Raw genomic sequence first — 72,089 nt, 5'->3', positions numbered from 1 at the left:
GCTTTTTTGGCCTTGATTTTACTGTCTGCTGTTTAGATCTAGCTAACAAAATGTTTAATTTTAAGTTATATTAATTTTTAAATTTAAGCTTTAATATATTGGAGCTTTTTAGAGCATCCTATGCAACAAAAAGCTTAGGTTTTGTCAATTAGCAGTTTTTGTAACATGAGGAAAGGGAGAGTAAAAGTATTTGACCATCTCTCTTTCACTATCTCATACTTGGACTCATCAATTCAGATGTTGCTATGATCAAAAATATCCTCCTTGTTCTTTGGTCAGTGTCGACATTCCACTGGAGCTGACTTTATCCCTAGAAACTTCAGATGATTTTTCTTGAGTTCTACCTGGCTCTTTTATTCTATTTTTCTTCTTGCTATAACTTCTTCCTCCTTTTCCCCATAAGCTCTTTTAATCTCAAGACCAGAGTTAGGGTTGGGCATGAGTAAGCCTATCCTCAGTAGAAGGTCAGTTCTGTCCCCCAAGACTTCCTGTTTATTGTGGGCATAGCAAAACATAGGTTACATTCCTCCTTAGGGCCAATAATTATTCAGTTTATTACAGAACAGTTCAGTTTTGTTGTTTAATTGTGTCTGGCTCTTAGTGATCCTGTTGACCACAGCATGCCAGTACTGTCCATGGAGTTTTCATGGCAAAGTTACTTGAGTGGTTTGTTATTTTCTTCTCCACTAGATTAAGCAAACAGAGGTTAAGTGATTTGCCCAGGGTCACATGGTAAGTGTCTGAGGCTGAATCTGAACTTTGGTGTTCCTGACTTCAGGCACATTCACTCAGATACCTAGCTACTTTCAGGTACAGTACACTCAGTAATATATTCTCAAAACTGAGAGATGTGCTGTTTATGAGTGTTTAAATCTTTCCTATTTTCTGAGACTAAGAAGCACAATACAGTGGATAGGCATAGCTTTCATTCATATATCAGTAATATGGTATGAAACCTGTGGTATCATTTGTGGTGAGATTATACATGCATACTAAAAATGTTGCATGTTGACTTCACTAAGATTTCTGTTCTGGTCTATGTATTCCTAAGTCAAAACTATCAAAATAGACATGAGCATTTAAAAGTCCAAGGATGAATATTCAAGCTCTCTATTTAATACTTTTATGATATTCACAGGAAATATGTTGTAGCTGGTCCTTTATTTTATTTTATTTTATTTTATTTATTTAACTTTCAAACCCTTACCTTCCATTTTAGAATCAATATTGTGTATTGGTTCTAAAGCAGAGTGGTAGGCAATGGAAGTGTCTGAGGCCAGATTTGAACCTAGGACAGTGATGGACAGTGATTGAGCTTGGTGTGTCAAAATTTGCCAAAAAACCGAGCATAACTCGGGTGGTGTATCACTTTGAGAAAAAAACCATAATTTCATGATATTTATAGTTTAAATAACAAAAATGTATAATTGTAATATATAACTGTATTTAATAAACCAAAAACTAATTATTTAACTTACCTGCTTAGTGTAATAAGGGGCTAGACAGGCTGATATTAAGGGAGCTGGTGGCACCATTAAGTCTCCTGGCCAGGGAGCCTACAACTACAGTATTTGTTGATTTGAGATAGCCAGGGATGTGTGGGCCTGAGCTGAGATGTCCAGTCAGTCTCCCTGCTGTCTGTAGGCTCCTTTAAGGTTGGGAGTGAGGAGCCCCTCCCTGCTGGTGAGAAACCAGAAACCAACAGGAAGTGAACCAGTCTCACTTCCTGAATAAAATGGATGCCTGGTCTATCCCCCTCTGGAGACAAGTGGTAGCTATTATCCTTCTCCTCAGCCCCTTAGCCCAGGCTGATGCTATAAATGGACTATAGAAACTCTCAGAATTAGGCAGGAGGGTTTATTTGAAACACAAGGGTAAACTGAGAGAAGAGAGTTAGGGTCTGGAGAAGCTGTTGCTATGGGTGAATGGCCAGTGCTGGCAGAGGGCCTCAGAAGGATCAGGCTGAGGGAACCAGCCCCTCAGCCAGGGATAAATTCCACTGCCCTAATGTAGAGTGTTCTACTAGCTTGACAAAAGAGGGTAATGATTTGGTTTAGGGGTGTCCTGGCTAGGCTAACTTAACTAATTCCTTCCCATGTTCTACAACCCACCAATCCCACCTCCCAGGGCCCCAAGGGGAAGTCGAGGAGGTAGCTGGATGTCTGGAGGTAGATGGGTGATGTCAAGGAAATCAGAACCCCCAGGTTGGTTCTCCAGGGGAATTTATAATCCCAGTTCTAACAGTCTGGTCTTGAGCAGGGACTTGCTGGGTCAAAGTTCCATTCCCCTAACTGCCAGTATTGCCTAGGGTGATTTTGCAAATGCAAGAGATCTTGCATCAATCCTGCATTACATTAATGACTAGGTTTCTTTTGTTGGTCTTGATATCATTTAACTTGTGTGGGGTGCTGTGAACTAAGATAAGTGAGGGGGAGGGGGAATTCTTTAACTAACCTGCCTATTACTGACTTTTTTGTTGCTGAATTTCACTGACTAATAAAAATTCAATAAGCTGCTAAATCTTCAATTGAAGGTTGATATTTTGTGCTCTTTGAGCCCAAGCAAGCACTACTAACTTCATGTGTCAATCTGTTCTTTTGTTGGTTTTGATATTATTTAATGCTGAGAATAAGGTCTCTCAAAAGTACATAGAGGGAAAAATTGTGAGTAAAGCCATTGCTATATTTATTAAAAGTGTCTGGTAATTGGTTCCAGGCACTCCAAATTTCCTGTTCATAGTGGCACTCCTCTTGATTCTCCAAGTAGTACTAGATTCTCAAGCTTTGACCTCAAGTTGACAAACACCAGAGCCCTGATGCTGTCTTGAAATTCTACAAGTTGCATCTCCAAATCATCAATTTGCATTCATTGGAAACCATTTAACTCCAAACTACTGTAGACTACTACATCAGGATATTTAATTATTTTCATGGTCTGTTCTAGGCTTCTAAATTGATTAAATCTATCCCTGAACTTGTCAAGTAACGAGTCTAAATATGCTGGTATGCTGGTACTTTATATACAAGAGTTCCATTTCATTTTTTACAGCTGCACTGGCCTTTTCAAAATACTTTGTTACTCGAGGAAAATATTTATAAGTTTTAGTTTCTACATCTTGCTTGAAAAATTTGTTTACTTTCAAAAGCTTTTATGTATCCAAACATGACATAAATACTTTTGTCAAAACCTTGTAACTTTAAATTCAGTTCATTAATAGGAACAGAGTAAACACCCTATAAAAAACATCAGGGTGTTGACCCACTTATTATCATTGAGCTGAGGAAAGTTTTCCAGATCCTTATCCTCAAGAAATACCTTAATTTCTTCAAAGCACTCCACAAAGCACTCAAGAACTTTGCCTTGGCTCAGCCATCTTACATTTTTGTACATCAGCAGTAGGTGGAATCAACCTCTAGTAAGAGTGCAGAAAATTCTTGCTTGTGAAGGGGGCAAGCAGCTATTAAATTAACTATTTTTGTAACAACTGACATTAAGTCATTTAAGTTGGTGAATCCTGCCTTGGCACATAAAGCCTCCTGATGGATAATACAACGAAAAGGCACAATTGGATGTCCAATAGCTTCCATAAACAATTTGGCAAATCTAACTTTTTTCCCCACCATGTATGGTGCCACATCTTTCGTCACTGACACAACATTAGAGATATCAATGCTTAGGTCACAGAATGTTTGTATAACAACCTTACATATTTTGCTTCCCGATGTACTTGTTGGCACTGATACTAACTTTATCAACTCTTCTCTCATTGTGAGACCATCAGAATATCGACCAATGAGCATGTGATGTAACATCAGTATTTTCATCAAGAGAGATCGAAAAATATTTACAATTACTTATGTCTCTCTTTAATTGATTTTGTACATTTGTGTTCAGTCTCATTATTTGGTCTTTTATGATATTTCTATTGAGTGGTAATTCAGATATTCTCAATAATTGCATCTTTATTCTGCATATCGTGAAATAGAACTGGTGCACATCTTAGGAGAATTTCTTTAATAAATTCTCCCTCACTGAGTGCTTTTCCATGCTGAGTTATGGAGTGAGCAATGCTCAAACTTGCAGATGTTAAATTTGTAAAGCCTTTTACAAATTTAAAGATGGAATTAGATTGGCTCTTATAAAGGTGCTATAAAGGTGTAGCTGCCTAGAAATGTATTCCTTCCTTTCATCCTCACTTTTTTTCAAGAGCTGGGAATGATTAGTTTCAAAATGTCTATTTATATTCCATGTTCTGTTTACTACCATTTCAGTATATAGAATGCAAAATGATCTGCCATTTTTTTCTAAAATGCCATACATCTTGGTCCATGTCTCTTGAAAGGGTTGGCTACTGCTACTAACACTTCCTTTACTTAACTTTGGTTTTTTATTTTTTGGGTTCTCCATCAATCAGAGAGGTAGTGACGGAAGATAGAATTATTGATAGTCTGTTAGTCCTGTAGGCAATTAGGGGTTAACTAGCCTAACTGACCACCAGATGGCACATGTAACTGTCTTTTAGGAAAGGGTTAATAAGCAGAAATAGGGGTTAATAAGGATGCACAACAGTAATAGTGGTGAAATGGAGTCTGCACTATGCTTCAAGATGGCATTCCTTATGTAAATTAAGATGGCTGCCGCTATTTCTAATGGCAGGAAATGGCACCCATAGCACAGGCCCTCGCCTCTCCCAGCCTCCTACTCACTTATCTCAGTAATGATGGTCAATTAGAAATCCACAACATCCCAGAACAATAAATTGGATGATGGTTGCTGTGGTTATGTGGTTGCTGGCAATGGTGATCACAGAGCCCCCAGAGATGTATTCCCCATGGCATTCCACTGCTCCCTGCTCTGCCAGTAGGAAGTGAGGTCAAAGGTCCCTTAACAGCCTGGAAGTCCCAGAACTAGATGCTCTGTGCCAGAGTTCTGTTGTTTTGGCCTACAGATCTCCGGCACAGAGTGTCTACACTACATTACAGCAAATATTTCATCCTCAGCATGTGGCCCCATACTTCTCTGTATGTGGCTGCGTGTCATCAAAAATGGCTACTGTTATGTAGAGATGGCAGCATGGAATCCCTGCAAAGTATAGGGTCAGCCTCACCCAGAATTCCAGGGGACCCCCCCCAGAGAACTTTGGGTGAGGGGGCAGTTGAGAGGGAGTTAAGGCAGTTGCTTTCTGGGGGTTGAGGTGAGCAGAAGAGACTGCTTATGCTCCTGACTTGGGGGGTTCAGCTGAGTGGCCATTTTGGCAAAGCCATCATGGTTTTTACTCAGGAGTTAGCCTACTTAAGAGGATTAGTCTTTACCAATATCAATACAACACTTATTTAGTGATTAAATATATTCACTATAAAGGAGGGAGCCAGTTTAGTAAATGCCCTTCACCCCCCTCCTGTGGGGGGGAAGGGCAGCTTCAACCTAACAGATCAGGTTCACCTTTTCCTTATTTAAACCCTAATTACCCCCTCTAGCTTTTCCTTTTACTTCTTAATATAAGCTTTACCTTCAATATCTGTGCCTGGGAATTATTTGGGGATACTGCTAAAATCTGGTCATCTAGCTTGAATCCTGTCAGCTGCCAGGTTTAAGAAGATCATCTATCTCAGTCCTTCAACATTTAGATAACTAGCTTCTACTTATTCCTCTATCAGACCTGTGAGGAATATAAGTTAAAGAAAAGGGGAACATCATTAGAGTTTAGCCTCAACAGACCTTGCTAGAAGTACCTCAGAGTGTCTCCATTTCCAAATGAAATCTCAACTGCTTAGGGGGAGGGGTTTGAGAGCCAGGAGTGTCTAACCCCCTCCTTTCTCACTGAAGCCTGTCAATCAGTGTCTGTGAGAAGAAGTGACTTGAAGGTGCTTCTCCAAAATATCTGTTATTTATTAACATAACACTACGTGTGTCAGTGCTGACATGTGTGTCACAGGTTCACCATCAGGGACCTAGGACCTCCTGTCTATAGGCCTGGGTCTCAATCCACTGAGCTACCCAGCTGCCTCCTGGTCCTTTATTTTCAAAGAGATCCATTAACATCATGAGAGTGATTTGCTTTTGAACTGGATTTAAGTGAGGCAGAGTTGCACAAAGCCATCAACTGTAACAAGCCCAGTAGCAAGACAAAAGTCAGGATGAATGGTGTTGGCACTCACATCATCGTCCAACAGGGTTTGGTCCTAGAGGCACTGGATGACCTTGGCATCTTCAGTGTCTGACTATACCAGTGATGGTGAACCTTTTAGAGACTGTGTGCCATGTCCTGCTCCCTGCCCCCAACCATGTGCTGTTCCTTGCTACCCCCAGACTGAGTGCTGCATGTGCTACCCTCCCTCCCCCTTATCCCACACAGGAGAGGGAGAAAGTGCTCCCATTGGGCTTCTGGGCAGAGGGATGGGTGAAGTGAAAAAATGTTGGTGAAGATGGGGAAGGGAGCAGCTCCCCCCAAGTCCCTCTGCCTTTCTAGGACCAAACTCTGATGGGTGACATTGCATGTGCCCACAGAGAGTGTGCCATAGGTCTTGGACTAAGCTCTAAGCTCTCTGCAGTGCCTGCTTCAATTACCTTCATGGCCATTGGAACAAATTGTTCTTATCCACCTATTCAGCTCAGAGAAGTCTTCACATACATGAGATAGACATCCCGCTAAATCTTTGACAGGTTAGAGGCCTATTGGTTATCCTTTGTGTATATGTAATATTTAGGGGACCTCCATCTCAGAAAGACTCAGCATAGGAATCAGTCATGTGTCTGAAGGTTTGATGCTGATGTTTCTGTGCAGGCCTGGTGTGACAGCATGATGGAAGTCAGATGACATGATGTATGAAGGCCAATCTTAGGATCTGGAAGAATGGGTATGGGGGGAGTTTAGGGTTGAAAAGCTAGCCCAGGAAGCTGGGCCACTCTCTTTGCTTTTGTCTCTCTGGCCGATCTGACTCTCTAACCATCCTGGCAGTTTTTTATCATATCTCTTGTGTGGGAAGCCAATAAGAGAATAGATAAAAATCTAAGACTCCTCTTTTGACCCCTTTTGTGATCCTTGTGATTTCTTCTTGAAAAGTATTATGGCCTTACTGAAAAGCTTTAAGTTCCTATCAAACCTGAATTTAAAGGGTTAACATTGTTAACACAGCAAGGAATGCTGCTGCCTGTTATAGCTAAGGCCAAGATACTCCCCAACTTGGCTTTCTGATAAGAACCTAGTAAAAATTCTGCCTTGGCCTTGGTCTATTCTGAAGCCAATATTTTGTGTTTTGATGTGACATAATTTGTAATTTCTGCGCATCTGCAAAGTTTCCGGGGGGGAGGGGTTCTTTTGTGTGAAATGAGTCTTGAAATATATATAATAAACTCCATGCTCCTGGAGCCAGAGCTGGAAGCATGAAGTAAAAGACATTTCCCTTGTCCTGTCCTTATTTCCTTATCAACTAAACTGTCATCAGATTATCAGAGATGATAAAGAGATCTCCACACTCTTGAGCTCTGGCAAGACCTTTCTTCCTTTCTTCCCTCCTTCCTTTCTTCCTTCTTTCCTTCCTCCCTCCTTCCCTCCCTTCCTTCCTTCCTCCCTCCCTCCCTTCCTCTTTCTTTCTTTCTTTCTTTCTTTCTTTCTTTCTTTCTTTCTTTCTTTCTTTCTTTCTTTCTAATAGATGGTTATAAATATAGTAATAAGCCTCCAATATTACTTTTTATTTATAACACCTTAACATGGTTCGGTCTATCTACAGAGATAGTTTTATTGGAATATGATCACTGCACATGCTACAGCATCTTGAGCCATAGATGAGTATTGAGTGAAAGGCAGACACCAAAGGTAGTTGAATCCTGAACAAGATTCAGCAAGCCTTCACATCAGAGGTGCACCTGAACATCTCATACATAAGAAATATACATGTTACAAAATAGATAATACACAATGTAAAACATTATTTGGCAGCTGCTACAATGGCTAAATAATTAAACTAGCTGCAGAATGTGTTACACATATATATTTTTACAATGTTGAACCTGGTAAGTTTCATTTCTGCCTCTGATCCTTAATAGATATATGACCATAGACAAATCATTTAACCATTCTGAGCCTCAATTTCTGCTGCAAACAACAACAACAACAAAATACTGTACAAATGCCCTGCATTCCATTGCCTTTTGGTTTAACAGTAATTTTTATTCTTTTGAGATTGTGGTATTCTATGATTTTCAGCCTCAAACCATCAACATTATAGCATTAAATGTTTTAATAGCTTTATCTTTTCCACTGCAATTTTTCATAAGTAGAAACTGGGGAGGATTCTGTCAAAGACAGTCTTTGCCCTTTCTCTTCCCTGGAAATAATTTTTATTACCCTCTAGTTCGGTGATGGTAAACCTATGACATGCGTGCTGACAAGCATAGCCATTTTCGATGACATGCAGCCACGTGCAGTCAAATATAGAGAAGATTGGTGCCACATGCCTAGGATGAAACATTTGCTGTAGTGTAGTGTAGACACTGTGCACTATAGATGACAATTCTACCTATACTAATTTACCTATTTTGGTTTATTAGCTACAGTTATATATTGCAATTATACCTTTTTTTAATTTAAATTATAAATATCATGAAATTATGGCTTTTTTCTTGAAGTGACACACCACCTGAGTTATGCTCTGTTTTTGGCGAAATTTGACATACCAAGCTCAAAAGGTTGCCCATCACTGCTCTAGTTGATGTCTTTGTATTTTGAAATCACTACTGTGTATTGGTTCAAAGGCAGAAAAGCAGTGAGAACTAGGCAATAGAGGTTAAGTGACTTTCTTAGGGTCACACAGGTAGGAAATCTGAGGTCACATTTGAACCCAGGACCTTTTGTCTCTAGGCCTGGTTCTCAGTCCATTGAGTCACCTGTCTGTCTCTTCATGTCTGACTCTTCTTGATCCCATGGACTATCACATACCGGGCCTTTCTATTTTCCTCTGCCTCTCAGTCTGTCCAAGTTCCTGCTCATTATTTCATGATACTATCTTTCCATCTTATCCACTGCTATCCATTTTTTTTTTGTCTTTGTTTTTCCCCAACAATAGCCTCTTTTCTAATGAGATCTGTCTTCTCATTATGCAGGCAAAGTATTTAGGCTTTAGCTCCAGTATTTGCCTTTTCAATGAATAAGCTGAATTAATCTCTTTAAGTATTGCACACATGTTGCAAATAACATATTCTTCATTCAAACCATCTCGATAGGAAAGAGTGCTTTTTTTCAATTAGTGCTTTTTTGCAGACCTTCTCAGTTCCAAATTTCAAGGTTGTTTTTTTAAAAGAATAAATCTATAATACATTGATTCCTTTCTTCAACAGCTTGTATTCTTTTTCCACCTTAAGCAAATGATACAGTAGGTTGAGTTGGAATTAGGAGAGTTTGTCTTTACTTCCCTTCCAGGCGCTATCCAAAAAAAGGAAAATAATATGTTCTTGTGATTTAACTTCATGTTTAACTACTTGTAGGCAAAACACAAAACTTCACTCTGGGTTAAATACCACAATAGAGAAAAAGGGTTATCTGCTGCTAACATCCGAAGTGAAAGGGATTTGGTAGAGGATAGCCCATCCCGGCCAGCTCATTTCCAGCCCCGAACTCCACCCCTTCTCTTCTTTCTTAACAGCTGGTTTTCCGGGGCGGTGAGAAAATAAGGACTGCGACTGACGTGTTTCAACGGGCCTAAGGGGCCAATCATTAGCGAGAACGAAAGGGGGCGGGGCCATTAGCTTAGCTGAGGTGGTGCTAGAAGGGGTTGGGGGAGGAAGGGATAAAGAACCTCGAGAGGATCAGTCACCTGATCATTTTTTGGGGCTTGGTCGCTCGCTTGTGTCTGGCGTTCTAGAGCTTTTGACGCTGTCAGGAACTCCGTCTCCGGAATATCCGCGTTCTTGTTGGTCTGCGGGAAGTGACTCTTCCCCCTCCCCCGGGCCTATAGCTGGCGGGACCACGCAGAACCCTCTGGGTGAGTAGAGCAGAGTCGAAGGCTGGCTGGCGGTAGGCTACGGGCTGACAATCTGCGTCCCTCGGGGAGGGGCAGCCGCAGGTTGTGTGTGCCAGTTGTGTGTGTGTGTGTGTGTGTGTGTGTGTGTGTGTGGCTGACTGTGCCTGGGCAAGCGATGCTACCCGGAGCCGAAGGGGCCACTTCCTTCTCTGCACTTAACCCTTGGGGGTTCTCTTGTCACCAGGCCCTTGGCGCGTTGCAGTTTATTACACCTCAGCAGAGACTTTGTCCTCCCGAATGTAAAGATGGCTTAGTATTTGTTTTCCCTTCTCCCTAGCCAACCTTTTTTTTATTCCTCAAAAAACAAAACAACCCCAGATTTAAGTTGGATATGAGAAGTATTCGTGGTTACAACGTAAACATGTAGCTTTCAACTTATTGGAAAATAAGCTTTTTTTCTCCTGTGAACCGAAAACTAAGATGCTTTAGAACTTGCTCATCTATAGTAAAAGCAAATCACCATATCATCTCTGTTAAATATTAATATTTTTTAAATTAGGGTTCTGTCATGCAGCAATATTAAATGCTCAGCAAATTAGTTCTAATTGTTTTTACTGTCACTTACAAAAATTTGTTTGGACAAATCCAGAGGAATGAAGTAGTAATTGTGAAAGCTGTGAAAAGTATTATCAGAAACCCCATGATTTAAAAAGAAAATGTTGTTTAGCCAATATTATTCTTTGAGTGTTAATGCCATTGCTACAACTGTTTGCCAGGATGAATTTATCTCTTCGTATGTTTTTGCAACTTATAACACTCCAAAATCCTAGAGGCTCTTAATTGTTAAGTAACTAAAAAGGGTCAGAACATATTGGTGGCAAAAGATTTCATTTTATCAGACTGATGCTTGTTGACTGACTGATAAAGAAAAACAGGAGTAGGATTTTCCCAAGCCAGTGAGATACTGCTTTTTTAGAAGCAATCAAGAGAACTATAGGGATAAAGAAATAATAGAAGCCTGATTGGAGTAGGAAAGTCTTGGTGCCAGTTGTGGGAAGCATGTTGATTAGTGAATGAGGAATTGAGTTGTAAAAAATGGCTCTGCTACTTCCTTCCTTTGTGACCTTGGACAAACCATTTAACATTTTTAGGCCTCAGTTTCCTTTTCCTTCTGATAAACTGGGAAGTCATTTTAAAAAAGCAACTAGTTGGGTTTAATTGTCAATACTGATTAACCAGTAGATCGTTAGAAAATAGTTTGGCTCCTTTAAAGTCAGGTTGCTGAGTCATTCACCCAGGAAGCGCTGGAGAGGTAATTAGAAACAGCTGGGGCTTACATGGCTCCACTATAAAAGGCAAACTACAGATAGAGAGGAGGTGAGTGGTAGTAGTGCCAGTGAATTTGGCCAATTAAAACTTTGTGGTTTCTAATTAGGAAACGTCTGTGTGGTGTTTAAACATGGATGCTCTCTGGTCCTAGGGCTACTTTACAACTGACAAGTTGAAAGAATGCCAAAGGGTTAAAATCCTGTAGAAATTTATAGGCAAGGTAATAATTTTGACCAAATGACTAGAACTGGGGCTTTTCCTCTCTAGGCTGCTCTCCAGAATTCCACTTCCATGCCACAGCTTGTAGGCTTACTCCAGCCCTAGATTGCACACTTTGAAAGTGCCATATTTCTTTATTCTCCTGGCTGGTTTCTGAACTTTCTCAATCATTCTCTTTCTCCCCCATCCCTCTACTTTTAATTTTCTTTTATTTTTCATCTTCCCCAATTAGAATGGAAGCTCCTTGAAGGCACTTATATTTATATTACCAGCACTTAGTTGACTGACACTATTAACAGCTGGAGCGAAAAACACTGTAAATGTCTTAATGTCTTTTTTTTAACCTCTGAAGGATTTGTTTATTATTCTTTTAGTCTAGGATTTCAGTTTAAGATACTTTAAAAGAAATGAACCCCTTTATGATAATAGTGCGATACAATATGTCTAGTATTAAAACAGTTCTTTCTTTGGGACTTTTATCATAATTAAGCAAAATTCAGGATAAATAAAGGTAAAAGGAGTTTATTAAAAATATGTCAAGATCTCAACACTTTGAGGGTCTGATCATTGGGAATCAGCAAGGTTTCAAGGTGTGCCAACTTTTTAGAATACAACTTTCCTAATGAGATAAAGACAATTCTGATAGATTCACATCAGCAAAAGAGGTTGGATTTTACAACTCATTTCCTCCCCAAGTATGGGACACTTTTCACAGGTGGGGTATGTGACAATTCTCACACAAGGAAGGCATGTGACTTGCCTTAAGTGACAGGTTGGGATTGACTTTACTACATGACAGACTGACACCTCCCCATCAAACTGATTAATCAGTAAGACTGGAACGATGGGTCACAGAGTCAACATCAACATAAAAGTTTCAGTACTAGTTTTCTTGCTTCCCCCCATATAACCAAGACTTTTCATGAACAAATTGTGTACTGCCCCAAGTATACCTGGGAGTAGGAATTAGAAGTATTAAATAGCTTCCTAAGGAAATATCTTCTTCTCTTTTTCCTTTTATATTGGTGAACAGTTTTAGTGATATCGTTACCAGTAGCTTTAAAAATGAGTATCTCCAGCCCAATATTGCTGTGAATGGGGAAAAAAAAATCATTCTAATTTTGGATCTTATTTAGGAGATTTTACTCCATTCACCTGCATATTTCCATACTGGATAATAGAAAGCTTTTATCCATTTTTCTTTCCTTGTGGATGATTACAATCAGCTATTTTGAGTGATTAGAAGCATTCTAGGGCTTGATTTAATCACATTAACTTATATGGACTGGAGTACTTGGCAAAATAATTCGTTTTCTGTTTGAACATCCACTATAATTTTGGCAAATACCTTAGGTGCTAATCATAGGTCTCTGAGGGAGGTCGAACAAAATTATCCATCTTGTATCTTTCAAGGCATTTTGTATGATCCTAATGTCTACATTTGATAGTACAGGCAGAGATTGTAAGGCTGCATCTTATTACCAAATCAAATGCTTAGTGATAGTCAAGATCCTACTAAAGTACTGGTGGACTCTATGGACTCTCACCATTTTTTCATTTTGTTCTCTGTTCTCAGGCAGTTTTCTTTTATGATTTTTTAAAAATGGTGGTATTCAAGTCTTTGTTTTATCATGATTTTCAAGAAGCCCAACAATTCTTTAGTCTTTCCTTATTCTCTTTTCCTAGTCAGTTGTTTTTGATCGGTACTTCATCTTCAGAGGTACAAGCAGATAGACTTTGAAAGCGTAAGGTAGAGTGCAGAATCTGGAGACATAAAGACCTGAAACCAAATCCATCCTCAGACACTTAATAGCTTTGTAATCTGAACAAGTCACTTAACCTCTATCTGACTTAGTTTCCTCACCTGTAAAATGGATCCCATCTCCTAAAGTAGTTCTAAGGTTCAAATGAGATATTTGTAAAATGCTTAGCACAGTGCCTGGTGATGAAGTAGGTACTTAAATGCTTGTTTCCTTCTTCCTTCTGATTTTTCAGCCTTTTGATTTTGTTCTAATACTCCTTAGCTCTATTTGCTTCATTTTGTATTGTTTATTTTCCCTAATTTTCTATAAGAGTTCTACTTTGATTTTTAATTTCTCCAGCTCTTCCTTTGCTGCTATAGAACTTCTACCCTTAGATTTCTTGTGAACAATCTTATCGGGGTTTTTTCCCCTGGATTTTTCCTTTGAATTAGTACAAAACTATTTCTGAACTTTTTCTTGGGTTTCAAAGTATTTCTTCATTGCATTAAAAGTTTTTTTTATTTATTTATATCTTTGTTAATTTTTCTATTAGAGAAGGCCAGTGAAGGTCTCCCCATTGTTTCTTTTGAACTTCTTTTGAGTTATTCTCGTTCTACAGACTGCAAACAGATACATTATGTTCTCTCGTTCTATGGCTTGGTATACTTCTGGATGAGGTAGTTGAGCTTGGGTTATTAGTATTAATTCCCTGCTCTGTCACCCTGTCCTGACTGGAGTAGCTGACATGTTATATCCAGTTATATGTATTTATTTATTTATTTTTATTTTTAAGATTATTTTATTTAGAATATTTCCCCATGGTTACATGATTCATGATTCCCCCTCCCAAAGCTGACAAACAGTTCCACTGGGTTATACAGGTATCCTATTTTCATGTTATTCATATTTGCAGTAGAGTGATTCTTTAACATCAAAACCCTAATCATATCTCTCTTGTATTATGTGATCAATTATATATTTTTCTAATGCATTTCTGGTTCCACAGTTCTTTCTCTGGATGTGGATAGCATTCTTTCTCCTAAATTCCTCTGGATTGTCAATGGCATTGCTACTGGTAAAAAAGTCCGTTATATTCAATTGTGCCGTAAGGTATCAGTTTCTGTGTATAATGTTCTCCTGCTTCTGCTCTTTTTGCTCTGCTTAGAGATCTTTCCAGTTCACATGGAATTCTTCCATTTCTTTATTTCTTTCATCACAACAATATTCCATCACCATCAGATACCACAGTTTATTCAGCCACTCCCCAACTGATGGACACCCCCTCATTTTCCAATTTTTTGTCACCACAAAGAGCGCAGCTAATAAATATTTTTGTACAAGTCTTTTTCCTTATTATCTCTTTGGGGGTACAAACCCAGCAGTGGTATGACTGGATCAAAGGGAAGGCATTCTTTGAAGGTCCTTTGTGCATAGTTTCAAATTGCCCTCCAGAATGGTTGGACCAATTCACAACTCTACCAGGAGTGTATTAGTGTCCCAATTTTGCCACAACCTCTCCAACATTTATCGCTTTCTTTTGCTGTCATATTGGCCAATGTGTTAGGTGTGAGGTGGTACCTCAGAGTTGTTTTGATTTGCATTTTTCTAATCAGGAGGGATTTAGAACACTTTTTTTCATGTGCTTATTGATAGTTTTGATTTCATCTTGTGAAAACTGCCTATTCATGTCCCTTGACCATTTGTCGATTGGGGAATGGCTTGATTTTTTGGAGGTTTGACTTAGTTCCTTATATATTTGGGAAATTAAACCTTTGTCAGAGAGTTTTTTAATAAAAATGTTCTCTCAGTTTGTTGCTTTTCTTCTAAGTTTGGTTGCATTGGTTTTGTTTGTACAAAACTTTTTTAATTTGATATAATCAAAGTCATTCATTTTACATTTTGAAATGTTCTCTATCTCTTGCTAGGTCTTAAATACCTTCCTTTCCCACAGATCTGACGGGTATATTAATTGATGTTCACCTAATTTATTTATGTTTTCACTCTTTATGTTTAAGTCATTTGCCCATTTTGAATTTATCTTGGTATAGGGTGGTAATGAGCAAACTACGGCCCACAGGCACGATGCAGCCCCCTGAAATGTTATATCTTCCCACAACATTGTTCCTAATCTGACGAATACAATGAGTAGGATATAATACAATGAAACTTTGAAAGAGTTGCCTTAGAAACAGACTGACAGATGAGCATTTCCTTTCCTTTGGCCCCCTCTTAAAAAAGTTTGCCCATCACTGGTATAGAGTATGAGATATTGATCTAAACCTAATTTTTCCCATATTGTTTTCGAGTTTTCGTCAAATAACGAGTTCTTGTCCCCAAAGCTGGGGTCTTTGGGTTTATTGAACACTAGCTTACTGAGGTCATTTACCATCTATTACACTGATCCTCCCTTCTATCTTTTAGCCAGTACCATATTGGTTTTTTTTTTTTTTTAACCCTTAACTTCGGTGTAGTGTCTCATAGGTGGAAGAGTGGTAAGGGTGGGCAACGGGGGTCAAGTGACTTGCCCAGGGTCACACAGCTGGGAAGTGTCTGAGGCAAGATTTGAACCTAGGACCTCCTGTCTCTAGGCCTGACTCTCACTCCACTGAGCTACCCAGCTGCCCCACCATATTGTTTTGATGACCACTGCTTTATAGTACAGTTTAAGATCTGATACTGCTAGCCTACCTTCCTTCACATTTTTTTCATTATTTCCCTTGATATTCTTGATCTTTTGTTCTATAAGGAATGATGAACAGGGTGATTTCTTTTTTTTCATTTAAAAATTTTTTAATTTTAATTTTTCTTTTTCTTTTTTTATTTAGAATATTTTCCCATTGTTACATGATTCATGTTCTTTCTCTCACCCTCAAACCCCTCCCCTCCCTGTAGCCGACATGCATTTCCACTGGGTTTTACATGTATCATTGATCAAGACCTAATTCCATATTATTGATAGTTGTACTAGGGTGATCGTTTAGTGTCTACATCCCCAATAATATCCCCATCAACTCATGTGTTCAAGCAGTTGTTTTTCTTCTGTGTTCCTACTCCCACAGTTCTTCCTCTGATTGTGGATAGTATTCTTCCTCATAAGTCCCTCAGCGTTGTCCTGGGTCCTTGCATTGCTGCTAGTAGAAAAGTCAAGTTATATTTGATTGTACCACAGTGTATCAGTCTCTGTGTACAATGTTCTTCTGACTCTGCTCCTTTCACTCTGCATAAATTCCTGGAGGTCATTCCAGTTCACATGGAATTCCTTTGAGCACAATAGTAGTCCATCACCAGCGGATACCACCATTTGTTCAGCCAGTCCCTGTTTGAAGGACATACCCTCATTTTCCAATTTTTTGCCATCACAAAGAACATGGCTATAAATATTTTGAACAGGATGATTTCTGAAAGAGCTGGAAAGACCTACGTGAACTGATACTGTTATATTCAATCTCTGGGAGCTTGAAGATCACTTTTGATTGACAAATAAGTCAGTTGGATGGAATGTTCCCAGGGAGTCATGCGAGAGGCAGGAGGAGGGGCAGTTAAGAATCCTGAAGGGGTTCTGGGTCTTTGACCTGTGCTGAGGCGGGAGATCGGTGGATCCTGGTCTTGGAGTGAGAGGGTGCAAACATCTCTCTCTGCAAACTCTTCCTGTACTTGAGATACCATGCCAACCTGTACCTGACCACCACCTTGGTGTCTACTGTCCTAGATATTAGGAATTACATCATCTAGATATCTAGGTTTCCCAGGGCCCCGGAGGGATCCGGGAAGTGGGCAGGAGATGAAGAAGAGGGTGGAAAAGGGTGGAAATAACTCAACTGTAAGGCTGAAGATCCATTGAAGAAGAAGTCAAAATATCCCAGCAGTTTACCTACTCTGGTTTAGTCCTGGCCAGGCTGAACCAGAGGGAAGCTACATTGATTCTTCATCTGCCAGCAGTTGAGATTTCATTAGTAACCAGTAGAATAGGGTCTCCTATACCACAGTCCTTTACCCATATCCTTCTTGTTAATATAAAAGTTTATAAAAGTTTAAAGTACTTTCCTAAAGCAGTCTCAAACTTGTTTTGGGAAGGGAGAAATCGCAGTCAGAATACAAGGCATTATCCTAGCTAAAGAGCTCAAATCAATATATTAATTAACCCCAGGTGGGTCCTGAAGGGATATACATCTTAGACCTGAAGGATCCTGCCTGGGCAACTGTTATAAGGGAGAAGGGTCATCTTATTCTCTCTGTACATCAATTTACAACCTCAAACATATCAAGAGACTTCCAATAATTATAACAATACAGAGTGAAATAAGTAGAACCAAGGAAACATTGTACACAGTAACAGCAATATTGTGGAACAATCAAATGTGATAGACTTTTCTACCAACAGCAATACACTGATCCAGAATACTGGAGGGACTTATGGAAAAGAATGCTAGATTGAATTGCTTGCCAGGTCCAAGAGTGGGTAGGAAAGAAGGGAGGGAAACAATTTAGATCATATAACTTTGAAAAACTTATATGGAAATTTGTCATTAAAATAAAACAACTCGACATTTAAATCTTTTTTTATTTTGCCTTGTAATTTCATCCTGAAATGTTTTGGGGATTATCTGTTTTAAAGAGTTACGTAAGATAATAAATGTATGTTTCTAAAAAGTGATTTGGTTGTGTATTTAAAAAAAATAACCTTTATCTTCTGTATTAGAATCAATATCGTGTATTGGTTCTAAGGCAGAAGAGTGGTAAGAACTATTATTATTATTAGACCATTGCCTAATGGGTGTTAAGTGACTTGCCCAGGGTCACACAGCTAGGAAATATCTGAGGCCTGATTTGAACCTAAGACCTCCCATTTCTAGGCCTGGCTTTTAATCCACTGAGCCACCTGGCTGCCCCCTTGATTTTGTATTAAGATAATTGATTACCCATTCATTCTTGAGATTTAGAAGGTCCTTAGTAGAGTAGGTAAGATCCTCTCAGTAGTTTGACAGAAGAATATGAACAGGACAAAAAAGACATTCCTGGATGGACTGGGATCATTGCTGTTGGAAAGGAGAAGTAACATAAATGAGATTGCTAATCCTAATTAAGAATATTTACATCTCTAATTTTTGAGATAATGAAAGAGATAGGGAAATATTCTTTGAAAGTATTTAAGGTATACAATTAATCTTATTTATAGTTTGATGTTTTAAATTACCTGGTATTGTTTTCAACTTGAAAATTGTGTCATTTAAGAGATACTCCTGAAATAAAAGTTTATTTAGATCAGTGGTTCCCAAACTTTTTTGGCCTACTGCCCCCTTTCCAGAAAAAATATTACTTAACCTCCTGGAAATTATTTTTTTTTAAATTTTAATAGCAATTAATAGGAAAGATAAATGCACCTGTGACCATCACCACCTCCCTGGATCGCTGCAGCACCCACCAGGGGGCGGTAGCGCCCACCTTGGGAATCACTGTTCTAGATCATTTTAGATGTATAGTTTGGCTACTTACAAAATAGGTTTGATTGTATATGGAATGCTATTTTTTACTTCTAATTATTATTTTAAGAGCTAATTTTGATATTCTTGTTATCCTTTTAAGATGTTCTATTTCCTTTAATTTGTGTGTTTTTGGAAGCATTAATATGGTAGTGATTATTAGAAAAGAGTTGCCTTAATGTCTTTGGTATTAAGTATCAATCAGTATCTACATTAATGCTTTAGATTTTCAGTAATTTTCTGGCAAGTTGTTTTCTACAAGAAATATGTTTATTATCAGATGATGCAGACAATAAATAAATTTGTTTTGTGGTATATAGCATATATTCTTAAATATTGCATGATTCCTAATGTTGAAATTATTCTACAATTTCCTAGTATGAATTTTGTATACTTGTCAGGCCATCATTTTAACATGCCTTTTACCCATCAATAAGGATCTTTATGTTTCTGGGTTATTTGGAGCCTGGTTAATGGTGATTTTAGACTTTGAAGCAGGTATAGACATTGCCTTCTAGATTTTACTTGGAGCAGAGGTGTCAGACCTGGACCACATCAGATTAAAATGTAATTGGGAAATATTTAACAAAATAAGCTATATACAGTAGAATATTAATAATGTTAATATGAGGGTTTCTAAGTCAATATGTGTTTCACAAGGACTCGCGTATATTTTAGGGGCTCCATTTCTATTTGAGTTAGACACCATAACCTTAGGACATGCATAGGTATTTTTTGCCTCATTGTAATCTAACCATATGTGGAAACTTGGTGAACCAATCCTAGTCATGTATACCTGAGAGGCTGGTGTTTGGTGATGATATGTCTTTTGGTTGGCAGAGAAGATTGAAAGACATTAGTCTTAAGTAGAATTGCAAGGTGGGATTTGTGTATATACAATAATACTTTTTTTTCTATTTTTCTTTCCTCTTTTTTAAGATACATAACTAACTGTAATGTCAGCTTAATCTCAAATATAATCTTTTGATGACTTTAACATATATTTACAGGAAAAGTAGTATTGAGGGTATTTTGGTGTGAAAGAGAATTTAAACTCCCTTTTGTTTATTTTAAATTAATCAATCAAGAACTTGGAGTCACCCACCTTTCACACTTAGTCATTAACACTTAGTAAGAACCTTTTACTAGAAAAGGAAATTCATACCACAATCACTGCTGCCTTCAGGTCCCACCCCTCCCCCTCAGTGCTAGGCAAATTGGGAGTCTGTGATTGATTCCTGAGATGTGAGGAGGAGAGCTGATGGGTGGAGAAAACTGCATATAAGCATATAAGTGGGAACCTCTGGGACCCTGGGTTCTTTTGTGGTCTTTTGCCTTGTGGGCGTGAGCTCTGGTGAGATTCTTTATGGTCTTGTGACTCCTTGGGAGATCAAGCTCTTGGATGGGGCTCAGCGTCATTTGAGGCTTCTGATTATGGCTTCTTGATTTGGACTTTGGATTCTAGTGAAGATTCGGTTTTCTGCATTAGAGATTCGGGCTGAAGAGGGACGCTTACTTGGGTGAGACTCTTGTCTCCTTGGCATGAGAAACTGCCCTTTGCGGCTCAGCCTCTTCCTTGTCTGTCTTTGGTTGCTGAAACACCTGGCTGGAGACACTCTACTGGCTGGTGAGATTCACATTTGGATTTGCATTTGAGGTCTGGAGGCACTCTGACAGGACTTAGGGTATTTTTAGCTAGGCAATATTTTCTACCTTCTTCCTACGTTTCCCTACTTTACTATCTCTACCTTGCTGTAATAACACTACTAACAGCCTTTTGACTTGAGTTAGTTATTATAAATGGAGACCACACCAATTTTTAAAATTCTTATATTTGTCAAACCCATTTTAATTATTACACTGGATATAGAAATTCCTCAAGAAAAAGTAGATATGGACCACTGTTCCTTTCAAGTGTTAATTTGTCTTATATACCAGTGTAAATAAATTAAAATTTTGACATTTTAAATATTAAAAAAAAATCAATCCATGGAAACCTATTATCTAATCTGAGAACATCATTAACCTTAGATTAAAGACAGGTATATTTACACAGTCTCAATATTCTTTTTGCAATAAGAAAACTCTTTTATACATTTTTATTTAGACAATTCTTAAGCACTTTGTGTTGATTAATGGGTCTGATTGTTACACTTGGGGTAGGGGGATTGTGGGGAGATCAAGAATCATAAAGAAGTACTTGATGCTTCTTGCATCTGAATCGGAAATGCAGAATTGTGTGTGTTCATTTCCTTTCTTCATTTATTTACTCTTAGGTCCTGTGGCTTGTTGTGGATGTGAAGATATTTCTTTGCAGCTACAAGTCAGTTAAAAAACAAAAAAAGTGAAGCAAGAATTGTTTGGAACTGCTTGTTGGGTAGTAGCATCAAACTTATTTCCCATGCTTTCATGAGTTTATGGTATCTGTGTTTCTTTTGTGTCCACTGGAGATCAGTAGCAGTGACAGACAGACAATAGGTGTGCAAACAATTGTGGAAAGATGTTCCAGAATGTTGGTGTCTTGAGATCACTATTCCTAAATCATGAAAAAGTGCTAGCTATAGACTCATTCCAGCAGAGATCTGGGAGAACTTGAGGACTTCACAAAAAGCTTTCCAGGGTCAGAAATTTTGAACTATCTTTAGGCCCCCTGTACACTTTACTACCATCATACATTGAGTTTGATACCATTTAGAGGGGAATTGGTTGATAACAACTGTTCTGTAACATACCTTCTTGGTAATATCCTTTTCTAAAAGCTAATTGAATTTAGCTGATAATTAGCAACATACTCATGTGAGGGTTTATGCATAATAATGTTAGAAACTTCATGTTCTTATGGTTTCTTCTGGAATACTACGGGGATCTAATTCTCCAGTGCGAGTGGGAATTGAGAGAGTGTCTAGAAAGGGGTGCTACAAATAGGGCCTTCATCTGGAATAATTTTGGGGGGATATTCTTTACTGGATACCTTATTTTAAGGGTCCACCAGAGGAAAATTAGCACTAAAACCCCCAAATCTATGCTAAATAAATCTATGCTAATTTGTTAATTTTTTTTTTTTATCCTGGGACTCCATTCTAGGAGCATAGGGCCACAACCAGTAGGCAATGGGACACACAGTCGCTCAGGGTCACCCAGCTGGGAAGTGTCTGAGCCTGGACTTGAACCTAGGACCTTTTGTCTCTAGGCCTGGCTCTCAATCCACTGAGCTAGCCCAGCTGCCCCTACTTTAGGTTGCAGTTTCTTTAGCAGATGTAGTTTTTACAGGGTGGGGTTGCTAGCCCCATGCCCAACCCTCCTCCTTTTTCGTCCGGGCTAGGGACCATCCTTGGCCCAGAAGTGGTAAGGGTGGGCAGTAGGGGTCAAGTGACTTGCCCAAGGTCACACAGCTAGAAGTGTCCAAGGCCGGACTTGAACCTAGGACCTCCAGTCTCTAGGCCTGGCTCTCAATCCACTGAGCCACTCAGCTGCCCCATTTGTTAATTTGTTAATATCCTTATATAAGTCTTAAAGTTACTGTCTCCTGGTAATTTCAGCTCGCTCCTCCAACTGTTAATTCTTCTGGGCCTAGTCAGGTTTCTGGGCCTGGTAGGATTCAAAGCCTAATCTGGTTTCTGGATCTAGCCGCTCTGCAGCCACAGAGAAAAAGCAGTCTTTTACTTTCTTCTTTTCTGTTGGTCTTCTTCACCAGCTATTCCCTACTCTCCAACTCTTCCTTTCTCCAAACTGCCACTCAGGTTTCCAGGTTTTCCCAGAGAGCCGAGTTTTTGGCTTTCTACAAGCTAGATCAGGGGTCGGCAACATATGGCTCTGGAGCCATATCTGGCTCTTTTGAGGGCCAGATATGGTTCTTTCTTCAGGAGCCATAAAGTCAATTTTTTTTCAGGAGCTGTTACAGGAACGGCACTGTGAGCACTGTACGGTTCTCACAAAATTACATTTTTAAAAATATGGCGTTTATGGCTCTCACAGCCAAAAAGGTTGGCGACCCCTGAGCTAGATACATAGCCAGAAGTGAATGTCAGTTGGAAAACCAACAAACTTCTCTTCAAGATTCCCTACAGGTCCCAAGATTCTCTGCCTGGAACCTTTCTCTTAGATTCCAAGCTGGGCTTAAGGCAATGTTATCTGGCAGTCTCTTCACTCTGTCCAAAATTTAATAAATCCCAAATCTATTTAATCCTAATAGTATTTGATTACAACCATATACTATAACTTGTATATAATTTGATGGGTATCTCCTCACTTCCCAATTCTTTGCCACCAAAAAGAGCTTCTATAAATATTTTTGTAAAAGTAGGTCCTTTTCCCTTATGTGTGATCTTCCCCCTCATTGAGTTGGTAAACAGTCTTATATAGATTTACATGTGCAATCAGGTAAGGCATTTTTGCATATTCTTTGTGGAAGGAAACTCAACAAAAAAAATTAAGAAAGTGGAAAAAAAGTTTGCTTTGGTCTGGATTCAGACTTCATTAGTTCTTTCTCTGGAAGCAGATGACTTTATTTTATCATGAGTCCTTTTGGATTGTTTTGGATCTAAATTATATTGCTGAGAATAGTGAAATTATTCACAGTTGTTTATTGTACAGTTTTCCTGTCACTGTGCACAACGTTTTTCTGGTTCTGTTTATTTCACTCTCCTTTAGTTTGTGTAAGTTTTACCAGATTTTTTTGAACTCATCATCATCTACACAGTAGGATTCCATTACAACCATATAGTATAACTTACTGAACCATTCCCCAACTGATGGATATTTCCTCACTTTCCAATTATTTGCTCCCACAGGAAGAGTTGCTTTAAATATTTTTGCCATATATAAGTCCTTCCCCCTTTTTGCTTTTTCTCTTTTTGGGATACAAATCTAGTAATGGTATTATTGGGTCAAAGGGTATGTACTGTTTTATAGCCCTTTGGGCATAGATCCAAATTGCTCTCTAGAATGGTTGAATCTGTTCACAAATCCAACAGTACATTAGCGGCTCAGTTTTTCCACGTACACTCCAAGTTTTGTCATTTTCCTTTTCTGTCATAATAGCCAATCTGATTAGTTATTTTATTTTGCATTTATGTAATAGTGATTTACAACATTTTTTGCATGAAAATGGAGAGCTTTAATTACTTTATATGAGAACTTCCTGCTCATATACTTTGACCTTTTATCAATTGGGGAATGACTCTTATTCTTATACATTTGACTTATTTCTCAATGTATTTGAGATATGAGGTCTTTATCAGAGACTTGTAAAAAAATTTTGTACCATTATGATTAGTGTGTATTACTCTCGATCCTATTTCTCCTTGTAGAATTAGGTTGTTTTTAAAATTTTATCTTCTGTAGAATTGGTTTTTTTTTTTTAAAACCTTATCGTCTACCTTGGAACCATATTGGTTCCAAGGCAGAAGAGTGGTAAGGGCTAGGCAATGGGGGTTAAGTTACTTGCCCAGGGCTAGGAAGTATCTGAGGCCAGATTTGAACCTAGGACCTCCTGTCTCTAGGTATGGCTCTCAATCCACTGAGCTACCCAGTTACCCCCTGCATGTATAGCTTTTTGACCACCATATCCTCCAATTTGCCCTCTTTTCTATTAGATTCACCCCTCCCCCTTTTCTTGCCCCTTTCCCCTCCTGTTGTCCTGTAGGGTAAGATAGATTTTTTTTTTTATGCCCAATTGATTGTATATGCTCTTCCCTTATTTGAGCCAATTTTAATGAAAGTAAGGTTCACATCCTTCCATCCACACTCCCCCATCTTCCCTTCCACTGTAAATGCTGTTGCATGCCTCTTTTATGTGCAATCATTTACTTCATTCTATTTTTCCCTTCCCTCTCCTCCCAATGCACTTTTCTTTCTCATGTCTAAATTTTTTAAAAATATCATCCTATCATATAACTCACATCCTTGCCCCGGTCAATGTAGACACCTTCTAATTGCCCTAATAATGATAAAATTCTTAGGAGTTAGAAGAATAATTTTCTTATGCAGGTTTGTAAATAGTTTAACCTTATTGAATGCCTTTTGATTTCTCTTACCTTTTTACTTTTTTATATTTCTCTTGAAACTTGTATTTGAGAGTCAGATTTTCCATTTAGTTCTGATCTTTTCATCAAAAATGTTTGAAAGTTCTCTTCATTGAATACTCATTTTTTTCCCTGAAAGATTTGCTTAGTTTTGTTAGGTAAGTGATTCTTGGTTGAAGTCCTAGGTCTTTTGCCCTCTGGAATATCACATTCCCAGCCCTCTGATCCCTTAATGTAGAAGCTTCTGTCTTGTGTTATCATGACCGTGGATTCATGATATTTGAATTTTTTCTTTTTGGCTGCTTGCAATATTTTCTGCTTGACCTGGGAATTCTGGAATTTGGCTATAATATTAGGATAACTCCTTTTGGGATTTCTTTCAGTTCCTCTTTTGCCCTCTGATTCTTGAATATCAAGCCAGTTTTCCTTAATAATTTCTGGAAAGATGAAATCTAGGCTTTTTTTGATCATGGCTTTCAGGTAGCCCAGTAAATCTTATATTATCAGGAATCTCCTGGATTTATTTTCCAGGTCAGTTGTTTTTCCCATGAGATATTTCACATTTTTTCTATTTTTTCATTCTTTTGACTTTGATTGTTTCTTGATGACTCATGGAATCATTAGCTTCCACTTTTGAAGGCATGATTTTCTTGAGTGAGCTTTGTATCTCCTTTTCCATTTGGCCAATTCTACTTTATAAGAAGTTCTTTTTCTCAGTGAATTTTTGTCCCACTTTTCATATGGCCCATTCTGGCTTTTAAGTTCTCTTTAGTACATCTTTGTACATCTCTATTAATGGCTAATTTTTTTTAAGGAATTCTTCTCTTTGCTGGATTTTTGTGCCTCCTATTAATTGACCTGTTCTGTTTTTTAAGACATTTATTTCTTCAGTATTTTATATGTGTGTGCCTCCTTTACCAAGCTCTTGTTGACTCTTTTTTCATTATTTTCCTGTATCACTGTTATTTCTTTACTCATTTTTTTTAACCTCTCTTATTTGATTTCTTAAAAACTCTTTTGAGGTCCTCCATTATTTTTTTTAACCCTTATCTTCTGTCTTAGAATAAATACTGTGTATTGGTTCTAAGGCAAAAGAGCAGTAATGGCTAGGCAAGGGCGGTTATGTGACTTGCCCAGGGTCACACAACTAGGAAGTATCTTGAGGCCAGATTTGAACCCAGGACCTCCCATCTCTAGGCCTGGCTCTTCATCCATTGAGCCACCTGACTACCCCCTCTATTAATTCTTTTTTTGGGCTGGAGGACAATTTCCATTTTTCTTGGAGGCTTTGGATACAGCAGTATTGACTTTGTTGTCTTCTGAGTTTGTGTTTTGATTTTCCCTGTTACCACCTCTCACCTGTCTCTGTTCAGTTCCTTTTTTTGTCGTTTGCTCATTTTCCAGCCTTTTTTCTTTTCTCTTAATTTAAAAAGCTGTTAAGGTTGGGCTCTGTAACTGTGGTAAAGGAAGTATGGCTCTAAGTTTCACGTTCTTTGTGCAGCTGACTTCAGCTGACCTTGGGTATTTATCTGCCTTTATTTCTTCCAAGGTAGTATGATGTAAGGAGAGGTACATTTAATACTGTGCTTGGTCTGTTTTTGTTGTCATTGTTGTTGTTTTTAATATATTTTTATTTTTACCAATTACATGTAACAAATTTCCATGTTTTCCTAAGTTATATGAACAAATATACTTTCATCTATGTTTTGATTCCCAATAGTTCTTTCTCTGGAGGTGGATAGCATTCTTTGTCGTAAGTTCCTCAGAATTGTCCTGGATCATTGTATTGTCAGTAATAGTTAAGTCTATGACATTTGACCATTCCACAGTATTACTGTTACCAAGTACAATGTTTTTTTGTTTTTTTTTTGGTTCTGTTTATTTCACTCTATATCAGTTCATGTAGGTCTTTCCATCTTTTTCTGCAGTCAACCTGTTCAGGCTTTACATGTGCTGTGATATTTGAATAACTATAAGTACTCTTTTCCCTCTTGGAAAAATGAAAAGGAGAGCCATAAGAGCTGGCATGTGCTAGTGCTCCTCTTGTTATAGGAAAAATATAGATTAGGATGCATCTTAAGGTAGCAAAATCAGACCTGGCAGAGCTGGCAAGAGCTGGAATTCCAAGCCTGGAATGTTGCGAGAGAGGTTTTTCACACAGAGGACTTGGAGCTGGCAGTTGGCCTTTGGAAGTTGGATTTGGAGTTGGTGTTTTGGCAACTGACTGGTGAGCCTGTGTGGATTGGTATTGGGATCTCGGAATGTGGAGCTATACCTTGGATTTTAACTGCAAGACCTTCAATTTGTGTTCATATAGTTGTTGGTTTTGTTTTGGTAGGTATATTCCCACAAGTATTTTATATTTTCTTCAATTATTTTGAATGAAATTTCTCTTATTATATGTAGCTGTTGGAATTTGTTGGTGATATATAGAAATGCTGATAATTTATGTGGCTTTATTTGATATCCTGCAACTTTACTAAAGTTGTTATTATTTTGATTTTTTTAGTTGATTCTCTGGAATTCTCTAACTAGATCATCATCATCTTGCAAAGAGTGATAACTTTGTTTCCTTATTTCTGATTTTAATTTCCTCAATTTCTTTTTCTTTTCTTATCACTATAGCTAGGATTTCCAGCAAAATATTGTATAGTAGTGGTATTAATGAGTATCTTTTCAGTTGGAAGATGTTACTAAAGGTTTATCATTATTATGAAATGAAGCCCTTATAGTTTATAGAACAGTTAACAAAAGGAGGTTGAGTTAGCCCTAAGAGAAATTAAACAATAGCATTCAATAGCACTTAGCTCAAGTCGATGGTCTCCATCTACTAAGGTGGACAGGTATAACCTTTTTTGGGGGGATCTCTTTTTGATGCTGACATTTCCCATTCTATTAACCATTGCTATTCACAGACAGTATGGCTGCTGGTCCCCAAGATTCATAGGATGATTAGAACTTTTGAACTTACTAGGTCAGAACCAGAACTCACTAGGTCAGAACCATTATTTTATATTGTCTGCTGTTTTTTTAAAATGTAATTTCTCTTTCTAGCCCTTGTGGTAGAGTTTTGTTGGTAGTATATAGAAATGATGATTTAGGGAAGTTAATTGTTTCAACTAGATTTTTAGTTGATTTTCTGGGATTCTCTAAGTATACCATCATATCATCCACAAAGAGTGATAGTTTTGTTTCTTTATTGCCCATTTTTTATACCTTCAATTCTTTTTTTCTTGTCTTAATGTTGTAGGTAGTTTTTCTTGGATAGTATTGAATAATAGTGGTAACAATGGACTTCCTTGCTTCATCCTTGATCTTATTGGGAAGTCTTCAGGGCTATCCTTGTTATGGATAATTCCTTCTTTTTGTTTTAGACAAATATTACTTTTCATTTTAGGAAAGGCTCCCTAGGTTTTAATAGGAATGTATTTTGTCTATTCATGTAATCGTATGATTTTTGTTGTTTTTTGATATTGATATGGTCACTTATGCTGAAAGTTTTCCTATTATTGAACCAGCCTGTCTTCTCGGCATAAATCCAACCTGGTCATAGTGTATGACCTTTGAGAAATATTGCTGTAATCATCTTGTTAGTATTTTATTAACATTTTTGTATTTGCTATTCATTAAGGAATTTGGACTATTTTTTTTCCCTGGAAAGCAAAAAGCTTTCCCTGGCTTTAGGTATCAAAACCATCTTTATATCATAAAAAGAATTTGGTAGGATTTTTTCTTGACCTACTTAAAAATCATTTATTTCAGGCTAATTGTTTCATAAATGTTTGCTAGAATTCATTTATAAATCTATCTGGTCTTGAGGATTTGTAGTTAGGGAGTTCATTGATGGCTTGTTCAATTTCTTTTTTTAAGTAGAATTACTTAAATATTGTATTTTCTTTAGGTCTAGATAGTTTATATTTTTGTAAAGATTCATTCATTTTGCTTAGATTATCAGGTTTTCTGTATATAATTGAGCAAAATAACTCCAAATAATTGCTTTAATTTCGTCTTCATAGGGCATGCATTCACCATTTTAATTTCTTTTAAAAACCCATACCTTCTCTCTTAGTCACCCTTTTCATTTTAGATACTGATTTGGTTTTCTTCTATCTTTTAAAAAATTAAATTAATCAATGATTTATCTATTTTCTTTTCTTTTTTCTTTTTTAATAAAACCAGCTTCTAGTTTTACTTCTTAATTTTTTTTAACTTTCAGTTTTCTTATTCATTTCTTTGATTTGTCAGGATTTCCAATTTGGTGTTTAATTGGGGATTTAAAATTTGTTGTAACTTTAGTTTCATGCCCAATTCATTTGACCTATTCTTTCTCCCCTTTGCTGATATGAGCATTTAGAAATATAAATTTTCTAAGTACTGCTTTGGCAGCATCCCACAAATTTTGGAATGTTGTCATTTTCTTTAATAAAATTATTGATTATTTATATGATTGTTTTTTGACCCACTCATTTTTTAGGATTAAATTATTTAATTTACAATTGACTTTTAATCTATTTCCATGACCCTTTCTTAAATGTTATTTTTTATTGCATTATGTTTTGAAAATGATGCAGTTAATATTCCTGCTTTTTTTACATTTGATTGTTAGGTTTTTATGCCTAATACACAGCTAATTTTGGGGGAAGATGCTATGTATAGCTGAGAAAAAGGTACATCTGTTTCTGGCATGGGGGTTGGTGTGCAGTCTGAAGCTTTAGGTTTTCTTCATTGTTATTTTCAGAGCTAGTTGCTGGCTATTTGGAAGTTTTTGGTGTTTTCAAGTAGTGTGATCTGTGGATCTGTGGAGAGGTGTGGTCACTCTTTCCTTTGTCTGCTGGATTCCTACCCAGAAGTGCCCCTGATCATTTGGTATTGCAATCAGTACTGCTCCTGAGGACTCTTCCCTTGGGCCTGGAAGTGACACTGTACCTCTGGGCTTCTACTACTTCTTGAATGAAAGTGCCCCTTTCTTCTCTTGAACTCTGACCCAGAAGTGTAATGCAGGATTGATGCCTGATCTCTTGCATTTGTAAAATCACCTGAGGCAGTCCTGGCAGTTAGGGGAATGGAACTTTGACCCAGCAAGTCCCTGTCTCAAGACCTGACTGTTGGAGCTGGGACTATAAATTCCCCTGGATAACCAACCTGAGGGTTCTGATTTCCTTGACCTCCCCCAAACATCCAGCTACCCCCCCGGAGGTGTGGTTGGTGGGTTGTGGAATATGGGAAGGAATTAGTTGTTAGCCTAGCCAGGATACCCCTAAACCAAATCATTAACCCACTTTGTCAAGCTAGTAGACCACTCTACATCAGGGCAGTGGAATTTATCCCTGGCTGAGGGGCTGGTTCCCTCAGCTTGATCCTTCTGAGGCCCTCTGCCAGCACTGGCCATTCACCCATAGCAACAACTTCTCCAGACCCTAACCCTCCTCCCTCAGTTTACCCTTGTGCTTCAAATAAACCCCTTAACTGATTCTGAGAGTTTCCATAGTTCATTATAACATCAACCTGGGTTAAGGGGCTGAGGAGAAGGATAATAGCTACCACTTGTCTCCAGAGGGGATTAGACCAGGCATCCATTTTATTCAGGAAGTGAGACTGGTTCACTTCCTGTTGGTTTCTGGTTTCTCACCAGCAGGGAGGGGTTCCTCACTCCCAACCTTAAAGGAGCCTACAGACAGCAGGGAGACTGACTGGACATCTCAGCTCAGGCCCACACATCCCTGGCTATCTCAAATCAACAAATACTGTAGTTGTAGGCTCCCTGGCCCAGGAGACTTACTGGCACCACCAGCTCCCCTATTATCAGCCTGTTTACCCCATTATTACAGCCTGGAAGTGACACTGTACATCTGGGCTTTACCACTTCTTGAAAGTGCCCCTTTCTTCTCTTGAACTCTGACCCAGAAGTGGGTAGAGGAAGTGGAGTTGCCAAACAGTGTCTGTTCCTGTGTTCAGTGCTAGCGCTGGAGTCATACTTTGAAATCTCTTTCTGATCAATTGCTGGATCCCTTCACTGTTTCCGGCTTGAGAGCTCTTAAAGCTGCTGCTGCTGCTTCTTTTGCCATCACCTAGTTCCACCTTGTGGATTATAGGCCAGCTTCCCCCCCATCTCACAGATCTCTCTTTCTGACCTCTTATGTTGTTTTTAGGTGGAAGAATGCCTTTTGTTGGTTCTTCCACTCCACAGTTATGGTGTTCAGTCTATTTTTTTGGTTGTGTCCAACTATTCATGACCCCCATTTGGGTTTTTCTTGGCAGAGATATTGGAGTAGTTTCCTTCTCCAGTTCATTTTACAGATGAGACAAATAGGGTTAAATGACATGCACAAGATTGCACAGCCCAACCCAAGATTGTTGTGTTACAGATGTTTTGCTAAAGTTCTTTATGTAAACTGAGTCACCTGGCTGTATTTTACGGAGTACATAGTCTAGATCAGTGATGGGCAAACTAGGGCCTGCAAGCCAGATGCAGCCCCCTGAAATGTTGTCTTCAGCAGTGGACATTATTCCTAATCTGACGAATACAATGAGTAGGATACAATACAATAAAACTTCGAAAGAGTTGCCTTGGAAATAGACTGACAGATGAGCATTTCCTTTCCTTTGACCCCCTCTTTAAAAACTTTGCCCATCACTGGTCTAGAGAATCACTCTGCATTAATATTCCCATGTCTTGTAGTTCTCTTATTCTATTTTGCAGTGCAGTGATGTAAGAAGCAATCTGAATTTCTCCTCCAAGCATAGAAGCATACGCTGTTTTAAAAGTTTTTGCCTGCAATGGTGGATGTCCCAAAACCATTTCATAAGGTGATATATGGACATCTGCTCTCGGCCATGTACCAATATAAAACAATGCTAGAGGTAGTATATCTGGCTATTTGAGATGTGTCTCTATACATAATTTTCCCATCATACTTTTGATTTCTCTTTTAATACACTTAACCTGCCCCGAGCTCTGTGGATGGTATGGTACATGGAATTTTGGTGTGATTCCCAAATTCTCATAGAATTATTTTGAAATACAGTCTGTGAAATGGGAACCTTTGTCTGAGCCCACTTTTAGTGGCAAACCCAATCTTGGAATGATTTCCCTTAATAAGATATTAACCACAAAGCTGGAAGTATTCTTGCTAGATGGGAATGTGCATTTCCCTATGATTCCCACAGGAAATGAGATCTTGTCCCAATGTATGAGCTCCACAGTGGATTACAGCCAGCTCTTTTGGTTTTTGCAGAGCTGCTAGTAATGATTTTATAATTCCTGCATGAGCTATTTCCTTTCCCCCAGATGTTATGAATCTCCTTTTTTTCCAGAGGGCACCCATGGCCTGACATATTACAAATGTGTAGTGAGAGTCAGTGTAGATATTAATCCACTTGTTTTCTGATAACTCACATGCATGTTTTAAAGCTAATAATTCTGCACCTTGGGCACTCAGGTTTCTGGATAGAGAAGCAAACCATAGTTTCAAATTCACTTACTACTGCAGCATCTACAAATCTTATACCATTCTGCATATAAGATGAGCCATCAGTAAACAGAATCATGTCAGGATTTTCTAGGGACTTGTCTCAAAAGTTTTGGCTATGTATCTCTGCTAACTATACTACAGTTGCACAATCATGTAAAGGCTGACTGTTCATAGGCAGATCAGGTAAAAGTGTTGCTGGATTTAACACATTGCATCTTTTGAGTTTTATGTTCTCATTCCTCAAAAGAACTATCTCATACTTAGATATTTGTTGGTCCAAGAATGCCTGTGTTCTGTACTTAAGCAACAGGGCTTCAATTTCATGTGCACAAAAAATAGTTAATGGGCATCCTAAAACCAGATCTTGAAATTTTGTAACCAGAAGTGCAGTTGCAGCCACCCCCCCCTGTAAGCATGGAGCTATTCCTGCTGAAATGGGATCAAGATGGGCACTGTAATAAGCTATTGGCCGATAATTTGGTCTTAAAGTTTGTTCAAGCACCCCTAAAGGTACTCCTTTCCTCTCATGAACAAAGAGAGTAAATGGTTTGGAGTAGTTAGGAGTACCAAGTGCTGGAGCAGACAAGATTGCTTTATTAAGTTTTGTAATGGCTTGGAGAGATTCTGGTCCTAATTTTAGAGGTTCAGGTTCTGCATCTCTAGTTAAAACTGTAAGTGGCTTAGTGATTTTCCCATAATTCAGAATCCATTCCTTGCAAAACCCTGTGGTTTCTAATATAGGTCAAAGTTGCCTCTTGGTCTTTGGGGCACCAAGTTTTTGAATGTCTACTATTCTTTTTTGGGACATATTTCTAGATACCTCAGAAAGAAAAAATCCCCAAAACTCCACCCTTGGGAGACATCCAAGTTTTGTTTTTGATATTTTGTGTCCCCTCTTATACAATTCACTCAAAAGATATCTGTGAGACTCACTTGCAGATGGAGATGCTAGCAAAAGGTCATCCACAAAGTGTATCCGTTTGCTTTCTTTAAATTGTATGGTTTTCAGGTCTTTATTTAAAATTTGGGAGAAGAGATTTGGGCTTTCACCATACCCTTGGGGCAAATGAATCCAAGAAAAAGTGTTTCCCTGCCATGTAAAAGCAGATATCTTTTGGGAATCCTTGTATATGGGTATAGAGAAAAAAAGCAGAACATAAATCAACCATGGTGAAGTATTTTACACTACTTGGAATAGAGGAAATAATTGTTGCAGGACTTCACACTACTGGATGGGATTTCGCTACATGATCATTTATTGCTCTTAAATCTTGAATGGATCTGTAGCATTTCCTTGAAACTGTGATATACATTTTAATGATATCTTGTATGCAGAATGAAACTTGTGGTCCTTAGCACTTTGCAGTCACTTTGGATTTGATATTTTGTGTAATTTTGTACATTTCTTTCATAGGTTTGATGAAGACCAGAGAAGTATGCTTTCCATTGAACTTCACACCATCATTTGTCATAGAGAATGTCCCTAACTGAGAATAGAATGCTTTTTGCATATGAATCTTCAATACACAGTACCAATATTCTTTTGAGCCTCAATGATCAAAGGAAAAGAGATCTTCTTTGTGATGTCACTGTCTTAGTGGAAGATCAGCAATTTCGTGCTCACCGTTGTGTGCTTGCAGCATGCAGCAGTTACTTTCTTTCAAGAATTGTTGGCCAATCAGATACGGATCTTATCATTACTCTCCCAGAAGAGGTAGGAGATCCATGTTTCCAAAAGTAACAATGAACTCATTTTTAGTCCTTTATTTCCCCAATCCAGAACTTGTAAAATTATATAAAATGAAGACTGATGTCATCCACTTATGTGAGAAATAATTCCTAAATGTGCTGATTACTTTTAGATTGTTTTCAGAATCAGATTATTTTACATATGAAAGATCCAAGCACTTGTTAGTTTTAGAGCTGGAAGGGACCTTGAGTTATCTAGTCTAATTCCTCTCTTTACAAATGAGTAAAACTGAGACCCAGAGACATGAAATAACTTATCCAAATTCATGTTGCTAGGAAGTAATAGTCTTATGTCACATCTGTTCTTCTTTCTAGTATGGCATACTATATCTAATAAAGAATTTTGAATTTTAAAGTCATAACTTAGTAAAAAATGTTTATCTCCTTAAAAATCTTACAATAGTAACTTAAAATTAATAAACCACTATCTGTGAATATAGAGGATACACAGGGAGTTGAAGGGGGAATAATAGTTTACAACCTCAGGAATCCATGCTATTTCCAGAATGTCTATCCCAGTGGAGGAAACTTTCTTGGTTGTGAGTTCATAAAAGTAGCTATTTCTCTAGATAAATTCACTTTCACTTTTTCAGGCTTGGCTATTTGTAGTTGGTTTAGGCATTTGCCCTTTATGTTTGTTTCTCCTTCTAATAACTAGCACATTGTTTTGCATATAGGGGTTAGAGATTTCACTGGAATAAGGAATTCTCAGATGAGAACACTTTTTATGCAGAAGTACCTTTTCTGCAATTTTTATAGTGTTAAGATTAAAATTGAGTCTGGCTGTAGATTTTAATATTTTTATTAATAGAAAGGAGAGGATGAGAGAAGAGTGAGAATATAGTTCAGTAATGGTGAACCATGGCACAGGTGCCAAAGATGGCACGCAGAGTGCTCTATATGGTCACGTGTCTCCCCCTCCCCTCAAGTTCGTTGCTAGAAAAGCAGAGGGACAGAGGGACTCGAACAGAGCTGATTCCCTCTCCCTTTCTACCATACCTGATGACATTTTTTCACATCCTGCCCTTCTGCCCAGCAGCCAATGGGAGTGCCTAATGGATAAGCTGGGCGACTCACAAGTGGCAGATCTGGAGGGGAGCAGACCATTCAGGCCACTCCCTTCCCCCTCTCTACACTCACTGAAGACATTCCTCACTTCACCCACCCAGCAGCCCGATGGGAGTACTTCCTCCCTACCTCTGTGTGGGGTAATGGGGGTGGGGTGGGTTGCACTCCCCACTCAGGAGCAGGGAGGGGCATGGCACATGGTCTCTGGGGGGCAATAGGGCATGACACTTGGTCTAGGGGGTGGGGTAGGATCAGGGCCTGGCACTCCATCTCTAGAAGGTTTGCCATCACTGATATAGATCATTCCTAAAGAAATGATTAATATATAGCCTCCATTTTGCTGAGTAAGGCCTAAACTTCCTTTTGTAATGCAAGGTTGCTAACAGAAGCCTTTTGCGTCTGCAATTTCAAACTGTCACAGCCTTCTCTCTGCCCATTGACTCTCACACTTCACGCCTATTGAGCCAACTGTTGCCCTTTCTCCTTTGCCTGGGCCACCCAGGGGATATCTGGCAATTTCAAACTATCACAGCTTAGAGGTTTTAGAATCTTCAGAAAGTCAGTTGGAGCCTGAGGCTATAAATAGGGCTGAAGTTCCAACTGACACAGCTTTTGCCTTCTGGCTTTTGTTTTGCCTGGGGGCTTTTGTTTTTTGGGCTTTGGCTTAGCCTGTTGGCTTTGGCTTTTTGGCTTGGCTTTGGCCTTTTGGCTTCGGCATTGGCCTGTGCTTATTTTGTCTTGGGGAAATTTGGACCTATCTGATTTCTCTGGACCTCTCCCTGATCCCTCCGTTACATCCCTGCTATTTCCCCTGAATTTCCCTTTGGACCCTTGGAGGAAGGGTGGGATTGGTGATTGGACATTGTAGATTTAGTTTCTGCAGGCAAGTAGGGCATCCTAAAACAAGTTACTTCTAATTTAGTGATTTGATAAATACTTTACTTCAAAGGCAGTCAAACTTTCCTGACTGGGAGAGCCTCAGTCTAACCCTCTCCTGTGACCCATCCCCCACCATCCAGCCTTCTCCCTAGCAGCAGTTAAAAAACCTAAGACCTCTCCCTCTGATTAACCTGACATTAATAAATCCCTTTTGTTACCTACTCAAAACCTCTGGTGAATCATTGTATCGAAGATTAAGGCAAGGGCTGAAGAGGGAAGGAATTATTTTCTTTTATTTTTTGAGGGAACCACTGGCATCCATCTTGGCAGAGACTTCCTGTAGCCATCCATTTCACTGGCAGGGAGGAGCCCTTTTATCTCCTCCCTCAAAGGACTTTAGAAATTAACAAGAGAAACCCCCAGCCTTGATATAAACATTTCTGACTGGCCCAAATTCCTCTGGTACCTTAGAAATACCTTCCCTGCCTGAAGGGTTCGGCCTATCTCCTCCAGTATCCTCTGTCTCTAGCCTCTGTGAATAAGCCTGTTTGAGCTGCCCTCCTGTATACTCCCTGTCATTCCCCTACATTCCTATATACCACCTCATCCTTCCCTACACTCAGCTATCTCCTTCATTCCCCTTCCAAATCACCTCATCACCTTTATCCCTCCTTTTACCAAGATTACCTGTTTCTTTATAACACTTTCCACAGCAACCACCTCGTAAGTCTTGTCTATCTCCATCTGAGAAGCCAAAAGAGAGAAATCTGATGGGACCTCAGTTTATCTGATTTTCTCTCTACCCACTGACTCTCACACTTCATGCCTATTGAGGCAGCTGTTGCCCTATCTCCTTTGCCTGGGCCACCCAGGGGACATTTGGCTTGCCTCGTTGTCCCCTACCTCAATTGCTGTCTTTTCCTGCTGACTACAGGGGGTGCCAGAGTTTTGATTCTATTCTCATGATCCAAAGTCCACTCAATAATATTGCCTAAAGCAGTGGTGTCAAACTTAAATAGAAATGGGAGCCACTAATCCATACATAAAGATCCCTGTGGTCACATGTTGACTTAGGTTTAAAATAGAATGTTATCGGCTCTATTATGTTTTTATTTCATTTGTTAAATATTTCCCTACTACAATTTAATTTGTATTGGATGGACCTGAGAATATTGTGGGTCACATGAAGCCTTGGCTCTTTTGGCTTAGAACACTAAGAGATTTTATTTAGGGTCACACAGCTCATACATGTTTCAACAATAGGCCTTGAGACTAGGTTTTCCTGGCTTAGAGGCATGCTCTTTATCCAATATGCCATGCTACTTCTCATCTTGCAATAGGAGGTACTTAATAAATAAATAGATCACTGACCACATCTTCAAGGAGGTGAAGAATATCACAAGACATGATTTGTCCAAAGTTTCATTTCCTACCATTTTGAGTTAACTTTTTTGAGTTAAGGTACTTTCCCAAATGTTCATTAACACGCAAATGTTAAAACTATAATGAGATGTCTGTTAAAATAATTAGTTCAGTTTATGTGCATTATGTTGCAATGTAACCATGGAGTTTTTTCCTGTTCAGCTTTAGGGAGTTCACTTTAGACAAAAAGTCATGAATTCTGTCACATTCATTCCAAGCTCCTAGAAATTAGAAAATGCCTCTCATTTAAGTAGTGACTTGACTTTTTACTTAACTTTAATTTTAGCTAACTTTTGGCTTCTTTGTTGTAAAGATAGAATTCATTTTGGGTTGAGAAATGTTCAAGTTAATGAAAGATCAAATTATACCAGGATTTTTGGATAAACTTGTATTAGGAAGGGAAGTTAGGGAAAGAGCCAACTTTTTTCAAGAATTTATTTAGCCTGGGTCTTCTCTTTTGAGATGCCACAGCCAATGACCTTCCTTGACATCTCTCTTCTCTGCTGCAAATCAGTCCTACTTGTTCTCCTCATGCATCCTCATAGAATCCCATATTGTTCTAACCTGTTTAAAAAATCTTTTCCCAATTTGACAATTTATGGATGACAACCATAGCTGATTTGTACAGAGTACTTGTGAAATCTGAGGCCTATGTTTGAACTTGATTGGGCATCCCAATACTTTAAATGATGGGATTTTATAGATAAGTCACTTCACCCTTACATTCCCCCCCTAGTTTTTTTTTTTAATTTTTTTTTTTTAATTTTAAACCCTTAACTTCTGTGTATTGACTTATAGGTGGAAGAGTGGTAAGGGTAGGCGATGGAGGTCAAGTGACTTGCCCAGGGTCACACAGCTGGGAAGTGTCTGAGGCCGGATTTGAACCTAGGACCTCCTGTCTCTAGGCCTGGCTCTCACTCCACTGAGCTACCCAGCTGCCCCCTCCCCCCGTAGTTTTGATGCTTGCTGTCCCCAGCATATCCACTGGAACATGTTTGGCAAAACCCAGATTCCCAAATCCTGGGTGGCTCTTTAATGGCTTAAGTGGATATTCTATATTATCTGACTTGAATGCCTTTCTCAGTTTTTTTACACTTAAGAATCTCAGGAAAAGCCTATATGACATTATTCGTATGCTATTCTGGTAATTAATATTCTTACTCTCCAAAAGACTTAAACTGCTGCTGTAGCAAGGGTGGGGGTCAGGGATGAATCTCTGCCTTCCAGTTGTAATCCAGAAATAGATTCCTTCCTTCTCAAGCTGGAAAGAATTATAATTTCCAGGCTCTTCAGTGAGTCTTTCCCCTCCTGACATTTCCCAATAAGTTAGCTGTCCAAACCTTGCTATAATGGCTTTCACATGATAAATTTTACAAGCTAGGCAAATTTAATAGTCTACATGTTAACACAAAGCTAATAAACACATGACAGGAAAAATAAGACAGGAGTATGCAGCAGATTTTTTTAAGTGGGCATATTTGAAGACATTCAGGGCATTATCATTGGGTTTCATGTATATTTTGTCTGAGACATAGTCTGGTCACTGGTTGGATAATCCTTTGCTTTTCCATGACCTGTTGCCCTATCTTCCCCTACACCACTGCTAGTTTTGATGATACTGATGGATTATAATCCTCACTAGGGAGAAGAGAAGAATTTATTAAGTACTAACTATTTGCCTAATATATACCTAATATATAAGGCATTGTATTAAGCACTTAAAAATATGTCATTTCCTCTTCAAAGCAGCCTTAGGAAGTAGATGTTTTACATTTGAGGAAGCTAAGGCACACAAAGGTTTAGTGACTTGTGCAGGGTTATATAATTAAGAATCTGATGCTAGGTTTAAATTCAGGTTTTTCTGATTCTAGGCCCAGCATAACTCTCTGTCACTGCCAGTTAACTGCCTATAGACCAGGCTTTCTAAGCTTTCATTGATCTTGTACCGAATACAAAGTCTTCATTTAAAATGTTTGTTTCTGAACCTCTGTCTTGGTCAGGAAGAATATTCATTACTGGTAGGTGGTCTCTGGCTTAGAGTTCTCTAAGATGTTCATAAGTTTCAGCTTTAAAGAGTCTATGAATAAATTAAAGAATCTATTAATAAATGTTAATAAAGTAACACTCATTAGCATACATGCTATTATGAAATTAACTGGAAACTTTCAGACAGTTGAGTCCTACAAATGGGACAAATGATTTAAAGATATTTTTAATTTATGAAAGATAGGTTAAGAGCATTTCTTGAATGATGCAATAAATGAACAGTTAAAAGCTAGCAAGAAGGCATTGGGTACTTTGGTGAAAGGTGGTGAGAATTATATACATAAAGGAATAGATTAAAGAACTCAAGACAGTATATTTTCACAATTTTTCTTTAGACTTGACCTCATGCTTGTTCTTTAAGCTTCAAGAAGGTCAGGAACTGATATACACTCCATAAATAAGAACTAAAGAAGTAGTACAAAGCCATAAATGCTGAAATTTTTCTTGGTGTAGGATTTGGTGTGGCTATTCTTTTGATTTTTATGTATTTTATAAGAATATATAAATATAAATTAATCTATGAGAAACCAGTAGGTGAAATTACTTCATTACATGTAATGGGGAAGGAAGAAGACCAACTGCATGACATGGTCAAGAGAGTCCTGCAATTTCTGTAGTCTAAGAGAAATGTATGCCCTACCAAGGGCTTTGTGTAGAAATAAACTTCTTTTCAAATTGACAAACAACCTACGATAGAAAGAAAATTGTCAAATTCAGTAATGTTTTTTAAAATATCTAATAAGCCACAGTTCAATAAAAGTGTTTAATTTTTATTTTCTGGCTTATATCTTGATTTTTATGGATTAACTAAAGGTTTAAGATTTTTTAAAGAAAGTAATTTAGAAAAAGTCAGGTTTACTTCTGATTTTTGGATTACCTTCACCTTGGTCTGACCCTTTGTAAATGTATTAGTTTCATTACAATGTAATGGATTTGGAGTTTGGACTTGGGTTCAAAGCCCATCTTATCTTTAGGATTTACTAGATCTTGAGCAAGGCATTTCAATGTAGTCAGTTTCTTCATCTGTTAAATAGAAATAATATTTGTATTAATGTCAAGGCATTGAAGATACCAGAAGATAATGCCTTTATTGTTGCAATGAACCAATTTTTTTTTAGTAAAATAGTGTTACACTGTTGTAGTCTAATTAGTCTGATAAAGACTCTCCTATGTTGAGTAAGACATAATTTTCAGCAGCCTTGAGATGTGTGTGTATGTGTGTGTGTGTGTGTATGTATGTGTATGTGTATGTATGTGTGTTCCTCTGTCAAGCTTTACAAGTATATTATGTCAGAGATTTTAGAATGGGACTAAAATACAAAGTAAATCTCAGAAATAGAACAACCCATCAGTTCATTCACAGTAATGTATTCCTTGAGTAAAATACTTAGTTGTGAGATAATACTTTTGAAGATAGCTGGTCTTTATTTCATCAATTCTGTGACATTGTGGCATTAACTTTTATAGTTTATTATATGCAAGTAGATAATTCATTCAGTTTCCCTGGTGTCTCAAGTCCAACAACCTAATTTGAATAAACACAGCAGTTGGCACTGTGGATTGAAGTAGCTACAGAGTTGTTATATATTTTAAAACATGTTCATTCTGCAGGACATTTTAGCAGTGAAAAATAAACCCATAAATTTTCCTTCTCAGTTTAACACTAACTTAAGTATTAAATTTGATTTATTTGGGAATATTTCTTTTAAAAAAACTTAGCACAGAATGGGAAATCCCAGCTCTATTTTGAATTTTGAATAATCAATAACTTCCTGTAATCACAACCCTCTTATGACTTAGTAGATATCAGGAATTTTGTGGTTCCAAACTTCTCTTTTGAGGTAAATCTAATGATGAGCTTTTCAAGCTCATTTAAGCTAAGAGATCTATATAGTCTATTACCAGGTCCATATTGAAGCTTTTATTTTTTGATAAGATCTGTCAGAACTTTATCAAGAACCCATGTTTGGGATAGAGATATTGGTAGAGCCTCAGTGCTAATGGGAAAATTTTTACAAAGAATTTTGAGAGCCAGTATTATTAGTTAGTCTTAAATACATTTAGAAATGCAGAATTTATTTGAAATATAATTGGGAGCATTTTCTTAGACATTTTAAACTTTCCCTTTCCTGTCAGATAAATATTGATGTCTGGTAGGTCTGGCCTAGAAAGGAGTATCAATTAAAGTAGTGAGATTGTATGAATTAATAGGATAAGTACGTATCTCTTACTGGTAATTTCTGAAAAGCTTATATGACTACATTACCTCATTATAAAATGAGAAGTTATAATTTCGATTACCTTAATATGAATTTTTTAATAACTTAAAGCAAAACCATATTTAGGTTTTCAGATAATTTAACAGGTATTTTAACAAAAAATTAGTTTTTTCTTATTACAAATATAATAGTCTTTGGTGCTGGATGATGAGTAAATTTAACTGTTTTCTTAAATTCTAATATATTCCTTATTTAATTTACCTTTTATTTTAAGGAAGACTTGGTTTCTTATTTATGTTGTCTTGGCAATGTGTCACTATTTGGGTAGAGAATTTTGAAAAAACCCTACAACTTAAAAAAATTGTTATATATTGTTAAAATTGTCTTAGTTACAAATGCTTCTGAACAACATTAAGTGTCAACTTGCTATTTGATGAAACATTTTCTTCCCTCTTCCAAATATAGATTGATAGTATCTTCTTGTAATTGAAAAATAATGTTGAAGTATATTAATTGGTTTACTGGTAAATGTTAACCAGCTCTCCTAGAAAAATATATATACACATTTAAAAAAAACCATCCTACCTTATAACCAACACTGAGAATTGGTTCTAAGGCAGAAGAATGGTAAAGGCTAGCAATTAGGGTTAAGTGACTTGCCTGGCATCACCTAGTTAGGAAGTGTCTGAGGCCAAATTTGAATCCAGAAGATTTTCTGACCTCAGACCTGGCTCTCTACCGAGTGAATCACCAAGCTATCCCTTGTACACACATTTTTCAGATTAATCTGCATTTTTAACATTTTTTTCCATCAATTTCTTAGCCTAGACAATCAACAAAACATCAAGCTCTGATTTGTAGCATTTGCTGATTACTGAGGTATAAATGGTTCATACTGAAATCTTAACAATAGGCTTGGTCAGTTGGCTTCAGCACATCCTTGAGTAGATTTCCCTATCACATTGCTTCAAACAATTAGGTTTTATGGAAAAGTTTTTAATAAAAGATGTCATGTGGAACTCTGTTTGTAAGATTGGTAGACTACAATAAATTTAAAACTTCTGTTCTATTTTTACTCCTTCCTGAGGACTCAAATAGGACAGTTGTAAGTGTTCAAATACTGTATTTGAATTTTTGTACTACAAATCAAGAATTTTTTTCAATGTTCTTAAAACTGAAAGAACCAAGAATCAATTTTGAAATTATCTAATCTTAAATTATTTGTCTTGTAATATGTGAAATGATGGATAATATTTGCTGGCAGTTTGAATACTTCCCCCATTATCCTCCCCTCCCCCCCAGTACAGTAGAATTTTAGACTCAACTCATTTGACAGGTAGGGCTGCTGATTGTTGAAGTTAGTGTTAGAATACTTATATTGCTTTTCTCTTTAAAGTCCCTCCTATCCTGGTAGCAGGTGTTGTTATTAAAAATGAGGAAGGCAGATATTAAAAGGGAGAATTGTATTTTAATAAAAGCCATGCTGATAGAGATAAAAATCATTAGACCACGCACCTGTAAGTATTCAAACTGCTGCCTCAGCCATTTTACCTTTTGTACCTTTGTGCGCCTGGTAGCTAAAGAGAAAATTCAAAGTCACTTCCCCCTATTTTAAAACAGTCCCTCACCTTGAATACGTAATCCAAAACAGGAAACCCATTGGGGATCACGGGAAATGTAGTTCCAAGTATCCCAAGTGATTTTAAATAACACACAGGCATCTTTCTCATTTAAGATCTTTGACTCTAAGCTGGTTTAGGAAACCACTTTTTCTCCCTTACTATCTAGATTAATGGAGAAGTGTAATAGATTGTTTAAGGGTAAAATGAGCTTTGGAGTGCATCTCTGATCATGCTTTCATACCAGCTAAATGTTTACATTTGGCTGGAGTGGATGATGTTCCTTTAGAGTGAATCTGCTCTTTGGCATTATCCTTGTTTCTGTACTTTTATTTTTCATTTTCTATCTGGGAGTTTTGTGCATAATTAATTTTTTTAAAGACAGGATGACTAGATAGGGTCGTACCTCCAAAAGTTTTTTTTTAGGTATATGCAGTTCATTTTAGCAAATTTAGAAATTATTTAGGAGCTTGGCAAGAGAAACCTAGAACTTCAAGTAGTTTACAAAAAATTCTGATTCTGTTTTGCCTTAATAATTTAAACTTTCTTTGAAAGTAGAATGATTGTTCTTTGGTCATGGCAATGATACAAATGACTTTTTTTCATGTATGATTAAGATGCAACAATGTAAAAATGAAGGGTGTGTCTCAGTTGAACAGGATATATTCTTTTCTTGAAAATGCACAAGTTGCATTTAAGGGATTTGTAGCCAATAAACTATTATTATTATGATAAGTCATCGTTGGCTTTCTCTCACAATTATTTTGCATGGTTTAAAATTTCAGCAGACAGGTTTGACCATGTCACTATCTTGCTCAAGATGCTTCAGTGGTTTCCTATTGCTTCTGTGATGAAAAATAAATTCCTTCCTTGCATTTGAGTTTTTCACAGTTTAGATTTAATCTATCTTCCCAGCCTGTTTTCACAATATTCTTCTGCTTCTATTCATCATTCCATCTGTATGGGTTTACTTGCTCTTCTCTCCACAATTGACTTTATATCTCCTTCCTCATTGTCCTTGTGTTCTATGTCTGGAATTCTTTCTCTTAAGTTCAACTTAAATACAGCCTACTCAGTTCCCTTCCTGATTCTCCTTTCCTCCCTACTAACAACTCTAGTTAGTGTTTTTTCTCTTCCTTCTACTTTATTACTTTGTATTTCCTAATTGTTGTACATGTTTTCCTTTACTGAAATATAAATTATCAAGAATGAAGACACTTGATTTTTTGGACTTTGTATTTTAACTTATCACTTAACATCACTTAACACATTGTACTTAATAATTGCAATGATTATTTTAAAATTTGCCCTGAACCTTTTATATGGTATGTTAATTTTTATTTTATTTTTTTTGACAGGTGACAGTTAAAGGATTTAATCCTTTGATTCATTTTGCCTATACAGCTAAGCTTATTTTAAATAAAGACAATGTTGATGAAGTATGCAAGTGTGTTGAATTTTTGGGCATGCATAACATTGAAGAATCCTGTTTTCAGTTTCTCAGGCTTAAATTTTTGAACTCCACAGCAGATCAGCAAGAATACCCAACAAAAAAGTGCTTTACGTCACATTGTCAGAAAGCCAACACTAAAATTTCATTATTGGATCATGGGGATCTAGAAATAGATGAAGTAGAAGAACTTCTAGAAAATGAACATGTTCAGATTTCTCACTCTAAAATCCATACATGTAAAGAAAATGAAAATATACCACCTCCCATCCAAGACAATGCCAATCAAACATATGAATCATGCTTAGAAAAGGATGGTGCTCCTGGTTTATCATCTTTAGGCCCAAAGTACAGAAAATTCCAAAAAGCTTTTGGAACAGATAGAGTTCATAGTGTGGAATCTAGTATTAAAGATATTCAAACACCAACATTTGTTTCTGTTCAGCCAAAAGAATTATCTGAAAATGAAGACATAGAAACTCAAGATTGTACAGATTTACAGATGATTTTAAAACATGAAGACACTCAAATAGAAATGGGTGATGAGGAAGAAGCAAAGAAAAAAAAGAATTCATGTCAGGATATGGCAAAAACTGAGGTGACACAGCTTCCCCCAGATTCTACTATAGCATCCCATGGATTTTACTCTCTTTCTCTCTTGCACACATATGAACAATATAGTGATACGAATCTTACAGGTATGCAAAATGTAACTGTGTTAACTGAAGAACCTTTGACTAGTATGGATATGAGAGCAGATAAAACAGTTACTGAAAATCAAGCTTTGCCTTTGAAATCTGCTTCAGGCCATAAAGATGACAAGCCCACATCAACAAATGATCGAAGCAGTGTGGAAAGAGAAGTAGCAGAGCACCTAGCAAAAGGTTTCTGGAGTGACCTTTGCAACACAGATGCTAATTGTCAACTTCAGCTGTCACCTGCCTTAGCAAAAGATTGTTCAGAACATGTATTTTCACAAAAAAGGTCTGAGTGTCCTTGGTTAGGTATCAGAATCAGTGAGAGTCCTGAACAGTGTCAAAGAACTTTTACTACATTGAATTCTGTCAGCTGCCCATTTATAAATAATCTTAGTACTGAAGAATGTTCAAATGATTTGGAAATTGGAAGTGATGATTTTGTTCCAGAACCACAGCAAGAGCCTTGCCCATATGCATGTGTGATTAGCTTGGGAGATGATTCTGAAACTGATACAGAAGGGGACAGTGAATCTTACTCAGCCAGAGAACAAGAGTGTGAGGTAAGGAGGAAATATATTTATATGCCTATATGAAGAGATAACCTCAAGCTTCTTTTGAAATGCTCATGTCCAGGTTCTTCATAAAAGAAAGTGATAATCATGATACATTAGTATAATCAAACACTGAGCAAATAAAATTGCTCAAATTTGGTTTAGAATCCCAAGAAGAAAAAGCTTTTATGATTCTGCGAACATCAGATACGTGTTTACCTTCAGAAACACACATAATCACTGACTTCATTGGTTTCTTAAGGTTCTGGTAAAATTGGTGATTGTTTTGTTGTATTTACATCTTACTAGGACAGGAGGTAATGATTATTTTGTTGTATTTTTCTGCATCTTATCAGGATAGCAGGTATTGAAATTATCGTGTCAATCCTTTTGATTTAGGGCTTAATCATCTTGCTTGACCTTTACCAAATAGCTGATTGGTAATAGGGAATTATAGGGGCAACTGGTGGCTCAGTGGATAGAGAGGCAGGTCTGGAGATAGGATACTTCCTAACTGTATGACTCTGGGCAAGTCACTTAACCCCCATTGTCTAACCTTTACCAATCTTCTACCTTGGAATCAATACTTTTAAGTATCAATTCTAAGACAGAAAGTGAAGGTTTAAAAAAATTCATTCTCTAAATTGCCAGTGATAAATTGTATGAGAGAAAAAAGTGATCTTTTTTTTTCTTATCCAAATTAAATTCTTTTTTGACAAAATGTATCTTTATAATTTTATTTTTCTCCCTTTTTTATTTAGAATATTTTTTCGTGGTTCTCTGATTCATGATTCCTTCTCCCCACCTTCTGCCCCCCGCCCTTCCCCCGGCTCTTTCTTACCCCCTCCTGAAGCTGACAAGTAATTCCACTGGGTTATACATGTATCATTGTTCAAAACCCATTTCCATATTATGCATATTTGCAGTAGAGTGATCTTCTAACATCAAAGCCCCAATCGTATCCCCATCAAACTATGTGATTGATCATATGTTTTTCTTCTGTGTTTCTGTTCCCCCAGTTCTTTCTCTGGATGTGGATAGTGTTCTTTCTCTTAAGTTCCTCTAGATTGTCCTGGATCATTGCATTGCTGCTAGTATAGAAGTCCATTACATTCGATTGTAACACAGTGTATTAGTCTCTGTGTATAATGTTCCCCTGGTTCTGCTCCTTTCACTCTGCATCAGTTCCTGGAGGTCATTCCAGTTCACATGGAATTCCTCCAGTTTATTATTCCTTTGAGCACAGTAGTATTACATCACCATCATATACCACAATTTATTTGGTCATTACCCAATCGATGGACACCCCCTCATTTTCCAATTTTTTGCCACCACAAAGAGCATAGCTATAAACATTTTTTGTACGAGTCAAAAAGTGATCTTTCTTATATGTTACCTGAGGTATTGTTAAAGTAACAATATCCCTATGAATACTTTTTATGTCACCATTTTATATCCTTAATTTTTTCATAAATCATTTCAATGACTAGTTTCATTAACACTATATTTCTTTAATGTTTTATCATAAATTGAAAATAGCTAGAATGAAACTTACATTTTGACCTATATAAGTCAATAGTTATTTGCAAATCAATTTTCCTACCATTGGCAAGTTTTCTTGGTATTCATTGTAGTTTATTAAGCAAAACATGAAACAAATAATAGACCAGTGGTAAGTTTGTACTTTGAGCAAGTTATAACTATTTAGTGCCATAATTTCTTTAATTTATGATAAAGTAGTTATATTTCACATTAAAAAATTATTGAGAACACCTTAAAGAACTTTTCTTTGTGTGGGTTATATCTTGGTAGTTACTATATTAGAATTTAAAATATCTCATTATTATTGTGACAATAGTTTTGATATTACAATCTTCAGGAACTGCTGCTTTAAATTATACAGGTTGGAATGATGGTTCCTTTATTCCTATTTCAAAGGTTATTGAGTTGTTTTGAAATGTCTGTAAAGCTCCTCTAAGGCCATTTTTATGCTAAGAAAAAGTAAAATGTAAATTTTTTAAAGTGTCAAATAAAACAACCGTTTTTCTCCTAACTTCAGTAGGAGATGAAGAATTAATATTTTTGGATCCTATATTTGAAGTTATTATAATCTGTTAAGTTAGTAAGATCTTAAAAAGGAGGCTTTATGTATATTTTGTTCGTAATTTTTTAACAAATTAAGAGATTGAAAGGTCAGCAGTTGATTTAAAAAAATTTTTTATGGTGTCATTAAACTCTGAGTACAGAATTTTACTTTTCTACTTTCTTTCCCTGAAATTTACTTTTTTGTTTGTAATAATAATAGCTAACATATATATATATTAAAAACCCTTATCTTCTAAATTGATACTAATTATCAGTTCAAGGCAGAAGAGTGGGTGGGTCTAGGCAATAGGGGTTAAGTGACTTGTCCAGTATCACACAGTTAAGAAGTATCTGAGGGCAGATTTGAATCCAAAACCACCTCTCTCTAGGCCTGGCTCTATCCACTGAGCCACCTAATTACCCCTGAACTTATTATACTCTTTAGGATTCAGTTGACCCAGTTTCCAATGAATTTTTAATATTTTGCTTCAGGGAATCCTTATTGAAGATATTTATAATCTTTTATGATTGTATATATGGTTATAATTTGTAATCATTTATGGTTGGTAAAGGATGTATTTAATATTTCTGCTTTTCTGCATTTGTGAGGTTTTATGCCCTTGCACAGCTTAGAATAGATACACTCTTTTCTATTCCTATTTAATATTCACTTGACCCCCATTGCCTACCCTTACCACTCTTCTGCCTTGGAGCCAATACACAGTATTGACTCCAAGACGGAAAGTAAGGGTTTAAAAAAAAAAAAAAGACAATATAAAATGAGTGGTGGGGTTTTATGCCCTTGCACAGCTTAGAATAGATACACTCTTTTCTATTCCTATTTAATTATTCTTATATTTGCTTTTCTAAGATTATATTCAGGTCTTTCATATCTTATTTACTTATCTTGATCTGAAAGGGGTGAATTCAGACGTTCTTTTATTACAGTTTTACTTTGTGTTTCTCCTTGTTACTCATGTAACTTTTCTATTAAGAATTTAGATATTATGCTATTTGGTACATCTATGTTTAAGATTGATATTAGTTCATTTTCTGTGGTACTTTTTAGTAAAATTTAATTTCCTTGTTTAATCTGTTTTAATTGGGTATTTTTGCTTTTTGCTTTTTTGGAGGTCATACCTACTATCCTGTACTTTTTACACTACAAATTTCTAGCTTAAACTGGACCCTCATTGCTGCAAAGGAATTTTTCTACATTTCACTAGTTAACTCACTATTCTATTCATTATAGTGGTACTTCCAAACATTTGTTTCTCATACCTCCTATGATTTTCTGTCTTACCACCTTCTTGGCTAAGAGCCTTCCCTCATATTTTACTGAAAAAAATTGAAGCACTTTTCTGAGACCTCCTCCCCCCACTTTCATATCACTCAGATTCCTACTGCCACTATTAAGGACTAATTCATTGTTGTCTCATGTAATAAGGTGGCCCTTTTCTTTGCTGAGGTCAGCCCCTTTATACACACAAGTGATCCTAGTCTATCCTGACTTCTCCACCCTCATCATTCCCCTATCTTTCACTGCTTACCTTTAATATTTCCCTGTTAACTGCTTTTTTATTGCCTACAAACATGTTTATGTTTCCCTCATCCTCAAAAATCCTCACTGGATCCATCCATATATTCTAACTATTGCCTTCTATCTCTCATGCTTTTGTGGCTCCATATTTCTTTTCTCTCATTCTCTTATTAATTCTATATAATTCTAACCTCATGATTTAACTCAAACTCTCTAAATTTAATGATGACTTTGTTTTTAAAAACTCAATTTTGTATTGTTGCAAGTTCCAAATTTTCTTCTTTCTACTTTCCTCTTATCCATCCACTGAAAATAAGAAAAATTAAACCCTTTTCAAATTTTTACAGTTAAAGAAAATATACCTATATTAGCAATGCTCCCTTCTCCACCAATCATATTTTAATTTATACTCAGAGTCTATTGTTTCTCTCTCTCTGGAAGTGGAAAGTGTATTTGTTTATCAGTCCTCTGGAATTGGGCTTGGTTCCATTTTTAGATCAGAGTTCCTAAGTCTCTCAGAATTATTTATCTTTATAGTACTATTGTCATTATAGAAATTGTTTTCCTGGTTCTGTTCATTTTATTGTATATATATATATATTCATACAAGTCTTCACAGTATTTTCTGAAATAGTCCCCAACATAATTTCTAACTACACAATAGCATTCCATCACATACATATCCTATGACTTGTTTAGCCTTTGGATACTCCCTAATTTGATGGCTAGTCTTTAATTTTTTAATTCTTTGCCACCACAAAAAGAGTTGCTATAGATGTTTTTGAAAATATAGGTTCTTTGGAAAGACCTCCAGGAATCGATGCAGAGCAAAAGGAGCAGAACCTGGAGAACATTGTACACAGAGACTGGTACACTGTGGTGCAATCAAACGTAATGGACTTTTCTACTAGTAGCAATGCAATGATCTAGGACGATACAGAGGAACTCGTGAGAAAGAATGCTATCCACATCCAGAGAAAGAACTGTGGGAACAGAAACACAGAAGAAAAACATGATTAATGTGACATTGAAATGGCAGAATGGAATTCTAGCTGCAAGATAGGGGGTCAAGCTACAGCTCAGAATTCCAGGGAGCCCCCCCCTGAAAACTCTGGGAGAGGGGGCAGTTTAAGGCAGTTAAGGGCGGTTGGTTCCTGGGTTGGAAGCAAGCAGGTTACTCTGTTTGCTGGTCCCAGATCCTAGTTGCTTTTGAGGGGCTAGAGGCTTGAATCTGAACAAAGCCATTTTAGTTCCTAGCTGCCAACCTGTTTTACCTTGATTAGACCTTCAATCAATATCACAGTTATCTTTAGTTATTTAGATATTAGAGAAGATTTATAGGTTTAGAGAGCTAACTAGAAAATCAAGCTACCTTTTCCCCTTTGGGGGATAGGGCTACTTGGACATAACAGTTCAGGGCTTCCCAGACCTTATCTTTCCTAATTTGATCTCCCTTCCTTCCCTTTCCCACATATCATTAAACCTTTAATCAATTGGGAGCAGTTGCCTGTTCATATTTAGGGAAATACTCACAAATTCCTCAAGCTGAGTTTCTCCTGCCTGTAGCCCAAAAGCAAGGCCTTTCTTCTGGGCCTTAAAAGCTTCAAAGACATCAAGCTTCTCCTATTCTCTCCTATTCAAACCTGTGGGGAAATAGTTTAGAGAAAGTTAACATCTTTAGGAGCTTTGTCCTTCCTAGTTTCCTGACTGAGCCCAGAAGATTACAGATCAACCTCTGTTTTGTAACTGATTTTCTAATCGCTCAGTGGGAGGGGGGAAGCGAAGGAACACTCAGCAAGATCCTCATTGGGTGTGAGACTTGATTGCTACAGACCACTGGAATTTTACAGCTTCCCACAAATATAACATTGATCACGTGATTCAATGGGGATATGATTATGATTTTGATGTTAAAAGATCACTCTATTGCAAATATGAATAACATGGAAATAGGTTTTGAACAATGATACATATATAACTCAGTGGAACTGCTTGTCAGCTCCGGGAGTGGGGAGGAAAGAGGGGTGGGAATATCATGAGTCATGTAAGCATGGAAAAATATTCTAAAGAAAGAAAGAAAATATAGGTTCTTTTCCTATTTCTTTTCTCTTTGGGAGTATAGATTTATTAGTATTATCATTAGTTCAAAGAGATGCACAGGATTCAGTCAGCATTTTTTTTAATAGCTAGTTTTGTCTGTTTATTTGAAGCACAATAAAATATTGGTATACTTTGGGAATTCAGTGGCACCAGGTACACTGCCATAACTTTAGGGAAGTTATACATCAAAAAAAAGATAGTTTCTCCCTTTTTTTGAAACACTACATTACTTAATTTTACTTACACAAACAGAACATTTACAAATATTAGGTCAATAAATTTCTAACATCCATAAAAATGTAGCTTTCTTACTAAAATGCAAGAATTAAAAAGATTGGTGTCTAAACAAGAAAAGATAAAAAACAAACTAGAATGAAAGCCTAGATATCACATCTAAAATTGGGGCTCTTTTTTGGGCCTTCATATTCTTCTCTCCCTCTACCATATCTTTTTTTTTTAAACCCTTAACTTCTGTGTATTGGCTCCTAGGTGGAAGAGTGGTAAGGGTGAGCAATAGGGGTCAAGTGACTTGCCCAGGGTCACATAGCTGGGAAGTGACTGAGGCCGGATTTGAACCTGGGACCTCCCATCTCTAGGTCTGACTCTCAATCCACTGAGCTACCCAGCTGCACCCCCCTCTACCTTATCTTGCTGGTATTTCAAGTCCCATTTTTCTAGGGCCCTGTCCACCCACATGCCCAGTGCTTCCCTGCCTAAAGTGCTCAGGACACATGTCACTTCCAATCATGGAACCACTCAGAGCTATTGGTGGAACTCCAGGGCTTTTTGTGGATAATTCCAAATTACCTTTCAAAATGACTCGATCAGTTTACAGTTCTACCTCCAAAGCAATCAAGTACCTGTTTTCCCTCAGCCCACTGGTGCTCTCTTAACTGCCAAATCTAATGGTCTTTCCTATTTCTTCATTCTTTTTGACTCTGCTGTGGTCTTTGATAGTTAGTTACCACTCTTTACCTTGTTCTCTTCTTTTTAGATTTTTATGATACAACTCTCTTCTTATTCTCCTACTTATCTGGCTCCTTCTGCTCAGTCTCCTTTGCTAGATGGTCATCTAGGACATGCCTGTTTGCTGGGGATATCTCATAGGCTTCTGTCCTCAGTTCTTTTTCTTCCCAATATACTATTTTCTTGGTGATCTCTTTAGGGTCCTCATGGATTCAGTTATCATTTCTATGCTGATAATTCTCCAAACTTTTTGTTTATCCCCAATCTTTCAGTTGACCTCTAGTCTTATATTTCCAAGTGTCTATATTAGACATCCCAATTTGAATTTCTTATAGACATCTTAAGTCCAATGTGTCCAGACCTGAACTTTTCTACTAATATCCTCTCCCTTTGAAACTTCTGTTATTGTCAAAGGTACCATGTTCTTCCCAGTCACCTTGGCTCACTACCTAGTAGTAGTCTCTTCCCCCACTCCCATATCAAACTGTTGTGAAAACCTTTTGGTTTGATCTTTGTTAACTATACTCTTTTCTCTCCTTTGACATTGATACCACTGGTGTGCAGGCCCTTGGTACTTTATGCCTTGACTATTATAGTAAGTAGCCTTCTGATGAGTCTGCTTGATGAGTTCTCTTCCCCACTCCTGTCCATTCTCTACCCTGCTCTCAAAATTATTTTTCCTAAAACACAGGCAGGACCACATCATCCACTTATTCAAACCCTAGTGGTTACCTCTCAACTCCTGGATGAAATGACTTGTGTTCAAAGTCTTGTATAACTTGTGTGCTTCCTAAACTTGCTTGTTTTCCTAGACCCAGTATCACTTAACTCCCCCTTAGACTTCCTACCCTTAATACTGTTTGTGTCTGCTGATCTGTTGCTCAAACAAGACACTCCCATCTCTTGGTTGGATATTTTCATTGTCTTTCCCTGATACTTTAGATATTCTTCCTTCCCATCTCTGTCTCCTGACTTCTTTCAAATCACATCTAAAATTCCACATTCTACAGAAAACCTTTCCCAGTCCCTCTTAATTTTAGTGCTTCCCCTCTGTTGATTATATATTGTTTATCCAGAGTGGTTAGCATGTTTTCTCCATTAAATTGTGAGCTTTTCAAGGGTAGAGTTTTTGCGTTTTGTGTCTTTTGTGTTTCTTTATATACCTAGCACTTAGCACATTATATGGGTTTATAATAAATGTTTATCAACTGTTTCAGCTTCTTATTTTAACTATATCTTTTTAATTCAGTTGTGTTTTTTTGTGAAGAATGTGTTGTTGGATTCTATTTTCCAATCCAGTCTGCCTTTTTCTTCCATTTTAAAGATAATTTAATCTCATTCCCATTCACAGTTATGACTGATAATTGTTGTTATTCCCCTCTATCCTATTCTTTTTTACTTTTTCCTCCACTTCCCTTCTTTAAGAATTTGTTTTGTTTTTTACTAATTCCTCCCTCAATCTAATCTTCTTTCCATTAATTCCATTCCCATCTGTTTCTCTATTGAATGAAATGTATTTATGAGTCCAATTATGTATGCATGCATATATATTCTCCCCCTTCTTTGACTAATTCAGATGAGAGCGAAGGTCAAATGTCACTTGCTCTCCCCCCTTACTCTCTTCTCCTTGGATAAACTTCTACTTGTACACTCTATTTATGTTTGACAATTTTCTCAACTTTCCTTCCTTCTCTCAGTGTATTCCTTTTTTCTACCCTTTCCAATTTTGATTATCAAAACAAAACAGAATCATTCTTTGCCAAATTTGGCTCCCTCTACAACCCAATGAAGTTAGAGTTTTGAGGGTTGACTTCAAACAATTTAACCTTGCTTTAATTCTTTGTGTTTTCTTATCTTATCCATTTTGTCTTTTTATGCTTCTCTTGACTCCTGTTTGTACATTTAGTGTTCTATTTAGCTCTGTTCTTTTCATCAAGAATGCTTGGAAGTTCTCTATTTCATCAAAGGTCTGTAAATCTTTTTTCTCCTATAGAATTATACTCTTTTCCTTGGGTAAATTATTATTTGTGTAAGCAAATCTTTTTCTTCCTAAAATATAATTTCTTAACATTCTCCTTTATGGTGATAACTAAATTTGCATTCTTCTATGTTTTTTTTTTCTGGCTATTTGCATTTTTGCCCCTTTTTGATAAAGGGGCTTTGTGTTTTGGTTAAACGATTCCTGGGAATTTTCATTTTGGTTTTTTTTTAAAAAAGGAGTTGTCTGCTCTTCTGCCTTAGAACCAATACCTAGTATTGATTCTAAGATGGAAAGTAAGGGTTTAAATTTAAAAAAAAAAAAGAGTTGTCCAATAGGTTCTTTCAATTCCTACTTTGCTTTCTGATTCTAAAAGCTTTGGGCAGTTTCCTTTGAAATGTTATTTAGGTGGTCATTTTTCATCATGACTTCCAGATAGTCCTAAGATTCTTAAATCTTGCTCTTTTGTGTTACAAATCGGTTGTTTTTGCTTTGAGATGATGTACATTTTCCTTTCCTTTTTTCTTTAAACTTTGTTTTCATATATCTCAATGTTGCCCTGAGTCATTAGCTTCTCTTTGATCACTTTGGATTTTCAGAGCTTTATTTTCTTGGATGAAGTAGTTAATAATTTTTTCATACCTTCCATAGCTCTCATTTTATTTTTAAAATAATTTTCTAGCTCTTTAAACAACAACAAAAACCTCTTGCTTTAACTCTTCCATGGATTCTAGATGGACTTGTGGCTGTAGTGCATTTTTCTTTGAGGCTTTTTCTTGTAACATTCTCTTCTGGATTTGTTTTTCTTCCTTGTCCTGATAATAGCTCTTTATGGTGAAATTCTTTTTTTATTTGCTCATTCTTCCAGCTTACTTCTTGACCTTGATAGTAGAAATAAAAATTCAGATTTTTCAAAAATAATCTCAATTTAGTTCAATTATGAAACTAATATTTAACAATGGATACAATTTTTATACTCTATAATAATAGAGACCAAGAAGACAGATGTTGATTTATGTTAGTGCTGGCCTTTGTGAACTTCTGTGTGTCTGTGTGAGGGTGTAAGGAGTTATATCTGCCCTGTGTTTATGTCCTCATGCTGCTTTCACAGATAAGATTTGGGACTTGTAAGTTTTTATTCCTCCCAGAGTAATGTGGTACATGGCAGAGCCTGCTCACTGCTCTTCTCTGAGCTCTGCAAGTTTTTGACCCAGTTTTCAGTCTGTGACTTTGTGTGTAATTTAGTTGCTTAGTACCTAGTTAAGGCTGACTAGCATTAGCCCTGTAATGTAGAATCCCTTCCTTGCCACTCCATCCATCCTATTTGGTCATAGCTGTCTTTCAGTCCCTGAGCCCTAGAATGTTCCTCTTTGGTACAATTCTGATTAGACCTTGTCTCTGGTATTAGCCAACCTGTCTGTTTCATAAGCTACTCTGGACTGGAAAGTGACTCACTGTGACTTTATCTTGAATTTCTCAGTCAGAATTTGTTCTTGTGCATTTTCTAGATCTTTGTGAATGAAGTTTGGTGGAGGAATGAGGCTACATTTTTTCCTATTACTCTGTCATCATGACTCCACCCATATCACTTTCATTTGTGGATTAAATGAAGGAGGATTTCTTCCCCTCTGTCCCCTACCCATTGAACCATCCTTGGGACAATTATTTTATAAAGAGGAATACAAATGGTTCAAACAAATAAACCATCAACTTGGTCTTAATATATGAAATATATGAAATCTCCTGTAAAGTAAATTAGAACTTTGATTGAAATTCTTGTTTTTTTTATTGGAATGAATATAGAAATTGGATCCATTATTCAATATTATATTATTGAACTAAATGACGATTGTTTTTGAAAAATCTGAATTTTTATTTCTAATATCTAATTTAATTTCGAGTATGTTCTACTTTTTTAAAGTAACAGCTCTGTTAATTCTATTTGGTTTAGGTTAAACTTCCATTCAACGCACAAAGAATCATTTCTCTTTCTCGAAATGATTTTCAATCCTTGCTGAAAATGCATAAGTTGACGCCAGAACAGCTGGATTGTATACATGACATTCGAAGACGAAGCAAAAACAGAATCGCTGCACAGCGTTGTCGAAAAAGAAAACTTGACTGCATACAGAATCTTGAGTTAGAAATTGAGAAGTTGGTAAGTAAAGATTATTTTTTATTTTAAACTCACTCAGATTTTTTTTTTTGGGGGGGTTGCTATCTTAATTCCAAAACCAGAATTAAATAACCCAATTTAGTCTTCTGACTTTTTTTAAAAAGGAGGGGGAAGGGAACAAGCATTTATTTAAATTCTACTATGTGCCAGATACTGTGTTAAGTGTTCTACAAATATTACTTCATTTGGTCCGCACAACAACTCAAAAATATGGGTTGTTATTATCTCATTTTACAGTTAAAGAAATTGAGGCATACTGTGCCTAGTGTCACACAGCTAGGAAGGAGCTGAGACTGAATTTGAACTAAGATTTTCTGTTCTCCAGGTCCATAGCTCTAAAGTAAAATTTAGTACATATTTTGAAAAGATTTTGGATCAAAAGTGTAAGATGGAAGAAAACAGGAAAGGTAGGCAAATGGGGGGCAGGTTATTAAAAGCTCTATATGCCAATCAGAGCAATTTATATTCCCAGAGGTAATAGAAGGTACTATATCCTGAGGTGGTATGATAAACTCATATTTAGTTTATTTTAGCCTCTGAGAATTGATTTGTAAAATATTAGGACATAAACAAATCAGTAATATAGTAAATGGTTCAGTTGAATTCCACTTAACTGTTTCTACTGGTAACTAGTTATTTTGCATCAAAATTAGAGGAAACACTAAAAAATGGCTAATTTTTAAATAATGCTTGCCTTCTCTGATTAACTTGAAATACGGAGGAATAGGTAATACATGGGGTGATAGATTTAGAGTGGTTAGGATCCTTAAAGATCATTTAGGCCACACCCTCTTAAAAAAAAACCCACCAGGTTTAGAGATTATAAGTAGTTAATGAGAATTAATTCTCAGTGCTTGGAGTTCTTCCTGACTTTTAAGTTCAGCACTCTGCCCACTATAGAATTCATTAAATAATTCTTTACAATAGTGTGGGTACAGAATGGATATACTAGATAATTTTTATATAGTTGGAAGAGATAATAGTATAGGCTTTTTATTATTGGGTAGAGGTAATACTTTAGTAAGGATAAAGATGATTGTATCATTTATATTAAAAATCAATAGTTCTTAATTGTTAATTTTCTTATTCAGTAATAGTAGGACTTTCTAATTTGTATATAGATTATATAAAAGATTTAATGATTTACTTACTAGAAAACTTTTTTTTAAAAAGCCATTGGAATTTTGCTAAATTATTTAACACAGTGCTAGTACATAAATCAGGCTTTTTTGCTGATGGAATCTATAGTTGAGTATGACATCGTGGGCATAGGTGAAGCATCCTTAGCATTTTTCTTTGGCTACATTACTTCTCTTTTTGTTTAGATATTCTTCTTTAGGAGTCATGGTGAAAAAAATCATGTTGCCACCTTTACTAGATCAGAATTTGCCTCTAGTATTAATGTCTACAGTGATTTTGTTAATTTAGCATATTAGTTTAATTTTTCTATTCCCCTGCCATATCATGCTGATCACATCAAGTTCTTTAAGAAGGATTATATCTTTTCTCTTGATGTCTCTTTCTGTCTCTTCTTGGCACATAGTAAATGCTTTTTCATTCATTTTTCTTCATTCTTATGCCCAGTTTTATTTTAGAGTAATTTCTCTTTAAATTGCCTCTTCCAAGTGAGACTTCAAAAGAGAGATAGGTAATATAATTTTCTTAACTCTTTACTCATTTGTCGTTTGAGCAGTGGATAGGCTCCTGAACTTGAAGACAAGAAGGCCTAGTTCAAATATTGCCTCAGACATTTATTATCTCTGGAGCTTTGAACAAGTTCATTTAGCCTCTTTATGCTTCAGTTTTCTAATCTCTAAAATGAGGAAGTTGGAGTCATTGCAGTTTATGTATGATCTTTTCATAAATCTATGGTCCCATGCATTTATTGTGTTTGTTATTTGTAGGTGAATTAAAATTTTTTGTGTTTATTATTATATTTTCAGAATTCATTGCTACAGTATTAGCATTTAGCATCATGCCTGACATGGATTAGACATTTAAGAAATATTTATTGACTTCTTTTGTCTGATGTGATGTATAGAAATGGTCAGCCATTTTCTGTAGGTTCAAAAAGCAGTTTGCCCCTTTAGAACAAGTCAAGACCTATTTCCTAGTTACCTCTAAGCCAATGAATATCTTGGAGCTGTTACTAAGGCACTAAGTCTATCTTAGAATTCTAACACTTTCAGTGAAGCTTTGCCAGGCTGTTGTGGGAAGCAAACCTCTGCTCCCCATATCTTAGCTAAATAACTGTCCTTCTCTGAATTATTAAATTATAGGACCTTAATCCCCCTCTGTTCATAACACTGATGTCACCATTAGCTTTGAGAATAACCTATTTGCTTTAATTTTGAGGACCTAAGGATACCATCAATCCAACTTAGTATGCCAGTTCCTACCACTAACAATTAAGTCAGATTTATAGTAATAGAAGCAGCTAGTCTAGGTATATATCAAAGAATGAGATTAGAAGAATCATAGAATCTGAATTTGAGGGTTCTAAAAGATCAATGTGATCTAATCTATGCCTTTATAAAAATCTTCTACCCTAAACTCAAGAAGGGGACATCTAAGATTTGCCCCTACACCTCTAATGAAGGAATCCAATTCCACTTTTTGAATAACTAATTTTTTGTAGAAAATTTTCCTAACATTAAGCTTATTTTTCATTTCTCCTACCTTTATCTGTTATTCTTAGTTCTTCCCCCTATAGTCACTGGAGATATAATCAGATAATCAACCAGTCACCAACTATGTGCCAGGCACTCTTCTAGGTGTTTGGAATTCCAGAACAAAGAATGAAACTATTGCTTATTCAAGGATAATGCTGAGATAATGAACCTGGGAGACTGGAAGAATGATATTGCCTTAGCCTGGAAAAGAAAATTTAGAAGAGGGGAGACTGGAGGAAAAATAACAAGTTCAGTGCTGGACATGTTTAGTTTAAGATATCTCTGGGACATTCAATTAGAATTAGACAAATGATAATATAGGATTAGAACTTAAGGAAAAGACTGAGGCTAGGAAGAATTTTGAGTGATTCGTATAGGCAATAGTTAAACCCGTGGGAATTGGTGAGATTATTAAAATGGGGTAAAGAGGGAATAGAGAAAAGAGAGCCTAGGACAGAACATTGAGAAGTAGCCACAGTTAGAGGTTATGATATGGAGAATGAGCTAGGAAAGGAATGGTGGTCAGACAGGGAGAAGGCAAACCAGGAAAGAATAGTGTTGTGGAAAGAGGAGAAAAAGAAGAGAGAGTATTCAGGAAGAAGGGGTGAGAGGTGCTCAACAGTGTCAAATATAACAAATAGGTCAAGAAGAGTTAGGACTAAGAAAAAAACTATCAGACTTGGTAACAAAGAGATCACTGCTAACTTTGGAAAGGGTAGTTTCTAACAAGGGCTAAGGTAGGAAGTCAGATTGTAAGGCACTAAAAAGTGAATGAAAATGAAGTCAGTGCAGCTTTTTCAAGGATTTTGACTGAAAAAGAAAGGAATGGTATAAGAAGAAAACTGAGGGGATGGTAGGATTCAGGGAAAGTTTTTTAAGGATGGGAGAGAGGTAGTTTAAAGTCAGTAAGAACCAGTTGATAGGTAGAGGCTGAAGATTCTAGAGCGTGAAGGAGTGATTTGAGGATGCAATATTAGGGAAAAGTTCAGGAAGTTGTAGGATTGAATGCATAGGGCCACATGGGTTTGTTGGTTTCCAGAATCACTTGCCTTCTACCCTTCCCCTATCTACCTTGATCATCCTCCCCAAATCTTTACAAGAAGGACTTGGGGAAGGGGTGGGGAGAGATGGTAGACACCATGCCTAGTTTTTTCAAAAGTGGCATTGATGGGAAGGTGGGACCCAGGGGAGATCTTTACCCAGTTCCAACATATATCCCCTTCCCCCTATCACAATCTCTTCTTTGGTAATCTTCAAGTTTGGAGGGTTAAGGAAAGCTGAGATGAAAGAAAAGGTGGTCACAGACTGTTGTGGGCCTCTTATACTGGTTTCCTATTTGCAGGTACTTGGATAAAAATACAGAAACCTTAACTTGATTTGTTTTTTGACATGGTCTGGGTTATCCCTCTTCAGATAGTCTGTTGGGCTCATAGGAACTTTGGATTATGGCTATGACATTCCCAGAATTTTTTGTTTTGAAGTTCCTTTTAGGGAGTGATTGGTATATCTTTTAATTTAGTTTGCCATCTAGTTTTAATAGGTCTAGACAAGTTTTCGTGGGTGATTTCTTGAGGCATCGTGTCCAGTAATTTTTTTCAAGAACACCAGTGACTCAAATGATCTCTTAACCATTTTCCCCTAAGTGGTTGTTTTTTAAGTATTATCTTAAAAATCGTCTTTTTTTTTCAGTCTTTTGATTTTGTTCTACATTATTATCTGCTGGAATAATTTCTTTCTGTTTGATCTTTTCAGGAGTCCATTTTTGGGGTAAAGCTTACCACTTATTTTTCTAAGCTCTATGTTCTCTTTCCAACTTTTCCCTTTAGTGCTTTTATTTCAGATCACTTCCATTCCTGTTTCCTCAAGCTTCATTTCTTCGGTCCTTGTGGAAAATTGAATTTTACCCACTTTGTGCTTCTGTTGGCAAGTGTTATGATGTTTCTTGCTCCTTTTTCTTTTTTTTTTCTTTTTTTGGCTTTCTTTAAGTTTATTTTTTTTATACCAATGGGCTTTTAAAAAAATTCATCTCTTTAGCTTTAATTCCAGAATTGGAGTTTTGTACTAGGATCGGGCTCTTCACCCTGCTCCACTCTTGGGTAGAGTGGTTGACCTTGATTCATCTCACCCTGACTCCCTTCTTTTCTTGCACTGACCTCCACCTCCTGGGGTTAGATACCTGTGGATCTTTAAGATTCAGAATGATAGATCTTCATATCTGTCTCTGGTGTCTCAGGATAGAGTGGTGGCTATCTCAGAGCCCCTGCACTTGTGGTATTCACTGTGTCTGAGTGTGGTAGTACCAGAGCTGTTGCTGCATATTTGCTTCTTCTCCCTGGTACTTTCAAGGGGCCTACTCTGGGGCTTTCTCAGTGTTATCCTCAACTATGACTTTCTTGGTCTTACAGTTTATGTGTCCTTGCCCATCTCTGGACATTCTGGGAAGCTAACCTGCCCTGGAAGTCCCCTTTCCCCATTTTCCCAGGACTTTTCTTAGCTCTTGTGCAGTTTCTGGGGAAAGTTAATATAGTTTATTTCTAATTGAATTTCTTCATCATTATTTGGTTTGATTTGAACTTCAGGGTTTTGATGATCTAGGTATATGGACCCAAGTGGTCTGCCTTGTTTCCTCATATGAGAGACAATGCAGGTGCTATCCAAATGTCACCTTTTCAAAGGAACTATTGATGCTGAAAATTGGGGAGTGGAAAAAGACAAATATGTTGACATTATTATATAAATATAATAATTATTATAATTTCCTCTAAAAATTTAACCTATGTAATCAGTCATTACAATAAAGATACCAAAGAGCCCAGAAATCACCATAGTTAGCAAATGTTTGATCTTCTTTCCAAATGGAGAATGTTGGAAACCCAGGGTGATGTCGTATTAAAATATATGCTCATTTTGGAGACACTACAAGTAAAGATGTCTGACGATTAGGATCAACTTCATTTAAAACAGAGAAAAAAGATGGAAGTGAGGACTATGATCTCAAGAGCTCTAGTGGATGAAACTTATGGGTGAATCACAGAGACATTTAAAATGCAAAATATCCAGGACAGTGTCGATAGCAGTCTATTTTTCAGCAGCAGCAACAGTGGAACCATCAGATTCATATTCTAAATTCTTAGTTCTAGTGTGCTGTGTAGAATTACACTCAGGAAAGCAAAGTTGGTAAAAAGGTGTTTGGACTAGACCAAGAATACATGGAAATTCATATTGGATATAAAACAGTACTTTAAAACATTGAGATATTACCTCATAAATTAATCTCAGTGCCCAATATGGTGGTACATGCCTATAATCCCTACTGTCAGGGAAGCTGAATCTGGCAAATCTTTTGAGCTTGGAAGTTCTGAACTGTAGCAGGCTAAGCTCAACTTGCAGTAACTCTTGCATGAAGATAATGAGCCCTGGGATTTGGAGGGCCACCAAGTTTCCTAAGGAGGGGTAAACTGGTCCAGTTTGGAAATGAAGCAGGTAAAAGCTTATGTGCCAGTTAATAATGAGATCTGGCCTATGAGTGACCCCCAACTACCAGCCTAGGTGAGACAGACACAGCAATTATAATCTCTGTTATCACATTTGATTCTCATAACAACCTTGGGAAGGTTAAATGTTGTTATTATCCTTATTTCACAGAGGAAATTGAGGCAAAGAGAGGTTAAGTGACTTGCCCCATGTTCACACAACTAAAAAGTGTCTGAGGCTGGATTTGAATTCAGGTTTTCCTAACTCCATGCCTAGTCTCTATCTAGCTGTCCTGGTTTGAATCCAGGTTCAAAAAAACAAAAACAAAAAAACATCCAAGATCACCTTAGAGTCCTCATCATACATTGACAAATTGTGACTTGAGAGGACTGATGAAGGATAAAGGGTGGCTTCTGCCTCTTGTCAGAGGACTGAATGGTGGACTATTGTTCTGAATACCCAAATATAGTCAAAGATTTGCTGGCAGATTCTGTTGGGGAGTGGGGGGGGGGGAGGAGTGAACAGTGTGGGAATCACTGGAAAGCGATAATGATATATCCATAACATTTTCAAATCCAAGTTATTTTAGTTACCTAAAGAAATGGAAGATACTAGTAGAATGGAGAGAAATATTGACAATATTAATACTCCAAAAATATTAAGCATTGAAAACACTGATAGTTGCTTGTATACAGAGATAAGGTGTATACTGTTCTTGCTTTTAAAGAGCTTACATTTTACTGGGAGTTGAAATTTGATGGTTAGAGCTGGATAGAATTGGGAGTTAGAGGATACAATATACATATTTATAAATAAATGTATAGTAATTTACATATACTATATATTTATATGACATGAAAACAAAGAATTTCCAGGGGGAGAGAACAGTAATTTCAGCTCAAGAAAGTCCTCCTGTAGTAACTGGCATCTGAACTGTCATTTGAAGGAAAGTGGGGATTTTATAAGGAAGAGATGAGGAAGATATGCATTACAGGAAAAGACACAGATGGAATCTCATATTTGGAAAACAGGAGGCCAATTTGACTGGAATGAAAGGATTACTGTCTACCAGTATTTCTCCCTCCTCCTGCAACACTGGGTAGGCTTGTTTATTACTGAGAGGCTACAAATCTTTCCCTAGGACTTGATTAGCCCAGGAGGCTAGTGGTCAAGCTGGGCTTCCCTTGATGGAGACTCCTGCTAGCCTTTGGCCATTATTGATGTAGCTTCCACATCATCTAACGGCACAAAAAGGTCTGTCTATGTGAATATTGGGTCCTTCAGATTCAGACTTGATGCCCTAATATCATGCAAGTCACTATACTCTGCCATACTGACCATATTTTTTCAAGATGGAGATGGGATGGGTCATGTTTATTCAAACCACATTGTGCTATGCCTACTTTTCTGGGAAGGACTTACCTTTAGGGAATCTCTGGCCCTTTCCTGGTGGGGACCTCTTTTACCTCCTCCCTGCAGCCAGTCACCATCTCTTGACCACTAGCTCAGGGATGCCTTTGCAGCTTGCAGTGTTGTAGCAGCAGTTGCAGTGGTCAGTCCTTCATTCTCTCAGGCTCCACTTTACAGGGAACAGCCATTGGAGTCCAGAAACAGTGCCTTCAGAACTTGTCAGGCCTGCCCCACATTCTCCCACAGCTCAAGCACAGACCCACCCAGAGAAGCATACAGTTCAATACAAATGTGCTGTGCTTCTCAATCAAGAAAAAAAACCTTTACTTATAAACTTTTAAAATTAAGTTAGGAAGAATCTGTTCACATTAAAAAAACTAGTTTGTATTTTAAATAATTTAAAATTTGATTTAAACCAGATTTTCATAGTACTTGCAGGAATAGTTTTATGCAGAGAATATTCATTAAAAATTATAGGCTATCCTTTACTATTTCTATTTTAGAAAAGTTAATATTCAACCTAAGAAAACTGTGCATAAGTAGAAATCTTCCATAAACATCAAAATATTCATAGCATTCTTCACTTTTTGTGATAGCAAAGGATTAGAAACAAAGTAGATACCCAACATTTGGTAAATAACTAATGTTCATAATGTAATGGAATTTTACTATGCTTTAAGAAATGATGTGTGTGAGGAATACAGGGAAGTATGGAAAGATCTGTAATGATAATGAACTATCTATATATAATTCAATGATGCAGACTGAAATAAGTAGAACCAAGAATAAGATATATGCAGTAATTACTGTATAAATGGAAAGAACAATGACACACCAAAAAAATCAAGTGAATGGAACAAAATTATAAAGATCAAGCAGGACTGAAATGAAGAAATATGAGAAGATACTTCCAACCCACCCCTTTGTGAGAATAGGAGGTCCATAGGTATTGAAACATTGCATATGTTTTTGGACTTTTCCAGTGGATTTTCCTCTTTCAAATGAATGTTTGTTATGGAATGGCTCTTTGGAAGGAAAGAGGAAAGACATGTACTTAGAATAATTATGATATCAGAAACAGAAGACATCAATAAAAACTTAAAGAAAAAATATGTTTTAACACAGATAATTCTTTCATCTTTACATAAAGTAATTGATCTAGTATTTACTTATTTAGCAACTTCATCTCAAGAGTACCCCCAACAACACAAGAATAAGCATAAACACATTACATACCCAATAAAATATTTTTAGTAGTCCAGATAAGTCTTTAAAGACCACTGGAGAAATCTCTTGAATTCTCTCCTAGATGACTATTCTTATTTTAACCAACTTGTTAGAACAGTATATATTTGATTTTTCTAGTCCACAACAGTTTAGAAGAGAGCAACAAAACATTGACAAGCAAAGAAGGACATATAAAACCGCACGGAGTTGACAGCTCAAATTATAGCAGTCTGGTTAATTTAATATAATAGTAAACATCTCTACCCTGTTCAGTTAATCCTGAGTCATTAAGAAAATACATGAGATCAGAAAAGAATACAGTACCTTTTATAACAAATTCTGTCAAAAACATTTTCAAAGTTTTTGTGGTTCAAAGGAGTAACTAAGATTTAGGGTCATTACTCATTGTTTAAATGAGACAGCGCTGTGTGAATGTTTCTGATAAGTATTGATTTCTATGTCACTAAGCCAGAAAATACAATGGATTTTTTTTCTTTACAGCAAAAGGAGAAGGAGAGTTTACTAAAGGAAAGAGATCATATTTTATCAACACTGGGTGAGACAAAGCAGAACCTAACTGGACTTTGCCAGCAAGTATGCAAAGAAGCTGCTTTAAGTCATGAACAAATCCAGATACTTGCAAAGTACTCTGCCTCAGATTGTCCACTGACATTGTTAATTTCTGAAAAGGAAAAAGTTACTCCTGACTCCAAACTTGTGCCACCATCCTGTATGGATTTACCTCATGGACTTCCAAATGTTCCACTAGCCAGAGAACAAAATTCCTCTTATCCATGTGTAAAAGAAACAAATAATTCAACCCAGGAACAACAGCAAGATTCATATTGGAATTCTCCACGAACTTCTTCATTGCTTATGGGACAATGTTGTCAGAGTGGTAGCATCAGAGATTTCTGTCAGATGACTGGTCATTTAACCACTGATGATTAAAACTATATTTTATTTCCTTCCTACCTACCACTAACTTTTATAATCAAGTTTTTTTGTATTAACATGAAACTCTAATGTAGATTCCTTACATTAATTTCTGCTAAGTTTTCTATTAAGCATGTTTCTATTACTTGGTATTTTCATCCCTGAGGTCTTCATTAGAAAACCAGAGATAAGTTTTATGCAATAATTACATAAGAATATGGTGATCCTTTTAAAAATCACATAAAAAGATGATAATTTTAACTTACATTAATACTGTGTTGTATTTAAAATAAAACAATGAAAATCTGGAACAGTTTGAGGAAGTTGGGCACCTTTTTTTTGCTGCTAGTACTCCTTAAAGTTTTCGAAACCATTGTCTTTCAAGTCATGAGCAAGCACTTATTAAATGCCTACAGGGTTCCGGGCACTCTGCTAAGTGCTAGAGATGCAAGGAAAAAGAAAGATGGTTCCTGCCTTCAAGGAGTTTACAATCTATTTGGAAGACAACATGCAAACAACTATGTACAAATAACATATATATAGGATAAATTTTGAATAATCTTGGAGGGAACACACTAGCATTAAGGGGTAGTGGGAAAGGCTTCTTTTCAAAGAGTATCTTGTGTGAGGAATAATAGGAAGGAGGCCAGTGTCACTGAGTCAGAAACTATGTGGAGGGAGAATTTCTAAATTTTTCAAGTCCTACATATTTATTTTTTAACTTAAAAAAAATTTGCCCTGATAGCAATAAATAGATATATGCCTATTATAGGGAAAACTCAGCAGAGAAAAGATAAGGACACAGGTTTCCCAAATTCAGGAAGTTGGGAAATACTTTTCCATGAATTAAGTATGAAATTTTATTAAGCAAATTTCTTCTAATGTAGAAGAGCTTGAATATCAACTTAAATATTTAATTTGTAAACAACAACCAACTTATGAGTATTTTGAGGTATATTATTTAATACTACTAATGAATTTCATTTCAAAGTTTGAGGTTTAAAGTTTTCCCCTCAACTAAATTATTAGAAGTTTTTCACTTTTACTGATAAAGAGACCTAAAAGAGGGAAGTGAGTTTATAAGAATTAACTGATAAGTGTTAATCATTGAGCATTAAGCAACATGCTTTTCTGTCATGTTGGGGCATACTTGTTGAAAAGTACTAATCACTAAAGCACTAAACATTTGAGTAGTATAGAAGCTTAATTAAATTTTCATAGTGGTTCTGAATGGAATTATATCCACATGCATAGTACAGAGGCACAAGTGGTCACCTTAGCCTGAATGTTTTTGTAAAGTTTTATATTTTAATTTGGTGTGCAAAATGTTTTTTAATTCTTTGGTAAAAGGTACTCAAAATGAGCTGGTCCTTGGGGTGGCTGGTTCCATGACTTCCATGATAGGGTTTTTCTTAAGTACTTAGAATGACTTATGATAAATATTTAGAAGTTTTGAGAAATAAACTCATACTGTATGACTCTTAACAATATACTTGCTATATCTTATGGGACCAATCTTAATATTTTGAGAAATTTAAAAAAATTTAATTTTCTCCTCTTTTTATTGTGGGAAAATTCTCTAGTATTTTCATTTCTTATAAATTATAGAAATTGTAATAAGGAAATGAATTGGATTTTGGTTTATTCTCTATAGGTTTGAACAGATCCTAAGTGACTTGGAAAAATAGCATTTTTATGATTATGAATCAAACATAATAGATAAAAACAGAATTGTATCTAAATGATTTCATATATCCATTTAAATTTTATTCTTAATTTTTCCATACAAAACATTGTTAATTATTTGTAAAATGTCAACTCTTGTATAAGCCATTGGCTAGAATCTTTGAATTCCCTACCTCATTATATACATTAATGCTTGTCATATCAGCATGTGTATGTGCAAAAATGTCAAATAATCTGCTCTTATTACTACTGTAAATATCGACAGATTATTCAGTATTTTATGACAAAGCCTCTTTGTCTCCAGAATTAAAAAATAATTTTCAAGGCACTGGGTTTTAAATCTGCATATTCAAATATGTAAACTAAACTAGCCTGAGGAACCCCTTTCTTAAGTTTGGCCAATAATCAAAATGTTTATTTCTTGATACTAAATATTATTCCTTATAACCAGCATGTAATACAAATAACTACACTACCTCAAATGCAAGTGATTGTCAAGTTATAAAACAGATGTGCAGAAAATATTTTTTAAAATTCTTGTTTTTCCCCTTCATGAGGTGGGGAAGTTTTTATTCTGTATATTGCATAGATTATGCACGCAATAGAATGACAGTATCATATGGATACAATGGATACATTGACCACCATTTGTAGTTCTTCACAGATTGGTCAAGGATATGTTTGTATTATGTGATATGCAAAGTAATTTGTCTTAGCTTTAGTCTTCAGTTCCTTTGCTTAATGTTTCATGTCTTACATAATTTTCTAAAAAACAATTACATTTAACATAGTCTTAATTGTATTACATTATTTTTCAGACTTTTAAAAAGTAATTTGAATACTAATGGCAAATTCTGTACTACTCAGAACTAATGTGAATATTATTTCTTTGCTAAATATTTTTCTTATTTTTAAAAATATTTGAAGATTAATGTTTAGTCATCCACATTTTAGTAATTAGAAATATATTTAATACAGTAAGAAAAAAGATTGCATGTAGATTGTTATATTATCAATTTGAAAGAAAACATGAATGAAAAAAAATTCTCAGGTGAACTTTTTTTAGTCATGAAACATGTATTTTTAACTTTTAAGTGTTTAAAGTGTTAATGCATGTAATCATATTTTGAAACTTTTTGAGCAAAATGAAAACTTAGCCAATAAATAAAAATGGCATATTGATTGTAAAATCTGAAATAATCTTTGTATCATTCATCATTTTTCTAATGTAATAACATTAATAGCCTTCCCAATAAGGCAAGATCTTATTAAACCTTTTTCATCGTGCTGTTTCTTAACCTGATGTTGGTTTAAAATAGCCAAACCATTGGGGGCTCAGTGAATTGAGAGCCAGTCCTATAGATGGGAGGTCCTAGGTTCAAATTTGGCCTGAGACACTTCCTAGCTGAGTGACCCTGGGCAAGTCACTTAACCCCCATTGCCTAGCTCTTACCACTCTTCTGCCTTAGAATCAGTACCCAGTATTGATTCTAAGGCAGAAGGTAAGGGTTTTAAAAAAAATAGCCAAACCACAAGGCATTAATTTCTTTGCTCCTTGGTGATAAATTTGTTACTGAATAAATACCTTAGAAATTGTTTAATAATGGATATTGTTAATTTTTTGTTTAATCGTGTTATGGAATATTACTAATCTTGAATTTTTGTACAAAAAATGAGGATATGGGCTTTATGTGAACATAAACAAAATATCACATGCAACAGGAAAGGGTATTAATTCCAGCATTCAAATGTCTAGGCAAGCACAAATTCCAACCCCTACTTTTAAAAAATGCTTCACTTTTGCTTTGTGAGAGTAGTATTCCTTAGGATTGTACTTTATGGAAAGATATGTATCTGATAAATCAACTTTTACCGTTTCCTGCCTTATGTTAATTTAGAACTTTAATTCTACTTTCTTTTTAAAAAATGAGCTTATTGATATATTTTTTTTCTTGCATCACCATAGTATCCCATAGTATTTTGTGGATAGGGAGAAAAAAATAAGCCCAACTGAGAGTTTGAAAACATATGCAGTGTATAAGACCTATGGACCTCCCACCTTCATGAAGGGATAGTTTGGGGATGTCTTTTCATTTGATCTTTATAATTTTGTTATATTTGCTTGTCATTTTTTGGTGTGTCATTCTTTATATTTACATTGCTGTAATTACTGTGTATGTTGTTTTCTTGGCTTTGCTTATTTCATTCTTCATCAGTTTATATTTTGCAGCAGTTCTTATAGATCTTTCTGTTGCTTCTATATATTCCTCACTCAGTCTATTCACTGCTCCCTTCCCCACCTTTTTCTTGCACTCCTATTTTGTAACATAGTCCCACGAAGGAAGGATTCACCTATAGGGAGGTGGTCACCAGGTTCTGTCCATAATTCCTCTATCTTCCTTTTCCCTGTTCTCTCTACCAGATTTCAATTTTACCCTTGTATCTTTCTACATTTAGGAAGAAGTCTCACTGGTCATTTTGTTGCTTTCTGCATTTATTCACTCTTCTGACCCTTTTTTGGGACGGGGAGTATTTGAGAAGCAAATAATCTCTTCAGTTCTAATTTTCTTTCCAAAAATATTTCAAACTCTTCTTTATTGAATGTCCACCCCTCACCCCCTTTAGACTCAGATTTGCAAGATGGATCAACCTGAGCTGTATCCTTAGCTCCATTATTCTTTGAAACATTCCTTTCCCTTGTTTTTTGTATGCTCAGAATAGTCTTTTGTTATTTATGGAAAGATATGTATCTGATAAATCAACTTTTATCATTTGTATTTGAAGGTCTTTCTCCTGATGACTTGTAGAACTTCATGAAGATTTCTGTACTGAATTGTTAAACTTAACCACAATATGTCTTGAAGTTGGCAGCCTTGGATTTTTATTTTATTTTTAATAGATCTATTAATTCTATCAATTAGAATTTCATTTTCTATGTTTAGGACTTAAAGGCAGTTCTCTTGTTATTTCCTTCATTATGATGTTAAGTATTTTTGTCCTGTTTTGTTGTTCTGGGAGACATATGATCCTTAGATTGCCTCTGCACATCCTGTCTTTTGAGTTCAATGTTTTGCCTGTAGAGTGAGCCTATTTTACTTCAATGTTATTGTTTTTTGTTTCTCCTAGGTTGACATTCACTAAAGTATTTGTATTCCCAGCATATTGTTCTTTTTTATGATGAAGCTTGCCACTACAGCTTCCAGTTTTTCTATTTTACTCATTATTTTTGCTGCGTAGGACATAAATTTTGTTCTTCTAATTCTCATTCTCTTTTCAGGGACATGTTGTGTTTCCATGTTCTCTTCAAAATCCACAGAGTCCTATATCTCATTTAATGTTGGATCATTTTACTTTATTTTGTAATATTTATTCATATATGCCTGAACTCATTTACTAGCAATAGAAGACATATTTCCTTCTGTTCTTTTTGATTTTCCTATTGATTTATGTGTTTACATTTAAGGTCCTTGAATTTTCTTATTCCTGAAATTCTTGGCATTTCAGTTTTCCCCCATGTATTTTTTTTATCACTCCCTTTGTGACTCCTTCCCCTGTGACTGTGCTTTCCTTGGGGTTAAAATTTTAATGTGTCTCAGCCTCCCAAGTGGACATTTTATACTTCACCAGCCTAGATTTCTGTTGTAAATGACTTGGGCAATCAGAACTGCCCCTAGCTGGATGCTGTGACTTTCCCTCAGGCTTGGTAGAGTTCTGTACAATCTTTATCCACTCACAGTGTTCTATCCCATTCCCTTTGTTCCTCACTTCTTTGGCCTGGCAGAGGCATTTCAATATTGGTTTTCCCTAGCACTGGTAGTTTAGAGCTTTGCAGCACTGATGCTTCTGGATTTTAGCCCCAACAGGTTTAAGCTTCTACAGGGCTGTGCCCAAGCAGATTGTAAAGGCCTGAGCAA

The 72,089-nt window shown here is 36.6% G+C and overlaps 1 protein-coding gene across 1 annotated transcript; it reads left to right on the top strand.

Moving 5' to 3' along the window:
- The first annotated feature begins 33,701 nt into the window (after window positions 1-33,701).
- Window positions 33,702-66,865, top strand: BACH1 (BTB domain and CNC homolog 1). The gene is made up of 4 exons (XM_044670301.1): window positions 33,702-33,938; window positions 44,585-45,934; window positions 56,546-56,752; window positions 66,055-66,865. Exons 1-4 carry the CDS (start codon window positions 33,702-33,704, stop codon window positions 66,502-66,504), a joined length of 2,244 nt encoding a protein of 747 aa, XP_044526236.1. The 3' UTR covers window positions 66,505-66,865.
- Window positions 66,866-72,089: the final 5,224 nt, after the last annotated feature.

The sequence above is a fragment of the Gracilinanus agilis genome, chromosome 3 (assembly GCF_016433145.1).
Source record: "Gracilinanus agilis isolate LMUSP501 chromosome 3, AgileGrace, whole genome shotgun sequence".
NCBI lineage: Eukaryota > Metazoa > Chordata > Mammalia > Didelphimorphia > Didelphidae > Gracilinanus > Gracilinanus agilis.
Note: the sequence above shows the minus strand (reverse complement) of the source record. Positions and strands in the feature narration are given on the sequence as shown.

Excerpts from the sequence above, each read along its gene's own strand:
- BACH1 (XM_044670301.1), top strand. The coding sequence starts at position 33,702 with ATGTCCCTAACTGAGAATAGAATGCTTTTTGCATATGAATCTTCAATA. Across the intron at positions 33,939-44,584 it reads TCATTACTCTCCCAGAAGAG|GTGACAGTTAAAGGATTTAA; the intron begins GTAGGAGATCCA and ends TTTTTTTGACAG. Across the intron at positions 45,935-56,545 it reads CCAGAGAACAAGAGTGTGAG|GTTAAACTTCCATTCAACGC; the intron begins GTAAGGAGGAAA and ends TATTTGGTTTAG.